We start from the raw sequence: 72,089 nt of genomic DNA on the forward strand, positions 1-72,089 counted from the left end.
TATCGAGTGCATAGAGGAGGTCTGTATCTATAATTCTTAAAATAATTGTTATGCTTTTTGTGAACGTTTATCGTGAGTAATTTAGTAAAATGTTAGCGAATTCCCCGGAAGTTTGCGGGGGGTATGCTAGTTCTGAACGTCACATGCTAATGTAAAAAGCTGGTTTTTGATATAAATATGAACTTGATTGAACAAAACATGCATGTATTGTATAACATATTGTCCTAGGGTTGTCATCTGATGAAGATCATCAAAGGTGAGTGCTGCATTTAGCTGTCTTCTGGGTTTTGGTGACATTATATGCTGGCTTGAAAAATGGGTGTCTGATTATTTCTGGCTTGGTACTCTGCTGACATAATCTAATGTTTTGCTTTCGTTGTAAAGCCTTTTTGAAATCGGACAGTGTGGTTAGATTAACGAGAGTCTTGTCTTTAAATAGCTGTAAAATAGTCATATGTTTGAGAAATTGAAGTAATAGGATTTTTTACGTTTTGAAAATCGCGCCACAGGCTGCCAGTGGCTGTTACGTAGGTGGGACGAATTCGTCCCACCTAGCCCATAGAGGTTAACCTCTATGGGCTTTTTACATGCTAATGTAAAAAGCTGGTTTTTGATATAAATATGAACTTGATTGAACAAAACATGCATGTATTGTATAACATAATGTCCTAGGAGTGTCATCTGATGAAGATTATCAAAGGTTAGTACTGCATTTAGCTGTGGTTTTGGTTTTTGTGACATATCAAACGCTGTTTAAAATCAATTTTTATGCTACTTTTCTCGTAAAATAGCGATAATATTACAACCGGGCAACGTTGTATTCATTCAAAGGCTGAAAGAAAAAAAAATTGAATTCTCGTGAACGCGCATCTCAGTCTCACTGTCCCCAGGCTGACTGATCACAAACAGAGCTGCTGTACTTTGCCCAGAGACAGCAGACACCCCATTCCACTTTCTGGTGGCTTTAGAGAGCAAATGGAAGCCTTAGAAAGTGTCACGTTACAGCACAGATGCTGTAATGTCGATAGAGATGCAGAAGGACAACAAATTATCAGACAGGGCCTTCCTGTATGGAATCTTCTCAGGTTTTTGCCTGCCATATGAGTTCTGTTATACTCACAGACACCATTCAAACAGTTTTAGAAACTTTAGAGTGTTTTCTATCCAAATCTACTAATTATATGCATATTCTAGTTTCTGGGCAGGAGTAGTAACCAGATTAAATCGGGTACGTTTTTTATCCGGACGTGAAAATACTGCCCCCTATCCCAAACAGGGTAAACTATCATTATAACATCATGGATGAATTCTAGAATATACTATATAGCCTAGAAACCTGGTTAAACTATCATTATGACCTCATGGATGGCCAGTCCTTGTATTCATAGTGTAGTGAATTCAGGGGGAGGCCCTGAGCTGAACTCAAACCTGGGTCCAGTGACTGTCAAGCCAACACCTTATAACTGTTACGCCAAGATGTCTGAACTTCTTGACGAGGTCCCTATGAATTTGAGAGTGGTTACATTTCTCCTTCCCCCATCCCTCAGCTGTTTACCAAACCAAGCCTCTGGGCAGCCATTTTGTTTCTGTTTTAAAACTAGGTTGCCCCTTTAAAAAAGCCACACAATCAATCAACCAATCTGCAGTTCATACAATAACAAAGCTGTAATTCCACCACTGTTTTGGTTATAAGATGATGATGGGTCTGGAGAAATGTAACTACTCTCAAATTCATAGACTGACCTATGGATGCAAGGACTGACCATCCATGATGTCAACATTATAGTTTTAACCATGTTGAGGCTATACAGTGTTGATTTACATTGTTTCTAAACATTGGAGTAAAAAAAGTTTCTTTGGGGGTTCTGATGGGGTACAACAGTTGAACTAAGCTCATGAGGCATGTGTTATATTCTTCAAGAATCAATGGCTATAAATTAATAATTATAAAGTCACAATATGGATGTAGCAATTGCAGATTTCCCCTTTAACACCACACATCAGTTCAACAACTGCAGAGTTTGTGACTCTGTATTTAAGACAGTACTTACTAGTGTTTATCAGGGCCCGTTCATTGTTAAAACCATTGGATGCCTTAACATGCCTTTGGGAAACCGGGCCCAGATATACAGTTTCCTCCTCTTCTTCCTTTTTCGATGTGACAGTCATCTCCCCCTCCTCTTCCACTCCATAAACTGCATCTTCCTCCTCTTCTTTTACAGTAACATCCTCCTCCTCTTTCACTCTGAACGCATCTTCCTCTTCTTTTACTGAAACGTCTTTCTCTTCTTCTTTCACTGTAACAGCCTCACCCTCTACTTGTTTTTGCATTGAAACAGCCTCCTCTTCCTCCTCCTCTTTGACGAGAGCTTCTTTCTCCGTCCAACAGACATCTTCTTTAGCAGGAGGAGAGTAGCTTAGTGAGCGCATGGTCGGAGATGTTAGCTAGCTAAGCTAATGCTAACTTAACCAGCCCGCTAGCTGAATAATAACAACAACACCGTAAATTTGAAATTAAATCGGATAACTAACTAGACGACAGAAGTGGGTTTAAAACACAGTGGCTAATATACACGAAAGCATCTAAAGAGCTTTATTGGTTTGGCTATTTTGTCTAGCAAGCTACCGAGGAGGCTTAATAACTGTTGCTGCTGTTGAAAGAAGCGTTCCGTCCACTAGATTATACGTCACACCAACAGCATTACCTTAAATTCCCAGACCGCCATCTGCTGACTGGAGTGGGTAACATAGTTGAGTAAAATCTATATTATAATGTTCAGACAAAAAGTTAAACGGTAGGAACTTCCTGAATTGGAATTACCCCTCTACACATGTACTGCACTGGAATTATCCCATTGGCTGGCAGAAACGTGCAGTTTCGTTTTTATTGGGCCATCAAAGCTGTGTCAGAGATTTTTGTGATTGGTTCCATTTCAGTCACATGTGCATAAGGGAGAGGTGGTGTCTGATGTCTGCAGGTCAATGCAACTGAGAAATATGATCCTTGTAACTATTCTCTGTGAATATCAGCAGTGGGAATGATTGTGAAATATGATCCTTGTAATTATTCTCTGTGAATATCAGCAGTGGTAATGATTGTGAAATATGATCCTTGTAATTATTCTCTGTGAATATCAGCAGTGGGAATGATTGTGAAATATGATCCTTGTAATTATTCTCTGTGAATATCAGCAGTGGTAATGATTGTGAAATATGATCCTTGTAATTATTCTCTGTGAATATCAGCAGTGGTAATGATTGTGAAATATTTAGTTCATTTCATCAGAGCAACATGATAATTAATGATTTCTGAACAACCATTTTTTATTTAATGTCTATTAAGAATATCTGATCAACTTTATTTCACTTGGTGATGTTTCATTATAGAGAACATAACAATACATGACATCTACAGTGGTGATGTGTCATTATAGAGAACATGACATAACAATACATGACATCTACAGTGGTGATGTTTCATTATAGAGAACATGACAATACATGACATCTACAGTGGTGATGTTTCATTATAGAGAACATGACATAACAATACATGACATCTACAGTGGTGATGTTTCATTATAGAGAACATAACATGACAATACATGACATCTACAGTGGTGATGTTTCATTATAGAGAACATAACATAACAATACATGACATCTACAGTGGTGATGTTTCATTATAGAGAACATAACATAACAATACATGACATCTACAGTGGTGATGTTTCATTATAGAGAACATGACATAACAATACATGACATCTACAGTGGTGATGTTTCATTATAGAGAACATAACATGACAATACATGACATCTACAGTGGTGATGTTTCATTATAGAGAACATAACATGACAATACATGACATCTACAGTGGTGATGTTTCATTATAGAGAACATAACATAACAATACATGACATCTACAGTGGTGATGTTTCATTATAGAGAACATAACATGACAATACATGACATCTACAGTGGTGATGTTTCATTATAGAGAACATGACAATACATGACATCTACAGTGGTGATGTTTCATTATAGAGAACATAACATGACAATACATGACATCTAAGTAGCTGAATATGATTATAGACTAACAGTCTGAAGGACACAACTCATGTTATTCTGGTTAAACAGTGGGAGACTAGTTGGACTAACATTTTGGACACACTTATTCAATTTTTTACATATTTTTTTTTTACTATTTTCTACATTGTACAATAATAGTGACAACAATTACACTATTGGCATTCTCTCAACCTGCTTCATGAGGAATTCATCAGGAATGCTTTTCCAACAGTCTTGAAGGAGTTCCCACATATGCTGAGCACTTGTTGGCTGCTTTTCCTTCTTTTCCTTCTCTGCGGTCCAACTCATCCCAAACCATCTCAATTGGGTTGAGGTCGGGTGATTGTGGAGGCCAGGTCATCTGATGCTACATATCGCTGTCCTTCTTGGTCAAATAGCCCTTACACAGCCTGGAGGTGTGTTGGGTCATTGTCCTGTTGAAAAACAAATGATAGTCACACTAAGTGCAAACCAGATGTGATGGAGTATCACTGCAGAAAGATTACAGGTAACTTATTAGATATTTTGTAGTCATGTTGGGCGAGTTGGAACCGGTGTTTTTCTGGATCAAACACGCCAAATAAATGGACATTTTGGAGATATAACGACGGAATTAGTCGAACAAAAGGACCATTTGTGATGTTTATGGGACATATTGGAGTGCAAACAAAAGAAGATCTTCAAAGGTAAGGCATGAATTATATCGTTGTTTCTGAGTTTTGTGTCGCGCCGGGCGGTCTGAAATATGATTGTCTGTGTTTGTTTGATGGGGTGCTGTCCTCAGATAATCGCATGGTTTGCTTTCACCGTAAAGCCTTTTTTGAAATATGACACCGTGGCTGGATTAACAAGAAGTCAAGCTTAAATTTGACATATTGCATGTGTATTTTCAAGAATGTTAAATATTTACAATTCTGTAGTTTGAATTTGGTGCCCTGCACTTCACTGGATGTTGGCCAGGTGGGAGGCTACCGTCCCACGTACCCTAGAGAGGTTTAAATAGCCATCACGTCAGCAAAGTGAATATGTTCCATCATCCATGTTTATTAACATTAGTTCAAATTGTCCACTCATATTGGTGTAATTTCTCACCCCTTTTGGCTGTATGAAAGTTAATTTCCCCTCAGACACACACATTTGTTCTTTGTTATTACCCGAGCCACTGCCTGTTCAGCCTGCTATCATCCAGAAGGCGAGGTCAGTACAGGTGCATCAAAGCAGGGACCGAGAGACAGAAGCTGTTTTTCAATCTCAAGGCCATCAGACTGTTAAATAGCATCACTAACACAGAGGCTGCTGCCTACAAACACAGACTTGAAATCATTAGTCACTTTAATAATGTTTACATATCTGGCATTACTCATCTCATATGTATATACTGTATTCTATTCTATTCTACTGTATCTTAGTCTATGCATTACTCATCTCATATGTATATACTGTATTCTACTGTATCTTAGTCTATGTATTACTCATCTCATATGTATATACTGTATTCTATACTATTCTACTGTATCTGTCTATGTATTACTCATCTCATATGTATATACTGTATTCTATTCTACTGTATCTGTCTATGCAGCTCTGACATTGCTCGTCCATATATTTATATATTCTTATTCCATTACTTAGATTTGTGTGTATTAGGTATTTGTTGTGAAATTGTTAGATATTGCTGCACTGTGGGAACTAGGACAAGCATTTCACTACACCCGCAATAACATCTGCTGAACCCCTGTATGTGACCAATAAGATTTGATTTATTATGAAGGTAATTTGTGTAGAATGTATTTTCCCCACTCATTCACCCCATCTCTTTACATTGCTTATGCATATTCAGTGGTCTGACTGCGTCCAGACTATGTCAAAGGCCCATCCTGGTAGATCTGAACCTAATGCAGCTTGGAGTGATCGGATGACAGAAGTCGCATTTAGGTGCCAGGTGTAACTGAGGCCATAGATGCTCCATATCCATTACTTTGAGTGTTTTATATAATATGACTAAATGTGTTTCTGTGTTGCAGGGGCAGTCAGAAATGGAACAGTAAGGCCACAGAACATGACATAAGCAGAGCTGTGGGAGACCACCTCAAGCCCCTGGTAGAGCCGGGGGTGGTGTTTACCACTCCACCACGCCTTCAGCAGGCTGGAAAAGTGGGATTGATACAGTTTTTCATACTAAGGTGGACCAATAGTTTGTTGATTGGTCGGTCATTGGGTTAATTTGTTTTACAATATGTTCAAATCAAATCAAGCTTTATTTATACAGCACATGTCAGACATGGATGCAACACAATGGCTTCACAGGAAAAAACTATGAAAATAATCAGAAATATTTAGTACACAAATATGAGGATAAAAAACAATAATAACTGAAAGACTAACGAGCATTGTAAGGAAATGCCATTGATTAAAATATCAACAATATGATGCAATATCCAACCCAAAATATAACTTGTTTTTTAGGAGGGGCTCTGAAAGACACTATGGGGGTGTCCACTGGAAGTTGACTAGTAACAACAACTGGGACCTAAAAGACACCCACCATGAGACCCACTAAATCTGCCCAAGAAGAGGAAAACAAAAGAAAATCCACACCAAACTTAAAGACAGGAAGCAAACCAAAAAGGTGGAGCAACTAAAGGTGTTGACTCTCCACATGTATCAAGACAACTGGAGCACTGGGCCAGACACTCTTAAATAGAACCTGGACCAGCTCAGGTGAAACACCTTCCCACTAACGAGATGGACAAGCCAGCACAGGTGTAACACATACTGACTAACGAGGTGACACCAATATGTACCCAAGACACATCTCAGTTGAATGCATTCAGTTGTACAATCAATCAATCAATCAATCAATCAAATGTATTTATGAAGCCCTTCTTACATCAGCTGATATCTCAAAGTGCTGTACAGAAACCCAGCCTAAAACCCCAAACAGCAAGCAATGCAGGTGTAGAAGCACGGTGGCTAGGAAAAACTCCCTAGAAAGGCAGGAACCTAGGAAGAAACCTAGAGAGGAACCAGGTTATGAGGGGTGGCCAGTCCTCTTCTGGCTGTGCCGGGTGGAGATTATAACAGAACATGGCCAAGATGTTCAAATGTTCATAAATGACCAGCATTGTCAAATTATAATAATCACAGTGGTTGTCGAGGGTGCAACAGGTCAGCACCTCAGGAGTAAATGTCAGTTGGCTTTTCATAGCCGATCATTCAGAGTATCTCTACAACTTCCATTTCACTTAATCATCTACAATGCTTCACCTTCACCAATATAAACATGGTGTCTACTGGCTGTCAACAATTAAAAACAAGAAAAAACACGTATTTCTAAATAATAATATACAATCAACAAATAAAAACAAGAAAACAAAATATTTATTATTTATTACACGTATAATTTTTTTAATCCTTTTTCTTTCTATAGAATCCTACAATTCTAGCTTCTAGAACACTCGTCTTCCTAAAACTCACTAGCTTCTAGAACTCTCGTCTTCCTAAAACTCACTAGCTTCTAGAACTCTCGTCTTTCTAAAACTCACTAGCTTCTAGAACTCTCGTCTTCCTAAAACCCACTAGCTTCTAGAACTCTCGTCTTCCTAAAACTCACTAGCTTCTAGAACTCTCGTCTTCCTAAAACTCACTAGCTTCTAGAACTCTCGTCTTCCTAAAACCCACTAGCTTCTAGAACTCTTGTCTTCCTAAAACTCACTAGCTTCTAGAACTCTCGTCTTCCTAAAACCCACTAGCTTCTAGAACACTCGTCTTCCTAAAACTCACTAGCTTCTAGAACTCTCGTCTTCCTAAAACTCACTAGCTTCTAGAACTCTCGTCCCCTTGGAACGAGCCCAAACAATACTCATCTCCAATACGGAAAAACGTGCAGTCAAAATAAATTGGGATCCATGGCAACGCAATGGCTAAACACAAAACATTTTTGACTGCCCAGCCTTGAGACAATCAGCTACCAAGTTGCCCTTAAAACGGACATGTCTGATTTCAAGAGGAAACTCCTGCAATATCCATAGTAACTTTCCACCTCACTGCGGAGCTTCTCTCTCTTTTCAGGGTTCACTAGATAGGCATGTTGTTGGATCGGGGCCCAGTCCCCAATGTCATGCTCTAGTACATTTGGGTTGGCACATCTGAGAATGAACACAGATATTCTAAAATGACATTATAAAATGATCCCTGATATTACGTCAATATAATTGTACCCAAAAATTGTCAGTTGGTTGCATAAATCATTGATTACTAAATGCTACATTAATTGTAAATATGAAATATCAAACCAAATGTACACCCCTTTGTTAATATGTATTGGCAATAATTAACTTAATGGTGAGGCATAAAATAATAAAACATGTATCTTTTGTCAGGCTGAATGTTTGAAATATGAGGTGATTTGAGTCCTGCTTCTTCAGTAGTGGAATAAAGACAATTAGCACTTGGATGTTGTCAATAAATGCTGGAGTGATGTAGGATTGTTAATACAATTGATTATAGACCAATTTATTATACTGCGTCCATGTGTATAGGCTGCAAGTAAGTTGAATTTAAGTTGTTTTCAAGTCAATGAAAAAACGACATCTTCTCAACTTTCACTTTCAACTAAAACTGAATGTGTATTGGATGTTGGGCATAGTCTTATTTTCAATATCTTTTCAATTACATTTTGCTAGGTGGGATATTTTCCATGCATGGAAAGGGGTTGGAGGCAAAGGACAAATAAATAAGTGCTACCAAACATAACAAGCATTTCACAAACACTACAGTGTATAAATAAGACGCATTAAATAAAACCACAATGAGGACAAGTTTTCATTAATCATTGGGTACATCGTACGAAAAGCATCACAATTATCTTAAATAGGAAAACAATTCAAGTTCAGAATCACAACATAAAATACATAGGCATTTCATCATTAAGTCCTTTAGGAAATAATGTCTGGTGGGCTGTCCAAATCAAAAACCAAAATGCAGAAACAGTTTGTGATGTATTGAAAACCTAAACATAACATGTGCTATATACACAAACATCTGCCACAATAATCATATTACTTGTATTTTTATTAAACAAGCTTCTTATAAACTGCACAAGCACCAAAAACACTTGTTTTGACAAGTAGCAATAAATCACTGATATAGTCAGGGGGGAAATCAGGTTGTAGGTGCTGTTGAAACTAACACAACTAAAAAACACATGGAAATGGGAGATATATTTTACCTCACTGATTAGAGGACAACCTGCAGAAGACAGTCAGCTACATTTTGGAGTGACGCATTTAAATTTAGGGGTCGCTAAACAAAGGAACACAACACTTATTCATCGATATCATGCTAAAATCATTTGTGTGACAGGAGGGAGATGAAGTTGCACGTCCTGTTAAAACTAACAGCTCAAAAACCACACGGAATCTGGGAATAATGTGTACATCCCTGGTTAGAGGACAACTGGTAGAAAACAGCCAGATACATTTTGAAGTGTTGCATTTTGATTCAAGTGGGTCACCAACGTGGTAAGTGTAACAACCCTTTCAGAGCCTGGATTTTCCCCAAGGCTAATATCCATATCATGTTGAAATCAATTGATGAAGGGGCAAACGTTTAGGTGTCTACATTGTCCTACTACAATGTGTTAACATTCTACATTGTGAAGTTTATTTATTGATATCATGAAACAACTCCATGTATTTTCTGATATTTGATCAGAGATCTTTTATCAGATTATCTCTGGGCAGGTTTCTCTCCTCTATGTGTTCTCTTGTGTACAGTCAGATTCCCAGAATGAACAAAACTCTTCCCACATTGATCACAGCTATAAGGTTTCTCTCCTGTGTGTATTCTCTGGTGTAGAGTCAGATTGCTAGATGCAGCAAAACTCTTCCCACACTGATCACATGTATAAGGCTTCTCCCCTGTGTGTATTCTCTGGTGTAATGTCAGTTTGCTAGATCTTATAAAACTCTTCCCACATTGATCACAGCAATAGGGTTTCTCTCCTGTGTACAGTCAGACTCCCAGAATGAACAAAACTCTTCCCACATTGATCACAGCTAAAAGGTTTCTCTCCTGTGTGTAGTCTCTGGTGTAATGTCAGTTTGCTAGATCTTATAAAACTCTTCCCACATTGATCACAGCAATAGGGTTTCTCTCCTGTGTGTATTCTCTGGTGTTGAGTCAGATTGCTAGATGCAGAAAAACTCTTCCCACATTGATCACAGCTATAAGGCTTCTCTCCTGTGTGTATTCTCTGGTGTCTTGTCAGATTGCCAGATTCTGTAAAACTCTTCCCACATTGATCACAGCTATAAGGTTTCTCTCCTGTGTGTATTCTCTGGTGTAGAGTCAGATTGCTAGATACAGCAAAACTCTTCCCACATTGATCACAGCTATAAGGCTTCTCTCCTGTGTGTATTCTCTGGTGTACAGTCAGCTGCCCAAATTGACCAAAACTCTTCCCACATTGATCACAGCTATAGGGTTTCTCTCCTGTGTGTATTCTCTGGTGTTGAGTCAGATTGCTAGATGCAGAAAAACTCTTCCCACATTGATCACAGCTATAAGGCTTCTCTCCTGTGTGTATTCTCTGGTGTCTTGTCAGACTGCCAGATTCTGTAAAACTCTTCCCACATTGATCACAGCTATAAGGTTTCTCTCCTGTGTGTATTCTCTGGTGTAGAGTCAGATTGCTAGATGCAGCAAAACTCTTCCCACATTGATCACAGCTATAAGGCTTCTCTCCTGTGTGTATTCTCTGGTGTACAGTCAGCTGCCCAAATTGACCAAAACTCTTCCCACATTGATCACAGCTATAGGGTTTCTCTCCTGTGTGTATTCTCTGGTGTAGAGTCAGATTGCTAGATGCAGCAAAACTCTTCCCACATTGATCACAGATAAAAGGTTTCTCTCCTGTGTGTGTTCTCTGGTGTAATGTCAGCTGGCGAGATTGAACAAATGTCTTCCCACATTGATCACAGCTATAAGATTTCTCTCCTGTGTGTGTTCGCTGGTGTACAGTCAGCTGCCCAAATCGACCAAAACTCTTCCCACATTGATCACAGCTATAAGATTTCTCTCCTGTGTGTATTCTCTGGTGAAGAGTCAGATTGCTAGATGCAGCAAAACTCTTCCCACATTGATCACAGCTAAAAGGTTTCTCTCCTGTGTGTATTCTCTGGTGTAATGTCAGTTTGCTAGATCTTGTAAAACTCTTCCCACATTGATCACAGCAATAGGGTTTCTCTCCTGTGTGTATTCTCTGGTGTAGAGTCAGATTGCTAGATGCAGCAAAACGCTTTCCACATTGATCACAGCTAAAGGGTTTCTCTCCTGTGTGTATTCTCTGGTGTAGAGTCAGATTGCTAGATGAAGCAAAACGTTTCCCACATTGATCACAGCTAAAAGATTTCTCTCCTGTGTGTGTTCTCTGGTGTAATGTCAGCTGGTGAGATTGAACAAATGTCTTCCCACATTGACCACAGCTATAAGGTTTCTCTCCTGTGTGTGTTCTCTGGTGTACAGTCAGATTGCTAGATGCAGCAAAACTCTTCCCACATTGATCACAGCTATACGATTTCTCTCCTGTGTGTATTCTCTGGTGTAATGTCAGCTGGTGAGATTGAACAAATGTCTTCCCACACTGATCACAGGTATAAGGCTTCTCTGTGTGTATTCTCCTGTGTACAGTCAGCTTCCCAGAATGAACAAAACTCTTCCCACAATGATCACACCTATAAGGTTTCTCTCCTGTATGTATTCTCTCATGTTTTTTAAGGTCTGTTGACTGGGTGCATCTCTTCCCACATTGAGCACAGCTATAAGGTTTCTCCCCCGTGTGTATTCTCTCGTGTGATTTTAAATGTCCTGGAGAAACAAACCTCTTCCCACAGTCAGAGCAGCAGTGAGTTCTCTTCCCTGTGGATCTCTGTGGGTGTTTCTTGAGGTGTTCTAATGTGGAGAGACTCTTCTCTGCCTTGTCAGCATCATGAGGTTGTTGAGGCTCCCCAGAGGATCCACGGTAGTGAAGTATCTCTCCTGTGTGAACAACAAAGTCATACAGATGATTTAAAGGCCCACAACAGCGGTAATCCACTGTAAAAGGTGATGCCAACAGCGTAGCCATGATGTTATACAACAATTGACGTCTGTAATGAATGTAAAAATTTGACATTTGCCTTAAAATGAGCAAGAATAGTCATATTTTGTCTTGTTTTCACATTAGTAGTAACATCGATGATTGTAGGCTAGAAATAAGATATTAATGTTGTTGAAACTCTAAGCAGTGTGCCAGACAACTTTTGGTCTCCAATATAGGCCCCTTTCTGTATTTGCTAAAATTGCAGCACGAGGGCAATTTGATTGCAGAAACTCCTCCCTGCTAATGAGGAAAGCGATAGTTATGGATGTACTATATCTGCCTGGAGCAAAAATGGTGAGCAAAGATTTTAGTTTTTCACAATGTATTCTGAATGTGAATGGGGGAAAACTCAGGGGAGTAACCTCCATTTCCAGGTTGCTTATGAGTACATTTCACACTACCTTGGATTATAATTGTAAGGATATTTGAATGTCCTGTTTAATATGTTTGCTAAAGCATTAAGAATTATGTGTAATTATTGAAGAACCGCGTTAATGACAGTATCCATTTGGGTGTTGTCAATAAAGTTAAGATTTTAGTTATTTACTTAACCAGGTAGGCCAGTTGAGAACAAGTTCTCATTTACAACTGTGACCTGGCCAAGATAAAGCAAAGCAGTTCGACACAAACACAGAGTTACACGTGGGATAAACAAATGTACAGTCAATAACACAACAGAAAAATCTATATACAGTGTGTGCAAATGGAGTAAGGAGGTAAGGCAATAAATAGGCCATAGTAGCAGAGTAATTACAATGTAGCAAATTAACACTGGAGTGATGGATGTGCAGATGATGATGTGCAAGTAGAGATACTGGGGTGGAAAAGAGCAAAAGAAGTATATAAAAACATGGGGATGAGGTAGGCAGTTGGATGGGCTATTTACAGATGGGCTGTGTACAGCTGCAGCGATCGGTAAGCTGCTCAGATAGCTGATGCTTAAAGTTAGTGAGGGAGATATAAGTCTCCAAAGTCAGCAATTTTTGCAATTCGTTCCAGTGATTGGCAGCAGAGAACTGGAAGGAAAGTCAGCCAAAATAGGTGTTGGCTTTGGGGATGACCAGTGAGATATACCTCCTGGAGTGCGTGCTATGGATGGGTGTTGCTATGGTGACCAGTGAGCTGAGTTAAGGCGACCTTAGCAAAGACTTGTAGATGACCTGGAGCCAGTGGGTTTGGCGACGAATATGTAGCGAGGGCCAGCCGACGAGAGCATACAGGTCGCAGTGGTGGGTGCTATATGGGGCTTTGGTGACAAAACGGTTGGCACTGTGATAGACTGCATCCAGTTTGCTGATTGGAGTGTTGGAGGCTATTTTGAAACTGACATCACCGAAGTCAAGGATGGGTAGTATAGTCAGTTTTACGAGGGTATGTTTGGCAGTGTGAGTGAAGGAGGGTTTGTTGTGAAATAGGAAGCCGATTCTAGATTTAATTTTGGATTGGAGATGCTTAATATGAGTCTGGAAGGAGAGTTTACAGTCTAACCAGACACCTAGGTATTTGTAGTTGTCCACATATTCTAGGTCAGAACCGTCCAGAGTAGTGATGCTAGTCGGGCGGGTTGGTACGGGCAGCGATCGGTTGAAGAGCATGCATTTTGTTTTACTAGCATTTAATAGCAGTTGGAGGCCACCAAAAGAGTGCTGTATTGCATTGAAGCTCGTTTGGAGGTTTGTTAAAACCTCTTAGGGATAGGGGGCAGTATTTTCACGTTCGGATGAAAAACGTACCCAAATTAAACTGCCTCCTACTCAGACTCAGAAGGTAGGATATGCATACTATTAGTAGATTTGGATAGAAAACACTCTGAAGTTTCTAAAACTGTTTGAATGATGTCTGTGAGTATAACAGAACTCGTACTGTATCTACATACTGTATCTACTAAATCCTGAGAAAAATTCAAACAGGAGGTGGGAAATCTGAGAATTGTAGTTTTTCTTTTGAATTCCTATCAAAACTACAGTGTCTAAGGGGTCATGTTGCACTTCCTAAGGCTTCCATTGGCTGTCAACAGTCTTTAGAAACTGGTTTAAATTTACATTTACATTTTAGTCATTTAGCAGACGCTCTTATCCAGAGCGACTTACAGTAGTGAATACATACATTTGTTTTGTACTGGCCCCCCGTGGGAATCGAACCCACAACCCTGGCGTTGCACACACCATGCTGGCATTGCAAACACCATGCTCTACCAACTGAGCCACAGGGGGGCCTGCAGGGGGGTTTCATCCTTCTCCTGTTACTAGACAGAAAACAGGAGCTCAGTCAATGAGTGGCCTGTCTGAGGACATGGGACTTGGTGAGGCGCGCCTTTCCTTCTTTTCCTTCTGGAATGAATACGCTATTGTCCGGTTGGAAAATTATCGCATTTTTACATTAAAAATACCCCAAAGATTGATTGTAAACATCGTTTGACATGTTTCTACAAACTGTAATGGAACTTTTGAGCTTTTCGTCTATTTATGTGCGCCCCCGTCTCGTGCCTTTGGAATAGTGTTCTGGACGCGCCAACAAAACGGAGGTATTTGGACATAAATTATGGACTTTATCGAACAAATGAACATTTCTTGTGGAAGTGGGAATCCTTCGAGTGCATTCTGCCAAAGATCAGCAAAGGTAAGGAAAGATTTAATTTAAAGACCCTTGCTCCCTTCGGTCTCAACATAGACTTTGATCTGAAGCCATTCTTGTGATAATTGTGATTTTGCCATTGTAATTGTTTGTTAGATACATTTTAGACTACAAATGCTATGATCGTATGCTATCCATTTGTTTGTCTTTTTGTATGTTCTTTGTATGCCATTTTTTAAATATTTGAGTTAACCAATGATATTAGGCCATACTTGGCCATGATTACAAACACCTGTGTGTCTCTTGACACTATATAAATGACTCATCTCGCAGTGTTTGATGATACCCTGATGAAGACAGCTTCGCTGTCGAAACGTTGGTTATTACATTTTTGCATCTGAGCTCTTAGAGTGTGCGGCTTTCCTTTATTTTCTAAGGAAAGATTTATAACACTATTTTGGAGTTTTGCAGATGCCATGACTTGGCGGGTAACTGTATAGCTTGCTTTGATGGCTGAGCTCTGTACTCAGAATATTGAACAATGTGCTTTCCCCGTAAAGTTGTTTTGAAATCTGACACAGCGGTTGCATTAAAAGTAGTATATCTATAATTCTTTAAATAATTGTTATGTAATTTGTCAACGTTTATGACGAGTATTTCTGTAATATGTGTGCACATTGTGTGTGAACATTTTCTGAACATCACGGGCCAATGTAAAATGCTGTTTTTGGATATAAATCTGAACTTGATCGAACAAAACATACATGTATTTTGTAACATGATGTCCTATGAGTGTCATCTGATGAAGATCGTCAAAGGTTAGTGCTTAATTTTAGCTGTATTTCGGGTTTTTGTGACGCATCTCCTTGCTAGGAAAATGGCTGTGTGGCTTTTCTTGTTTTGGTGGTGTCCTATCATAATGTAATGTATTGCTTTCGCTGTAAAGCCTTTTTGAAATCGAACAATGTGGTTGCATTAACGAGAAGTGTATCTTTAAAATGGTGTAAAATAGTTGTATGTTTTAAAAAATTGAAATTATTAGAATTTTGTTGTTTTAAAATTTCATGCCATGCTATTTTGTCAAACAATCCCGTTAACGGGATCCTATCTCGAAGCAAGAGGTTAACACAGTCTCCAAAGAAGGGCCAGATGTATACAGAATGGTGTCGTCTGCGGAGAGGTGAATCAAGGAATCACCCGCAGCAAGAGCGACATCGCTGATATATGCAGAGAAAAGAGTCGGCCCGAGATTTGAATCCTGTGGTACCCCCATAGAGACTGCCAGAGGTTCGGACAACAGGCCAGGTCAATGAAGACGGCTGCACAGTACTGTCCTTTAACGATCGCGGTTATGATATCGTTTAGTACCTTGAGCGTGGATGAGGTGCAACAATGATCAGTTCGGAAACCGGATTGCACAGCGGAGAAGGTACGGTGGGATTCGAAATAATCAGTGATCTGTTTATTAACTTGGCTTTCGAAGACTTTAGAAAGGCAGGACAGGATGGATATAGGTCTGTAACAGTTTGGGTCTAGAGTGTCACCCCCTTTGAAGAGGGGGTTGACCACGGAAGCTTTCTGATTTTTAGGAATCTCGAACTATACGAAAGAAAGGTTGAACAGTCTAGTAATAGGGGTTGCAACAATGGCGGCAGATAATTTTAGAAAGAGGGTCCAGCTTGTCTAGCCCAGCTGATTTGTACGGGTCCAGGTTTTACAGCTCTTTCAGAACATCACCTATCTGGATTTTGATGAAGGAGAAGCTGGGGAGGCTTGGGCAAGTAGCTTCGGGGGGTGCGGAGCTGTTGACCGGGGTTGGGGTAGCCAGGAGGAAAGCATCTCCAGCCGTAGAGAAAAGCTTATTGAAATTCTCCATTATTGTGGATTTATCGGTGGTGACAGTGTTTCCTAGCCTCACTGCAGATTGGCAGCTGGGAGGAGGTGCTCTTAGTCTCCATGGACTTTACAGTGTCCCAAAATTTTTTGTAGTTAGAGCTACGGGATGCACATTTCTATTTGAAAAAGCCTTTGCTTTCCTAACTGACTGTGTGTATTGGTTCCGGACTTCTCTGAAAAGTTGCATATCGCGGAGACTATTCGATGCTAGTGCAGTACGCCAGAGGATGTTTTTGTAATGGTCGAGGGCAGTCAGGTCTGGAGTGAACCAAGGGCTATATCTGTTCTTAGTTATACATTTTTTAAAGGGGCATGCTAATTTAAGAAAATCCTTATTTAGGAAATTTCTTTTAAAGAACAACCAGGCATCCTATACTGATGGGATGAGGTCAATGTCCTTCCAGGATACCCGGGCAAGGTCGATTAGAAAGGCCTGCTCGCAGGAGTGTTTAACAGTGATGAGGGGTGGTCGTTTGACCACGAACACATAACAGATGCAGGCAATGAGGCAGTGATCGCTGAGATCCTGATTGAAAACAGCAGAGGTGTATTTGGAGGGCAAGTTGGTCAGGATAATATCTATGAGGGTGCCCATCTAGCTTGGATTGTAGGACGGCCGGGGTGTTAAGCATATCCCAGTTTAGGTCACCTAACAGAACAAACTCTGAAGATAGATGGGGGGCAATCGATTCACATATGGTGTCCAGGGCACAGCTGGGAGCTGAGGTGGGTCTATAACAGCTGGCAACAGTGAGAGACTTGTTTCTGGAGAGATTCATTTTTAAAATTAGAAGCTCGAACTGTTTGGGCATAGACCTGGAAAGTATGACAGAACTTTGCAAGCCATCTCTGCAGTAGATTGCAACTCCTCCCCCTTTGGCAGTTCTATCTTGACGGAAAATGTTGTAGTTGGGGATGGAAATTTCAGAATTTTGGTGGCCTTCCAAAGGCAGGATTCAGACACGGCAAGGACATCAAGGTTGGCGGAGTGTGCTAAAGCAGTGAGTCAAACAAACAAGGCTTCTGATGTTAACATGCATGAAACCAAGGCTTTTACGGTTACAGAAGTCAACAAATGAGAGCGCCTGGGGACACACAGGGCCTGGGTTAACCTCTACATCACCCGAGGAACAGAGGAGTAGGATGAGGGTACGGCTAAAGGCTATCAGAACTGCTCATCTAGTGCGTTGTGAACAGAAAATAAAAGGAGCAGAATGCTGGGTAGTATAGATTCAAGGCCTAATGTACAGACAGGGGTATGGTAGGGTGCGGGTACAGTGGAGGTAAACCTAGGCGTTGAGTGACGATAAGAGAGGTTGCATCTCTGGAGGCACCAGTTATGCTAGGTGAGGTCACCGCATGTGTGGGAGGTGGGACAAAAGAGTTCTCTGAGGCATGTTCAGTGGGACTAGGGGCTCCGCAGTAAAATAAAACAATGATAACTACCCTAAACAACAGTATACAAGGCATATTGACATTAGAGAGACATAAAGCGAGGCAAAAAGCAATCACAGGTGTTGATTGGGAGAGCTAGCTAAGACAACAACGGGTAAGACAACAACAACAGGTAAAGTGGTGATGAATGGGCAGAGGGTCAGTTAACTACACACAGGGCCTGAGTTCGAGGCTGGGGCCAACAGATAAACAAAACAGAGTACCGTGATTAATGAACAGTCCAGCAGGCATCAGCTATGTAGCCAAGTGATCATAGGGTCCAGTGAACAGGAATATATGAACCAGGGAAGCCGTTAGGTAGTCATTACTACGCTAGCCGGGAGATGCGCCTGGCTCGAGGCTAACTGGTGCTAGCTTCGGGACAAGGGCATCACCGACATCTGGCAAAGGCCAGTTGAAGGCACATCAGACGGAATTGCGTCGACAGACCAGTCGTGATGGATCGGCGGGGCTCTGTGTCGACAAAGGGTCCAGGCCAATTGGCAAAAGAGGTATTGTAGCTGGAGTAATTTTGTTTGCTAGCCGGGAGATACACCCGGCTCGAGGCTAACTGGTGCTAGCTTCGGGACAAGGGCGTTAGCCACTATAGCCACTCCGGTGCAAAGGTCCAGAGCTTACAGCAGGAATCCGGTGATGTAGTGGCTTCTAGTCGTCTTAGTGAAGAGTCCGGGAGGCGTCAGCTGTGTAGCTGAGTGATCCTAGGGTCCACTGAGCAGGCCGGGAGATGGGCCTGGCTCAAGGCTAGCTTGAGGCTAGGTCACTCGGTAGCAGCTAGCTAGCTGCGATTATCCGGTGTAATGGTCCAGAGCTTACGGCAGGAATACGGTGATGTAGTGGAGAAAAACAGTTCGATATGCTCAGGGTTGATATCGCGCTGTGCAGACTGGCAGGTATTATCCAGGCTAAAAGCGGCTGGTATCTGAGCTAAAAAGGTAAAGACATCTAGCAGTGGTTAACAATGACTAAATAGCTGCCAGCTAATTAGCTGGTTAGCTGCTGATGGAGGTTCTAGCTATAAGGCCTAAAAAATAGCAGATCCGTATTATAATGGGTGAGGCGGGTTGCCGGAAGGTGTATTTAATTTAAAAATGGAAAAAAAAGATTGAAATATATTGCAATATATTTTAAAAAAGACGAAAAAAACATAATATTTACAACACGCCATTGGATTACAAGATGAATCTCAGTTAAAAACCATTGGATTTAGCAAACTCTGAAATTATTCAGTATTTCTGTGCCCACGAAAACTGTTTTCCCAGCATAACATAAGGAGCCACTAAATGATACGTAATTCGAGTGCATTTCAGAATTTAAAAAAAACTGTCCGACAGCAAGATCCAGTATTTAAGTTGAAGTTCATCATATGACAAGCGTAACGTTATGACTATAACTACTGTTCCCTTTCATTCGGTCAACTTCGGTACAACATACTATAGACAATCAATTCCCATGCCGACCCAAACGGACACTAAATGAAACGGCCCCTGGCAGACCACCCAGATCCGACCTCGCAATTTATTAATTGTCTTTGCTTGAAACACTCCTGTCAATGTTGAGTAAGGACGCACACCTAATTACGCATATAGAAGTAGGACTAGTCTACCTGGCCTGCACGCAAATGTAGGCCTATAAATGTGCCCATTTGGGGATGTCTGATAGTATTTCTGATTGTCTTAATGCACCACCACTAATGAGTTGTGGAGCTTCTCAAAGTAATTTTTCCTTCACCTCAAACAGCAAGTAAACAAAGTCTAATCAAAATCAATTGCGTACGACAATAGTTCCTCTAAGTATTTTCGTAAAATATTTCCACTCGGCATGAAAGGGAAAAATGTTATGCTCTGATCCAGTGGAAATGTCATAAAATACCTGATTACTTCTTTTCCTTTGCACAAATAGCCGACAGCTGTGTCTGTCCTGAACTCACTGGCGCCGGGAAACTGAGGGCCGAGAATATTTTATACAATGTTGCAAGCTTGCTATCACAAGTTTTGGAGGACCCAATTGATAGTTGATACAATGTTTCAAGTTTATTTTTACATAGTTGGCAATGGCAATAAAAGTTACTTTTAGATTTGTATAATTTTCATTTAGATTTAGATAGAATGTAGATTAATCACAGACAATGATTTTGAGATACTATTATGAATTAAATTAAACTGTTCCAGTAAAATATGCATATGAAAATCCTAACTGGCACGCAAATCGGTAGAAATGGTAAGATACATTGTCACTCTAAATGGAAAAGTTTTACGACCTCTGGTGTAGTCAATTACTGAAAAAAACTTCAGGAGCAAAACGGCAGAATTTACGAAGTCCAGCGCAGCGGGGGGAGGAGGAGGGAAGAGTTTTTCTTGGTTAAATTGGTGACTGGCTCCCTCGAGTAACTTGTGTATCTGTAATTATTTAATCAAACAGCATGCTTACAGCATCAGACAAGTTACGTACATATAGTTGATTTTATAAAAACACATGGGGCGATTTGTAGAAAGAACAGATGACTCTTGGTTGACCAAGATGTATTTTAGTTGGGGACAGCACTAGAACATGATTTTGGGGCTCCCGAGTGGCACAGCGGTCTAAGACACTGCATCTCAGTGCTTGAGGTGTCACTACAGGCTGTATCACAACCGGCCGTGATTGGGAGTCCCATAGGGTGGTGCACAATTGGCCCAGCGTTGTCCGGGGTAGGCCATCATTGGAAATAAGAATTTGTTCTTAACTGACTTGCCCAGTTAACTTGTTGGGGATAGGGGGCAGTATTTTCACGGCCGGATAAAAAACGTACCCGATTTAAACTGGTTACTACTCTTACCCACAAACAAGAATATGCAGATAATTAGTAGATTTGGATAGAAAACACTGAAGTTTCTAAAACTGTTTGAATGGTGTCTGTGAGTATAACAGAACTCATATGGCAGTCAAAACCCTGAGACAAACCCTAACAGGAAGTGGAAATCTGATTTGTGGAATCACTTTCAACCCTTTGCCTATGAAACACACCGTGAGTTAGGATTCATTTAGCACTTCCTAAGGCTTCCACTAGATGTCAACAGTCTTTACAAAGTGGTTTGAGTCTTCTCCGGTAAAAACTGACCGAACGAGAGGCCTGGAAAGTTTGTCATAGAGGGAGGGCCATTACTACTATGATGCGCGTGCCCGTGGGTACTCTCTCGCTCCGAAACGTTTAGTAAGACAATGCAATCGTCCGCCTTGAATATTTTTGAAGTTCTGATTGAAAAAGGCCCTAAAGATTTATGTTATACAACGTTTGACATGTTTGAACGAACGTAAATACATTTTTTTTTGCACATTCGTGAGGACAAGTCCGCGCGCGCTTCGTAAATTATGAGTAGCCTTCGGAACGCGCTAACAAGAAGGAGCTATTGGGACATAAATTAACAACTTTTTCGAACAAAACTACATTTGTTGTGGACCTGGGATTCCTGGAAGTGCCTTCTGATGAAGATAATCAAAGGTAAGTGAATATTTACAATAGTATATTTGATTTTAGATGGTTCCAAGATGGCGCTAACCTGTATCGCCTAGCCTATTTTTCTGAGCATAGCACCTCGTTTATTGCAAAGTGTGATTTCCCAGTAAAGTTACTTTTAAATCTGGCAATGCGGTTGCATTCACGAGATGTTAATCTATAATTCTTTGAATGACAATATTATATTTGATTCACCGGAAGCATTTGAGGGAAAATATTTTCTGAACGTCACGCGCCGATGTAAAATGCTGTTTTTATATATAAATATGAACTTTATCGAACAAAAAATGCATATATTGTGTAACATGATGTCCTAGGAGTGTCATCTGATGAAGATTGTCAAAGGTTAGCGCTGCATTTAGCTGTGTTTTGGGGTATTTGTGATGCATGCTAGTTGCTTTGAAAATGGCAGTGTGATTATTTTTGGCAGGGTACTCTCCTAACATAATCTGTTTTGCTTTTGCTGTAAAGCCTTTTTGAAATTGGACAACGTGGTTCGATTCAGGAGAGGTGTATCTATAAAATGGTGTAAAATAGTCATATATTTGAGAAATTGAAGTGATAGCATTTATGAGGTATTTGTATTTTGCGCGACATGATTCCACTGGCTGTTGACTAGGGTGGGACGCAAATGTCCCACGTTGCCCAGACAGGTTAAATAAAGGTAACATTTAAATAAGTGTTTTTTGACAAACCGTCTTTCACAAATCCGTCAAGGCACCAACTTTGAGAAGGGTTTAAAACAAAGGTTTCAAACCAATTCATGAATGTTATTGAATCTAGGAATGTTTCGCCTTTTATGTAATGGGATGAAAAAATTGTCTGAATATTATACAATGACTTATCAACAGCTGTAATAATTTGACCCCCACAGGAAATCTACACTGGTAATTCTAGAATATACTATATAGTCTAGAAACCTGGTTAAACTATCATTATGACATCATGGATGAATTCTAGAATATACTATAAAGCCTAGAAACCTGGTTAAACTATCATTATGACATCATGGATGAATTCTAGAATATACTATTTAGCCTAGAAACCTGGTTAAACTATCATTATGACATCATGAACAGCCAGTCTTTGTATTCATAGTGTAGTGAATTCAGGGGATAGCCTGAAGGTTGCTACAATAGCTTTGTCTTTCAATTTGAGAGTGATTACATTTCTCCTTCCCCCATCCCTCAGCTGTTTACCAAACCAAGTCTCTAGGCAGCCATTTTGTTGCTGTTTAAAAAAACTCACACAGCAATCACTCAACCAATCTGCGGTTCAAACACTGTTTTGGTAATAAGATGATGGGTTTGGAGAAATGTAACTACTTTCAAATGCATAGACAGACCTATGGATGCAATGACTGACCATCCATGATATCAACATTACAGTTTTAACCATGTTGAGGCTGTACAGTGTTGATTTACATTGTTTCTAGATGTTGGAGTAAAAAAAAGCTTATTTGGGGATCTGATGGGGTAAACTAAGCTCATGAGGCATGTGTTATATTCTTCAAGAATCAATGGCTATATATAAATCATTTAAAAGTCCAAATATGGATGTAGAAATTTTATATTTCCCCTTTAACACCAAACATCAGTTCAACAACTGCAGAGTTTGTGCCTCTGTTAAGACAGTACTTACTAGTGTTAATCGGGGAACGGTTTCTCAAAACCATCTTATGGCTAAGTTCACCGTTAGAACCATTGGATGCCTTAAGTTGCGTTTGGGAAACCGGGCCCAGATGTCCAGTTTCCTCCTCTATCGATGTAACAGTCATCTCCCCCTCTTCCTCTTTCACTCCATAAACTGCATCCTCCTCTTCTTTTACTGTGACATCCTCCTCCTCTTTCACTCTGAACGCGTCTTTTTCTTCTTTCACAGTAACGGCCTCACCCTCTACTTCTTGTTTTACTGTGATGTCCTCTTCTTTAGCAGGAGAGTAGCTCAGTGAACGCATGGTCGGAGATGTTAGCTAGGCTAATGCTAACTTAACCAGCCTGCTAGTGTGGTGGAAAATTGTCTTAAGAATAACACTTCTTACAAGAACTTGTAAATTTAATATAGTCTTTAATACAGAGTAGTAAAGCCGAGCCGGTCCGCGGAACAACGACTCCCTTCCTTAGGCCCCGGCTCTGCTTTTATGCACATACAATACATAGGTCCACCCTTTATGTAAATGAAGTAAAACCATGCGTTCTGCCACCATTTTCTTTCAACCCAATGGATAACGCCCTCATCTGCTTTTAGCTCTAACATAGTAGTGGCTGGATAACGCCCTCATCTGCTTTTAGCTCTAACATTTTGGTGGCTAGATTCTCCTCATATGGATATGAAAATAAGGCATGCTTTGCATGCTTACGCTTGGCATATATTTAGTCATGGCCATACATTCAGCTTGCCTGGCCGTTGCGTGGTTCCTACTTGGGGATGTATGGCCACCTGTTATCTCCACTCAGGGCCAGCTGCCAGTCTCCTCTTTCGCTAGCTAATGTATTTATATTTCTTTCCCTCAGCAGTCTCCCACATAAATCCCTCCTCTGGGACTAATTAGTCCCACATCAAACCTGATTAAACTAGAGACAATAAGGATGGAAGCAAAATAATAGATACATAGAATAGTAAGTGTGTTGAACGAAATGTGAACAGATAAAACATAATCATATACTGGACCAAACATCTCAAACATGGGTAGGAGTAAAAGATCCAGTCAGGCTTAAAATAGTAAATGAGGATACACATAACAAATTAGTATACTATGAAGAAGCATGAGCACGTAGTACATAGCCTTGTCTGAGGTTATCTCAGTTATGTAGAGTATAGAATATAACAAGAATTTAAAAGAATAATAAACATAATAGACCTAATTAAAGTTAATATTCTTACTATGAATCTGAACAAGGCCTGAGTGAGCAAAAATAAAAGTTACAGACAACATTCCAAATTGACACGATTCTTCCTCGCGGACCCCTTTCTAACAGAAATTAAGCATACATCACTCATTACTGCTAGAAGATTAAGGGCATGGTCCGTAGACACTTGTAACCGGAATACCTTCTGTTACCTAGCGTGTAATAAATGATCCTCATTTTAGGAAGGCAAAACTGGCTTAAATTTAAAAGAAAATGCATACATTTATATATGTATGAAAACCATAAAACAAACATAAAATACGACATACACTTAAGGTTTGTTCAAAGTCATACCAGAATTTACATCATAGGGGCACATTCCTTATTTCCACATATAGGGCAATCCTCTCTTTGACACATTGCACATAATAAGGGTTCAGGATGATGGTAATGTCCATCATTGTCCTCTTGGGAGCACCACTTGCAACGCCTGGGTTGCAGACATTTTTTGTGTACATGGACAAGCACTATCTCATCTGAATCAGGGTCTTTGGCATACACAGGAAACCCACCAGGACGCCAATCATGGCACTCATAACCTCCCCCAAGAATTACCCCATGACGACAGTTAGGATTACCAAAAGGTCAATCAAGGGGTCCTCCAACAGCATTGCAAGGTTTTCCATACTTGTCCGTATAATGTCCAGGGTTACCAGGGACAGGATTGATTATGAGAGGTGGATCCAGTATATGTTCCTTAAACTTCTTTCTTGACCCCCCTCTTATGTCTAGGGTCTGCTCCATGTACTGCCATCTGTTTTTAACAGTGGTTTTGACCACAAGTGATTTAACCAAAGGCACCACACAGCAAAATACAATGCCCAATGCTACTAGACCTCCACCCATCATAATGGCCAGCCTAGTAAACATAGCACCCCATTTTCCCAAAGCCAGGTCCAACCAATCCCAGACATGAGAATCAAACCCCGCATTCACCTTTACTTCTGCTCTTAAGCCTTTAAGTTTATTCATAGCTAGGGAAAATGTTCCATTAGGTGCAGTGTTGTTGGGAATAAAAGTACAACAAGCATCTCCATACATTACACAAACTCCCCCTTTCTCTGCCAAAAGCCAGTTGAGAGCTTCCCTATTCTGCCATGTCATCTGGCTTGTGGCCTTTACCTGTTCTCCTAAGGCTGTCAAGGCAGAGTCAGTATAATTAATACATCTTTGTTGGTTATAGTATATATAATTAATCCACTCTAAGTTCTTATTGGGTGTTACCCACAAAAATATAGATTCAAATCCAGATTTAATCTCATCTCTGGCCTTAAACTCGTTGGGCACACCTCTGGGTTGTCCAATTGAATCAAGGTACACTCTAGGATCTGGTTCGTACTCCCTCCTAGTTCTAGTGTTAACATGCTCCTCCTGTGGTGTTTTGATGACGGTAACCTGTTGGACTGCTCTGACTAAAGCACACAATCCAGTCCATTCTTCAGGAAGAACATTCAGAAGTTTGTTTTTCCCACACATCCAAAAGCTATCAGCAATACCTCTATCTTGGGTTTTTAACATAGTAAGAGACGGTGCAACCTGAGTGATGTGGCCACACGAACCCCTCCTATTGGTAGTTAATCCTTTCTCATCAAATTTGCGAATCCCCGCAATCTCTAACACCCAGATAGTGTCACATTTAACAGTTGTGTTTCCTACGTTAATCCGACCAATACCATAGTTATAGAAACATTCATATTTTCCCTTAAACACAGTACTTTTTTCTATCTGAGGTCTAGTTAAATCAGTTTTAATGTTGTATGCAGCACATTCCTTATTAGCCAGTACAGTCTCATTTAACATAGTTTTACCCCTAGTACTACCCAAGGCCATTCTGCATTCAATGTCACAAAGGAATATGGTACTTTCCCGGTTTACAATTAGCATTTTTCCAATTAGCACAACTGTCAAATGATGCAGGTTCAGGTACTATTAACACTTCAGACAAGGGTGATTTGCTGCACAAGATACAATCGTCCATTCAATGTCTGTCCGCCGTATACCTAGCCCATTTATACTAATCATTCTTTACCGCTTCTTCCAATGTTTTGTCCTTGAGCGGTTCTGGTTCTAACATATTTGCTGTTTCATCCGCGTCGTTCTCTTGAGGTGGACTGTTGGGTTTTGTCAACAAGTTCCAAATGTCAGTAAAGAACCCTGCTGTTTCTGATGCTTTTGGTTTTGTTGTAGGTATAGTGGATTTTTCACCCAGAGTAGTAGTTGGTACTCTGGTGGTGACCACTGTGGTGTGTACAGCAGCTGCCACAGTCGTCGTGGTTCTAGTCGTTGTAAGCACCTCTAGATTGGGTGCCGGTGTGAATTCGATTTTCATGGTGGTTGAACTGCTCCCTTCAGTCAGTCCTGTACGTGCCAGTTCAACTATAAATTCTTCTCCTTCAACGGGTTCAATGTTATTTATGCTGAGCACCCATTCATTTTCTTCTTTGGTTATTGTTAAGTCACATCCTTTCGGATCCCAAATCACTTCTCCCTTCGTCTGATGATGAGTCCATCCACAGTACGCGACATCAGGTAGGGGTTTTACCCTGTATATCGTGACCGATCTTTGTTCTCCTGTTTCCGTTATGATCTGAGGTGGGACTGGAATGCTAACCTTGTTTGTCCTACCCGGTTGTTCGGCAGGTTCCTCTCTTTTTTTCCTATTCAATTGTTCATCAAGGGGACCTGTTGAGTGTCGAGAAGTCAATTGTGGGAAAAGTCCCTTGCCCTTCGAACGTCTCCCTCTTTTCTCCATTGGGAAGTTTCTCCTCCTGCTGTTTGAGTAGTTTCTCCTTCGGCAGCTCCTGTTGGGCTCGTCTCTCCTTCAGTAGCTTCTGTTGGGATATTTCCTTCTTCAGTGGCTCCTGTAGGGGTATTTCCTTCTTTAGCTTGTGGATCTCCCTCCTCTGACCCACCTGGCTCCCCATCTGGGTAGTCATTAATTCCAGGGAAGAATTGTTCCCATTCTCTGGGGTGTACTTCTGGGTCCCATTGTATTGGGCTTTCGCCATAGATATCTACCACAGCAGGCATATCACCAGGAGTATCAGGCATATCGTTTCCCCCCCCTTGGAGTCTCTGGTCCCACAGGTTTGAATATTGTTTGTTGGCAGGTTTCTTCTCCCGCCCTGTTTCTTCGTTTACTTCTTCTGAGAGCAGTTGGTGGTGTATCAGTTGTTTCTTGGCTTCCACTTGGCCTGTTAGCTTCCTGGCTTCCTTTTGGAGCCACAATTTCTTCCGCTGCTTCTTCTCCTGTCGCGCCCCCGTTTGGTGTATCAGCATCCTCTTTTCTATCCGGTTGTTTCTTCCTTTCTGTTGGGACTCTGGTGCAGTGGTTGAGATGATACCACGTCTTGCTTCCTTTCACCTGGACGGCTGTTGATGTTGCTTCGGCCACCTCGTAGGGTCCTTCTCTCCTTGGTTGATCCCACTTTCTCCGGAACACCCGAATGTAGACCAGGTCCCCTGGTATCACCTGGCGTGGCCCCTCTGGTCTCTACTCCGGTTCCTTCTTTTTCTCCTGTGAATATATAACTTCATGTATCTTGGTTAGGTGCTTTACATATGATTTTAGTTCTGTTTCTAGTATGTCTAAAGAGGGACCTTTGTACAGTCCCCCTAGTGATGGCACAGGCATGGGTCGACCCGTTAGAATTTCATGCGGTGACAAGTGCGTGTTTCTGTTAGTTTCCATGCGACTGCTCATTAGTGCAAGCGGCAAAGCATCTACCCAGTTAAGCCCTGTGGATAGGCAAATCTTTAATGCAAGGCTGCCAATCCCTGATAACAGGGTGGGTAGCCTTGGGCTACTGGATCTAATTTAGTACTGTAGCACGCAATAGGCTGTTTCTTCCTACCACTACATGTTTCCTGCATGAGAATAGCAGCCGCACAGTTGTCACACCTATTTGCTACGTATAACAAAAATGGTTTAGTGTAGTCGGGGGCCGCTAGGGCCGGTGCTGTCTGCATCTCTTTTTTAAGTGTTTCAAACGCAACTACAGCATCCGCGTTCCACTCCAGCGGTGCTCTTAGATTAAGCTGTCCTGCTTCCTTCATTATTTCTCTCAGAGGAGCTGTCTTGACTACATACTCCTTTGTCCAGTCAGGTTAAGTCCTGTCATTCCTAAAAAGGTCATCATTTGCGCTACCGTTTGTGGTAATGGTGCTTTGCTAATTCCCTCTAGCTGTCCTGGAGCTATGGCTTTGGTTCCATGGGCTATTGTTCTGCCTAAGTACTCAACCTGGGGTTGACAGTACTGTCATTTTGTTTTAGAGACCTTGTGTCCTCCGTCTGCAGTACTTTTAGTGAGTCTGAGTGGCACTGTTCTACTGTGGAGGCACAGATTAACAGGTCATCTACATATTGGGTCAGAGTGCCGTCAAGCATTAATTCTTCTAGATCTGCTCTCAATATTTGATTGAACAAGTGCGGGCTATTTTTAAATCCTTGGGGGAGACGAGAGTAAGACAGAGTTTTTCCTCTGTACCTAAATGCAAACAAGTACCTACATTCCTCCGCCAGGGGGACACTAAAAAATGCTCCACATAGATCAATCACGGTGAAGTATTTGGCATCTGGGGGAACGTTAGTCAACAGCGTGTGAGGATTGGGAACTTCCGCTGGACAATCTTGTGCTATATCATTAATAGCCCTTAAGTCATGTACCAATCTCCATTTTTTACCATCGCCTTTAAGCACAGGTAGCAAAGGTGTATTGCAAACACTTGGCATCTCAATCAATACTCCTGTCTTGATCAATCCTTCAATTGTTGAATTTATTCCTTCTTCAGCTTCAGGCTTCATAGGATACTGGGCTTTCCAGGGAAGTTTGGCGTCTGGTTTTACTTTTATGTTGATCGGACTTGCTGATTTGACAAGCCCCACGTCGGTGTCATGTTGTGACCATACTTCTGATGGTATGTTTTTTTTCCATTTCTTCTCTAAGCTCACTAAGTAGCCCTATCCCTTCACCTAACACTACTTGTTGGCCTGCACTGACCTCTATCTCCCTAGAATCGCCAATCATCATTGTAGTGGTTACTATCTTGATAAATGCTTTATCTTCGGAATGGAAGATCAATGGATTGTCTGTTTTGTCCCATATTGTCTTTTTAGCTTTCCTCATCATGGGTCCTAGATCTTTTGATGTGAAACCTTGATTCACCAGCAATGTGATGTGAGGGATAGAGTCAGAAACATTGAACCATTTTTTGTACAAATTCAGATCCATCTTCGTCCATCACATCCATGGCTGCTCCCTGTTCTCCAATGATTATATATTGGGACATAATTGGTGCTTTCCTACCATTTGCCCCCATAACCCAGAGCTGTTCTAATAATGGGTCCTGATGAGGGTCAAATTGCATTGTGCAGTGATATTCAGATTTTGCTCTAACGGCTTTAGGTATTTGGGCCTGAATAAATTTACCCCATCTCCTCGCTGTTCTGTCTACATCTGTCTCAATTCCTCCTAACCAATATACGTTGGCCATGACTCCTGTGCTTACCACTGGTAATTGTAGTCCTATTTTTTCTATTATCACCCCGTCGGGGGGGAACATTTAATTTGTATACCCATTTTGCATAGGGCATCTCTTCCTAAAAGATTAACTGGTGTTTGATCTGATACCAGTATTGGGATTGTGGCTGGTTTACCATTGGCAGTAAGATGAACTGGAGCGGTCATTGGAATTAGCTGCGTATTTCCCGAGAATCCTATTGTTTTGGCATATTTACCAGACATGGGGAGATGAGAGGCATAATTTGAACTCACACATGTGTAAGTGGCTCCAGTATATATCATCATGGGTATGTCTTTATTCTCTATTTGAACCTGCAACACAGGTTCTTGGTCAGCTCTTGTGGTTAGAATTGGGAACTGACCCTCCCCTTTAGGATTCTCTGGGCACCCCTAGTACGTCTGATTGGGTCCTGACCATGGGTTCACAGGGCCCGGGGGTGTGTTTTGGCTGCCCTGCCATCCCCCAGTAGGGCCCCAGCCATTCTGGTTTCCACCAGCAGGTGGCCGCCAGCCACCGGAGCTGTTGTTTGTTGGTGGACGCCTATTGTAGGTGTTATCTCCAGTCCGATCCTGCCACGGGTTTGCGGGACATTCACGTCTGGTGTGTCCTCGTTGGTAGCAACCCCAACACACACCAGGCGGCCCCCGCGGGGTCCTGGGCCCTCTCCCTTGATCCACCTGTATGTTTTTCTGTTGTATATTCCCACCATTCCAATTCGGGGGCTGTGTGTACACATTTGCTACTGGCAATGGGGCAGGCACTTGGGTCCGGCCGGGGGTTGACAGTTGCGGCCCTCCTGGGGAAACAGCAGCCATTGTTCCAATCTCGGGCAAAGGAGTGGTTACTGAGGCCTGGACTTTCTTCTTTCCCTTGGTCAGTTCATCCAGCTGCAACTGGGCCAACCTTCTCTGGATTTCCTTTCCTTGTTCAGCTTGTTTCTGCTCTTCCTTTCTATGTTTCTCCACAGCGTGAATTACATAGTCACAGAAATTCTTTGTAAGGTTTTGAAGTAAGTCCCACTACGTCCTCCAGTTGGTTCCTTACTGGCTGGGGCATAGCTTCCACCACTGAGGTCCGGAATATTGTTGTCATCAGTTCATTTTCCTCCGGGTCCTGCTCTGTTTCCATTCTCCATCTTTTCAATTGTCCATGCAGGTATGCAGCCGGGTTTTCTGTATCTCCAATGGCCTCTCCCCTTAGTGCCTTGGGGTCCACTTTTGTTGGGTATGCTGCCCTTAGGGCCCTCCAGACGGCAGGCCTATACCTGTCAAACATCAGTCCATCCCTTGACACTTCCCACTCTGTGCCGTTGATTCCTCCCTCCTGCATGATTTCTCCCATTCTCTGCACGTTCGTTACCCTTGCCAACAATGCCCTTATGTCGCCTACCGCCAGCAATTTCCCCATTGTAAATTCTTCAAAGGTCCTGATCCACTTTCCAGCTCCCTCATGGAGGTCCGGCAACCGGGCAACCAACCCTTCCAGGTCCTGCGTAGCCCATGGTATGTAGTGTCCTTGATTTCCTTTAATCAGGATTGGACTTTGTTTATTCGGGACTACAGTGTCCTGCTTTCTTCTTTGCCCCTTCTCTGAGTACTCTGCGATCTGTTTCTGTGGGCTCATATCTCAGGCTCTCCTGTAGGTTGCGAGCTATCGCCTCATCTTGTCTTTCTTGCTCTTGTACATATTCTTCCTGTGCTCGTTCATACTCCTCTTGTATCTGTTGTGTTAATAGTTTACTTCTTCTTTCTAGTTGATTTATACCAAGTCTACCACTTTCTTCCTCTTCTTCAGATTCTTCACCAAGACTGTCCCCTATTTGGGATTCCTCTGGTGTTTAAAAGGGCTTCCTTGGTTGCTCTTTCTTCTGGTCCTTTTCTTTTCTTCCTTCTTTTGTGTTTCAATGTTTCCTTTTTCCCTATTTCTGTTTCCATTGCTTTTAGGGCTTCCATCAATCCACCATAGCAATTGAAACCTTCTTCAATTCTTGTGTGTCTCTTTGTTTTTGTTGGGCCTCTTCCTGTTGAGTGAGAGGGTGCGCATACTGCTCCAGGTGTGCAGGCCCCCTCTTCCTCCGTTACTTCTACCGTTCCTCTTATTTCCATGTGTCCGGTTATCATGGGAATCTGTCCATGGGAGTAAGGTGGGGGTTCGTTCTCCCTCTTCCTCATGGGAATCTGTCCATGGGAGTAAGGTGGGGGTTCGTTCTCCCTCTTCCTCATGGGAATCTGTCCATGGGAGTAAGGTGGGGGTTCGTTCTCCCTTTTCCTCATGGGAATCTGTCCATGGGAGTAAGGTGGGGGAATCTGTCCATGGGAGTAAGGTGGGGGAATCTGTCCATGGGAGTAAGGTGGGGGAATCTGTCCATGGGAGTAAGGTGGGGGAATCTGTCCATGGGAGTAAGGTGGGGGAATCTGTCCATGGGAGTAAGGTGGGGGAATCTGTCCATGGGAGTAAGGTGGGGGTTCGTTCTCCCTCTTCCTCATGGGAATCTGTCCATGGGAGTAAGGTGGGGGTTCGTTCTCCCTCTTCCTCATGGGAATCTGTCCATGGGAGTAAGGTGGGGGTTCGTTCTCCCTTTTCCTCATGGGAATCTGTCCATGGGAGTAAGGTGGGGGTTTGTTCTCCCTCTTCCTCATGGGAATCTGTGCATGGGAGTAAGGTGGGGGTTCGTTCTCCCTCTTCCTCATTGGAATCTGTCCATGGGAGTAAGGTGGGGGTTCGTTCTCCCTTTTCCTCATGGGAATCTGTCCATGGGAGTAAGGTGGGGGTTCGTTCTCCCTTTTCCTCATGGGAATCTGTCCATGGGAGTAAGGTGGGGGTTCGTTCTCCCTTTTCCTCATGGGAATCTGTCCATGGGAGTAAGGTGGGGGTTCGTTTCTCCCTCTTCCTCATGGGAATCTGTCCATGGGAGTAAGGTGGGGGAATCTGTCCATGGGAGTAAGGTGGGGGTTTGTTCTCCCTTTTCCTCATGGGAATCTGTCCATGGGAGTAAGGTGGGGGTTCGTTCTCCCTCTTCCTCATGGGAATCTGTCCATGGGAGTAAGGTGGGGGTTCGTTCTCCCTCTTCCTCATGGGAATCTGTCCATGGGAGTAAGGTGGGGGTTCGTTCTCCCTCTTCCTCATGGGAATCTGTCCATGGGAGTAAGGTGGGGGAATCTGTCCATGGGAGTAAGGTGGGGGAATCTGTCCATGGGAGTAAGGTGGGGGAATCTGTCCATGGGAGTAAGGTGGGGGAATCTGTCCATGGGAGTAAGGTGGGGGAATCTGTCCATGGGAGTAAGGTGGGGGAATCTGTCCATGGGAGTAAGGTGGGGGAATCTGTCCATGGGAGTAAGGTGGGGGAATCTGTCCATGGGAGTAAGGTGGGGGAATCTGTCCATGGGAGTAAGGTGGGGGAATCTGTCCATGGGAGTAAGGTGGGGGAATCTGTCCATGGGAGTAAGGTGGGGGAATCTGTCCATGGGAGTAAGGTGGGGGTTCGTTCTCCCTTTTCCTCATGGGAATCTGTCCATGGGAGTAAGGTGGGGGTTCGTTCTCCCTTTTCCTCATGGGAATCTGTCCATGGGAGTAAGGTGGGGGAATCTGTCCATGGGAGTAAGGTGGGGGAATCTGTCCATGGGAGTAAGGTGGGGGTTCGTTCTCCCTCTTCCTCATGGGAATCTGTCCATGGGAGTAAGGTGGGGGAATCTGTCCATGGGAGTAAGGTGGGGGAATCTGTCCATGGCAGTAAAGTGGGGGAATCTGTCCATGGGAGTAAGGTGGGGGAATCTGTCCATGGGAGTAAGGTGGGGGTTCGTTCTCCCTCTTCCTCATGGGAATCTGTCCATGGGAGTAAGGTGGGGGTTCGTTCTCCCTTTTCCTCATGGGAATCTGTCCATGGGAGTAAGGTGGGGGGAATCTGTCCATGGGAGTAAGGTGGGGGAATCTGTCCTTGGGAGTAAGGTAGGGGTTCGTTCTCCCTCTTCCTCATGGGAATCTGTCCATGGGAGTAAGGTGGGGGAATCTGTCCATGGGAGTAAGGTGGGGGAATCTGTCCATGGGAGTAAAGTGGGGGAATCTGTCCATGGGAGTAAGGTGGGGGAATCTGTCCATGGGAGTAAGGTGGGGGTTCGTTCTCCCTCTTCCTCATGGGAATCTGTCCATGGGAGTAAGGTGGGGGTTCGTTCTCCCTCTTCCTCATGGGAATCTGTCCATGGGAGTAAGGTGGGGGTTCGTTCTCCCTTTTCCTCATGGGAATCTGTCCATGGGAGTAAGGTGGGGGTTTGTTCTCCCTCTTCCTCATGGGAATCTGTCCATGGGAGTAAGGTGGGGGTTCGTTCTCCCTCTTCCTCATGGGAATCTGTCCATGGGAGTAAGTGGGGGTTCGTTCTCCCTTTTCCTCATGGGAATCTGTCCATGGGAGTAAGGTGGGGGTTCGTTCTCCCTCTTCCTCATGGGAATCTGTCCATGGGAGTAAGGTGGGGGTTCGTTCTCCCTTTTCCTCATGGGAATCTGTCCATGGGAGTAAGGTGGGGGTTCGTTCTCCCTTTTCCTCATGGGAATCTGTCCATGGGAGTAAGGTGGGGGTTCGTTCTCCCTCTTCCTCATGGGAATCTGTCCATGGGAGTAAGGTGGGGGTTCGTTCTCCCTTTTCCTCATGGGAATCTGTCCATGGGAGTAAGGTGGGGGTTCGTTCTCAATCTTCCTCATGGGAATCTGTCCATGGGAGTAAGGTGGGGGTTCGTTCTCCCTTTTCCTCATGGGAATCTGTCCATGGGAGTAAGGTGGGGGTTCGTTCTCCCTCTTCCTCATGGGAATCTGTCCATGGGAGTAAGGTGGGGGTTCGTTCTCCCTCTTCCTCATGGGAATCTGTCCATGGGAGTAAGGTGGGGGTTCGTTCTCCCTTTTCCTCATGGGAATCTGTCCATGGGAGTAAGGTGGGGGTTCGTTCTCCCTCTTCCTCATGGGAATCTGTCCATGGGAGTAAGGTGGGGGTTCGTTCTCCCTCTTCCTCATGGGAATCTGTCCATGGGAGTAAGGTGGGGGTTCGTTCTCCCTTTTCCTCATGGGAATCTGTCCATGGGAGTAAGGTGGGGGTTCGTTCTCCCTCTTCCTCATGGGAATCTGTCCATGGGAGTAAGGTGGGGGTTCGTTCTCCCTTTTCCTCATGGGAATCTGTCCATGGGAGTAAGGTGGGGGTTCGTTCTCCCTCTTCCTCATGGGAATCTGTCCATGGGAGTAAGGTGGGGGTTCGTTCTCCCTCTTCCTCATGGGAATCTGTCCATGGGAGTAAGGTGGGGGTTCGTTCTCCCTTTTCCTCATGGGAATCTGTCCATGGGAGTAAGGTGGGGGTTCGTTCTCCCTCTTCCTCATGGGAATCTGTCCATGGGAGTAAGGTGGGGGTTCGTTCTCCCTTTTCCTCATGGGAATCTGTCCATGAGAGTAAGGTGGGGGTTCGTTCTCCCTCTTCCTCATGGAAATCTGTCCATGGGAGTTAGGCGGGGGAATCTGTCCATGGGAGTAAGGTGGGGGTTCGTTCTCCCTCTTCCTCATGGGAATCTGTCCATGGGAGTAAGGTGGGGGTTCGTTCTCCCTCTTCCTCATGGGAATCTGTCCATGGGAGTAAGGTGGGGGTTCGTTCTCCCTCTTCCTCATGGGAATCTGTCCATGGGAGTAAGGTGGGGGTTTGTTCTCCCTTTTCCTCATGGGAATCTGTCCATGGGAGTAAGGTGGGGGTTCGTTCTCCCTCTTCCTCATGGGAATCTGTCCATGGGAGTAAGGTGGGGGTTCGTTCTCCCTCTTCCTCATGGGAATCTGTCCATGGGAGTAATGTGGGGGAATCTGTCCATGGGAGTAAGGTGGGGGAATCTGTCCATGGGAGTAAGGTGGGGGAATCTGTCCATTGGAGTAAGGTGGGGGAATCTGTCCATGGGAGTAAGGTGGGGGAATCTGTCCATGGGAGTAAGGTGGGGGAATCTGTCCATGGGAGTAAGGTGGGGGAATCTGTCCATGGGAGTAAGGTGGGGGGATCTGTCCATGGGAGTAAGGTGGGGGAATCTGTCCATGGGAGTAAGGTGGGGGAATCTGTCCATGGGAGTAAGGTGGGGGAATCTGTCCATGGGAGTAAGGTGGGGGAATCTGTCCATGGGAGTAAGGTGGGGGAATCTGTCCATGGGAGTAAGGTGGGGGAATCTGTCCATGGGAGTAAGGTGGGGGTTCGTTCTCCCTTTTCCTCATGGGAATCTGTCCATGGGAGTAAGGTGGGGGAATCTGTCCATGGGATTAAGGTGGGGGAATCTGTCCATGGGAGTAAGGTGGGGGTTCGTTCTCCCTCTTCCTCATGGGAATATGTCCATGGGAGTAAGGTGGGGGAATCGGTCCATGGGAGTAAGGTGGGGGAATCGGTCCATGGGAGTAAGGTGGGGGAATCTGTCCATGGGAGTAAGGTGGGGGAATCTGTCCATGGGAGTAAGGGGGGGTTTCGTTCTCCCTCTTCCTCATGGGAATCTGTCCATGGGAGTAAGGTGGGGGTTCGTTCTCCCTCTTCCTCATGGGAATCTGTCCATGGGAGTAAGCTGGGGGTTCGTTCTCCCTTTTCCTCATGGGAATCTGTCCATGGGAGTAAGGTGGGGGTTTGTTCTCCCTCTTCCTCATGGGAATCTGTCCATGGGAGTAAGGTGGGGGTTCGTTCTCCCTTTTCCTCATGTGAATCTGTCCATGGGAGTAAGGTGGGGGTTCGTTCTCCCTTTTCCTCATGGGAATCTGTCCATGGGAGTAAGGTGGGGGTTCGTTCTCCCTTTTCCTCATGGGAATCTGTCCATGGGAGTAAGGTGGGGGTTCGTTCTCCCTTTTCCTCATGGGAATCTGTCCATGGGAGTAAGGTGGGGGTTCGTTTCTCCCTCTTCCTCATGGGAATCTGTCCATGGGAGTAAGGTGGGGGAATCTGTCCATGGGAGTAAGGTGGGGGTTCGTTCTCCCTTTTCCTCATGGGAATCTGTCCATGGGAGTAAGGTGGGGGTTCGTTCTCCCTTTTCCTCATGGGAATCTGTCCATGGGAGTAAGGTGGGGGTTCGTTCTCCCTCTTCCTCATGGGAATCTGTCCATGGGAGTAAGGTGGGGGTTCGTTCTCCCTCTTCCTCATGGGAATCTGTCCATGGGAGTAAGGTGGGGGAATCTGTCCATGGGAGTAAGGTGGGGGAATCTGTCCATGGAAGTAAAGTGGGGGAATCTGTCCATGGGAGTAAGGTGGGGGAATCTGTCCATGGGAGTAAGGTGGGGGAATCTGTCCATGGGAGTAAGGTGGGGGAATCTGTCCATGGGAGTAAGGTGGGGGAATCTGTCCATGGGAGTAAGGTGGGGGAATCTGTCCATGGGAGTAAGGTGGGGGAATCTGTCCATGGGAGTAAGGTGGGGGAATCTGTCCATGGGAGTAAGGTGGGGGAATCTGTCCATGGGAGTAAGGTGGGGGAATCTGTCCATGGGAGTAAGGTGGGGGAATATGTCCATGGGAGTAAGGTGGGGGAATCTGTCCATGGGAGTAAGGTGGGGGAATCTGTCCATGGGAGTAAGGTGGGGGAATCTGTCCATGGGAGTAAGGTGGGGGAATCTGTCCATGGGAGTAAGGTGGGGGAATCTGTCCATGGGAGTAAGGTGGGGGTTCGTTCTCCCTCTTCCTCATGGAAATCTGTCCATGGGAGTTAGGTGGGGGAATCTGTCCATGGGAGTAAGGTGGGGGTTTGTTCTCCCTTTTCCTCATGGGAATCTGTCCATGGGAGTAAGGTGGGGGTTCGTTCTCCCTCTTCCTCATGGGAATCTGTCCATGGGAGTAAGGTGGGGGTTCGTTCTCCCTCTTCCTCATGGGAATCTGTCCATGGGAGTAAGGTGGGGGAATCTGTCCATGGGAGTAAGGTGGGGGAATCTGTCCATGGGAGTAAGGTGGGGGAATCTGTCCATGGGAGTAAGGTGGGGGAATCTGTCCATGGGAGTAAGGTGGGGGAATCTGTCCATGGGAGTAAGGTGGGGGAATCTGTCCATGGGAGTAAGGTGGGGGAATCTGTCCATGGGAGTAAGGTGGGGGGATCTGTCCATGGGAGTAAGGTGGGGGAATCTGTCCATGGGAGTAAGGTGGGGGAATCTGTCCATGGGAGTAAGGTGGGGGAATCTGTCCATGGGAGTAAGGTTGGGGAATCTGTCCATGGGAGTAAGGTGGGGGAATCTGTCCATGGGAGTAAGGTGGGGGAATCTGTCCATGGGAGTTTTGTGGGGGTTCGTTCTCCCTTTTCCTCATGGGAATCTGTCCATGGGAGTAAGGTGGGGGAATCTGTCCATGGGATTAAGGTGGGGGAATCTGTCCATGGGAGTAAGGTGGGGGTTCGTTCTCCCTCTTCCTCATGGGAATCTGTCCATGGGAGTAAGGTGGGGGAATCTGTCCATGGGAGTAAGGTGGGGGAATCTGTCCATGGGAGTAAGGTGGGGGAATCTGTCCATGGGAGTAAGGTGGGGGAATCTGTCTATGGGAGTAAGGTGGGGGTTCGTTCTCCATTTTCCTCATGGGAATCTGTCCATGGGAGTAAGGTGGGGGAATCTGTCCATGGGATTAAGGTGGGGGAATCTGTCCATGGGAGTAAGGTGGGGGTTCGTTCTCCCTCTTCCTCATGGGAATATGTCCATGGGAGTAAGGTGGGGGAATCGGTCCATGGGAGTAAGGTGGGGGAATCGGTCCATGGGAGTAAGGTGGGGGAATCTGTCCATGGGAGTAAGGTGGGGGAATCTGTCCATGGGAGTAAGGTGGGGGTTCGTTCTCCCTCTTCCTCATGGGAATCTGTCCATGGGAGTAAGGTGGGGGTTCGTTCTCCCTCTTCCTCATGGGAATCTGTCCATGGGAGTAAGCTGGGGGTTCGTTCTCCCTTTTCCTCATGGGAATCTGTCCATGGGAGTAAGGTGGGGGTTTGTTCTCCCTCTTCCTCATGGGAATCTGTCCATGGGAGTAAGGTGGGGGAACATTCTCCCTCTTCCTCATGGGAATCTGTCCATGGGAGTAAGGTGGGGGTTCGTTCTCCCTTTTCCTCATGTGAATCTGTCCATGGGAGTAAGGTGGGGGTTCGTTCTCCCTTTTCCTCATGGGAATCTGTCCATGGGAGTAAGGTGGGGGTTCGTTCTCCCTTTTCCTCATGGGAATCTGTCCATGGGAGTAAGGTGGGGGTTCGTTTCTCCCTCTTCCTCATGGGAATCTGTTCATGGGAGTAAGGTGGGGGAATCTGTCCATGGGAGTAAGGTGGGGGTTCGTTCTCCCTTTTCCTCATGGGAATCTGTCCATGGGAGTAAGGTGGGGGTTCGTTCTCCCTTTTCCTCATGGGAATCTGTCCATGGGAGTAAGGTGGGGGTTCGTTCTCCCTCTTCCTCATGGGAATCTGTCCATGGGAGTAAGGTGGGGGTTCGTTCTCCCTCTTCCTCATGGGAATCTGTCCATGGGAGTAAGGTGGGGGAATCTGTCCATGGGAGTAAGGTGGGGGAATCTGTCCATGGAAGTAAAGTGGGGGAATCTGTCCATGGGAGTAAGGTGGGGGAATCTGTCCATGGGAGTAAGGTGGGGGAATCTGTCCATGGGAGTAAGGTGGGGGAATCTGTCCATGGGAGTAAGGTGGGGGAATCTGTCCATGGGAGTTTTGTGGGGGTTCGTTCTCCCTTTTCCTCATGGGAATCTGTCCATGGGAGTAAGGTGGGGGAATCTGTCCATGGGATTAAGGTGGGGGAATCTGTCCATGGGAGTAAGGTGGGGGTTCGTTCTCCCTCTTCCTCATGGGAATATGTCCATGGGAGTAAGGTGGGGGAATCGGTCCATGGGAGTAAGGTGGGGGAATCTGTCCATAGGAGTAAGGTGGGGGAATCTGTCCATGGGAGTAAGGTGGGGGAATCTGTCCATGGGAGTAAGGTGGGGGAATCTGTCCATGGGAGTAAGGTGGGGGTTCGTTCTCCCTCTTCCTCATGGAAATCTGTCCATGGGAGTTAGGTGGGGGAATCTGTCCATGGGAGTAAAGTGGGGGTTCGTTCTCCCTCTTCCTCATGGGAATCTGTCCATGGGAGTAAGGTGGGGGTTCGTTCTCCCTCTTCCTCATGGGAATCTGTCCATGGGAGTAAGGTGGGGGTTCGTTCTCCCTCTTCCTCATGGGAATCTGTCCATGGGAGTAAGGTGGGGGTTTGTTCTCCCTTTTCCTCATGGGAATCTGTCCATGGGAGTAAGGTGGGGGTTCGTTCTCCCTCTTCCTCATGGGAATCTGTCCATGGGAGTAAGGTGGGGGTTCGTTCTCCCTCTTCCTCATGGGAATCTGTCCATGGGAGTAAGGTGGGGGAATCTGTCCATGGGAGTAAGGTGGGGGAATCTGTCCATGGGAGTAAGGTGGGGGAATCTGTCCATGGGAGTAAGGTGGGGGAATCTGTCCATGGGAGTAAGGTGGGGGAATCTGTCCATGGGAGTAAGGTGGGGGAATCTGTCCATGGGAGTAAGGTGGGGGAATCTGTCCATGGGAGTAAGGTGGGGGGATCTGTCCATGGGAGTAAGGTGGGGGAATCTGTCCATGGGAGTAAGGTGGGGGAATCTGTCCATGGGAGTAAGGTGGGGGAATCTGTCCATGGGAGTAAGGTGGGGGAATCTGTCCATGGGAGTAAGGTGGGGGAATCTGTCCATGGGAGTAAGGTGGGGGAATCTGTCCATGGGAGTAAGGTGGGGGTTCGTTCTCCCTTTTCCTCATGGGAATCTGTCCATGGGAGTAAGGTGGGGGAATCTGTCCATGGGATTAAGGTGGGGGAATCTGTCCATGGGAGTAAGGTGGGGGTTCGTTCTCCCTCTTCCTCATGGGAATATGTCCATGGGAGTAAGGTGGGGGAATCGGTCCATGGGAGTAAGGTGGGGGAATCTGTCCATGGGAGTAAGGTGGGGGAATCTGTCCATGGGAGTAAGGTGGGGGAATCTGTCCATGGGAGTAAGGTGGGGGTTCGTTCTCCCTCTTCCTCATGGGAATCTGTCCATGGGAGTTAGGTGGGGGAATCTGTCCATGGGAGTAAGGTGGGGGTTTGTTCTCCCTCTTCCTCATGGGAATCTGTCCATGGGAGTAAGGTGGGGGTTCGTTCTCCCTCTTCCTCATGGGAATCTGTCCATGGGAGTAAGGTGGGGGTTCGTTCTCCCTTTTCCTCATGGGAATCTGTCCATGGGAGTAAGGTGGGGGTTCGTTCTCCCTTTTCCTCATGGGAATCTGTCCATGGGAGTAAGGTGGGGGTTCGTTCTCCCTTTTCCTCATGGGAATCTGTCCATGGGAGTAAGGTGGGGGTTCGTTTCTCCCTCTTCCTCATGGGAATCTGTCCATGGGAGTAAGGTGGGGGAATCTGTCCATGGGAGTAAGGTGGGGGTTTGTTCTCCCTTTTCCTCATGGGAATCTGTCCATGGGAGTAAGGTGGGGGTTCGTTCTCTCTTTTCCTCATGGGAATCTGTCCATGGGAGTAAGGTGGGGGTTCGTTCTCCCTCTTCCTCATGGGAATCTGTCCATGGGAGTAAGGTGGGGGTTCGTTCTCCCTCTTCCTCATGGGAATCTGTCCATGGGAGTAAGGTGGGGGAATCTGTCCATGGGAGTAAGGTGGGGGAATCTGTCCATTTGAGTAAGGTGGGGGAATCTGTCCATGGGAGTAAGGTGGGGGAATCTGTCCATGGGAGTAAGGTGGGGGAATCTGTCCATGGGAGTAAGGTGGGGGAATCTGTCCATGGGAGTAAGGTGGGGGAATCTGTCCATGGGAGTAAGGTGGGGGAATCTGTCCATGGGAGTAAGGTGGGGGAATCTGTCCATGGGAGTAAGGTGGGGGAATATGTCCATGGGAGTAAGGTGGGGGAATCTGTCCATGGGAGTAAGGTGGGGGAATCTGTCCATGGGAGTAAGGTGGGGGAATCTGTCCATGGGAGTAAGGTGGGGGAATCTGTCCATGGGAGTAAGGTGGGGGAATCTGTCCATGGGAGTAAGGTGGGGGTTCGTTCTCCCTTTTCCTCATGGGAATCTGTCCATGGGAGTAAGGTGGGGGTTCGTTCTCCCTTTTCCTCATGGGAATCTGTCCATGGGAGTAAGGTGGGGGAATCTGTCCATGGGAGTAAGGTGGGGGAATCTGTCCATGGGAGTAAGGTGGGGGTTCGTTCTCCCTCTTCCTCATGGGAATCTGTCCATGGGAGTAAGGTGGGGGAATCTGTCCATGGGAGTAAGGTGGGGGAATCTGTCCATGGGAGTAAAGTGGGGGAATCTGTCCATGGGAGTAAGGTGGGGGAATCTGTCCATGGGAGTAAGGTGTTGGTTCGTTCTCCCTCTTCCTCATGGGAATATGTCCATGGGAGTAAGGTGGGGGTTCGTTCTCCCTTTTCCTCATGGGAATCTGTCCATGGGAGTAAGGTGGGGGTTCGTTCTCCCTCTTCCTCATGGGAATCTGTCCATGGGAGTAAGGTGGGGGTTCGTTCTCCCTTTTCCTCATGGGAATCTGTCCATGGGAGTAAGGTGGGGGTTTGTTCTCCCTCTTCCTCATGGGAATCTGTCCATGGGAGTAAGGTGGGGGTTCGTTCTCCCTCTTCCTCATGGGAATCTGTCCATGGGAGTAAGGTGGGGGAATCTGTCCATGGGAGTAAGGTGGGGGAATCTGTCCATGGGAGTAAAGTGGGGGAATCTGTCCATGGGAGTAAGGTGGGGGAATCTGTCCATGGGAGTAAGGTGGGGGTTCGTTCTCCCTCTTCCTCATGGGAATCTGTCCATGGGAGTAAGGTGGGGGTTCGTTCTCCCTCTTCCTCATGGGAATCTGTCCATGGGAGTAAGGTGGGGGTTCGTTCTCCCTCTTCCTCATGGGAATCTGTCCATGGGAGTAAGGTGGGGTTCGTTCTCCCTCTTCCTCATGGGAATCTGTCCATGGGAGTAAGGTGGGGGTTTGTTCTCCCTCTTCCTCATGGGAATCTGTCCATGGGAGTAAGGTGGGGGTTCGTTCTCCCTCTTCCTCATGGGAATCTGTCCATGGGAGTAAGGTGGGGGTTCGTTCTCCCTTTTCCTCATGGGAATCTGTCCATGGGAGTAAGGTGGGGGTTCGTTCTCCCTCTTCCTCATGGGAATCTGTCCATGGGAGTAAGGTGGGGGTTCGTTCTCCCTTTTCCTCATGGGAATCTGTCCATGGGAGTAAGGTGGGGGTTCGTTCTCCCTCTTCCTCATGGGAATCTGTCCATGGGAGTAAGGTGGGGGTTCGTTCTCCCTCTTCCTCATGGGAATCTGTCCATGGGAGTAAGGTGGGGGTTCGTTCTCCCTCTTCCTCATGGGAATCTGTCCATGGGAGTAAGGTGGGGGAATCTGTCCATGGGAGTAAGGTGGGGGAATCTGTCCATGGGAGTAAGGTGGGGGAATCTGTCCATGGGAGTAAGGTGGGGGAATCTGTCCATGGGAGTAAGGTGGGGGAATCTGTCCATGGGAGTAAGGTGGGGGAATCTGTCCATGGGAGTAAGGTGGGGGAATCTGTCCATGGGAGTAAGGTGGGGGAATCTGTCCATGGGAGTAAGGTGGGGGAATCTGTCCATGGGAGTAAGGTGGGGGAATCTGTCCATGGGAGTAAGGTGGGGGAATCTGTCCATGGGAGTAAGGTGGGGGAATCTGTCCATGGGAGTAAGGTGGGGGAATCTGTCCATGGGAGTAAGGTGGGGGAATCTGTCCATGGGAGTAAGGTGGGGGAATATGTCCATGGGAGTAAGGTGGGGGAACCTGTCCATGGGAGTAAGGTGGGGGAATCTGTCCATGGGAGTAAGGTGGGGGAATCTGTCCATGGGAGTAAGGTGGGGGAATCTGTCCATGGGAGTAAGGTGGGGGAATCTGTCCATGGGAGTAAGGTGGGGGAATCTGTCCATGGGAGTAAGGTGGGGGTTCGTTCTCCCTTTTCCTCATGGGAATCTGTCCATGGGAGTAAGGTGGGGGTTCGTTCTCCCTTTTCCTCATGGGAATCTGTCCATGGGAGTAAGGTGGGGGAATCTGTCCATGGGAGTAAGGTGGGGGAATCTGTCCATGGGAGTAAGGTGGGGGTTCGTTCTCCCTCTTCCTCATGGGAATCTGTCCATGGGAGTAAGGTGGGGGAATCTGTCCATGGGAGTAAGGTGGGGGAATCTGTCCATGGGAGTAAAGTGGGGGAATCTGTCCATGGGAGTAAGGTGGGGGAATCTGTCCATGGGAGTAAGGTGTTGGTTCGTTCTCCCTCTTCCTCATGGGAATATGTCCATGGGAGTAAGGTGGGGGTTCGTTCTCCCTTTTCCTCATGGGAATCTGTCCATGGGAGTAAGGTGGGGGTTCGTTCTCCCTCTTCCTCATGGGAATCTGTCCATGGGAGTAAGGTGGGGGTTCGTTCTCCCTTTTCCTCATGGGAATCTGTCCATGGGAGTAAGGTGGGGGTTTGTTCTCCCTCTTCCTCATGGGAATCTGTCCATGGGAGTAAGGTGGGGGTTCGTTCTCCCTCTTCCTCATGGGAATCTGACCATGGGAGTAAGGTGGGGGAATCTGTCCATGGGAGTAAGGTGGGGGAATCTGTCCATGGGAGTAAAGTGGGGGAATCTGTCCATGGGAGTAAGGTGGGGGAATCTGTCCATGGGAGTAAGGTGGGGGTTCGTTCTCCCTCTTCCTCATGGGAATCTGTCCTTGGGAGTAAGGTGGGGGTTCGTTCTCCCTCTTCCTCATGGGAATCTGTCCATGGGAGTAAGGTGGGGGTTCGTTCTCCCTCTTCCTCATGGGAATCTGTCCATGGGAGTAAGGTGGGGTTCGTTCTCCCTCTTCCTCATGGGAATCTGTCCATGGGAGTAAGGTGGGGGTTTGTTCTCCCTCTTCCTCATGGGAATCTGTCCATGGGAGTAAGGTGGGGGTTCGTTCTCCCTCTTCCTCATGGGAATCTGTCCATGGGAGTAAGGTGGGGGTTCGTTCTCCCTTTTCCTCATGGGAATCTGTCCATGGGAGTAAGGTGGGGGTTCGTTCTCCCTCTTCCTCATGGGAATCTGTCCATGGGAGTAAGGTGGGGGTTCGTTCTCCCTTTTCCTCATGGGAATCTGTCCATGGGAGTAAGGTGGGGGTTCGTTCTCCCTCTTCCTCATGGGAATCTGTCCATGGGAGTAAGGTGGGGGTTCGTTCTCCCTCTTCCTCATGGGAATCTGTCCATGGGAGTAAGGTGGGGGTTCGTTCTCCCTCTTCCTCATGGGAATCTGTCCATGGGAGTAAGGTGGGGGTTCGTTCTCCCTCTTCCTCATGGGAATCTGTCCATGGGAGTAAGGTGGGGGTTCGTTCTCCCTCTTCCTCATGGGAATCTGTCCATGGGAGTAAGGTGGGGGTTCGTTCTCCCTTTTCCTCATGGGAATCTGTCCATGGGAGTGAGGTGGGGGAATCTGTCCATGGGAGTAAGGTGGGGGTTCGTTCTCCCTCTTCCTCATGGGAATCTGTCCATGGGAGTGAGGTGGGGGAATCTGTCCATGGGAGTAAGGTGGGGGTTCGTTCTCCCTCTTCCTCATGGGAATCTGTCCATGGGAGTGAGGTGGGGGAATCTGTCCATGGGAGTGAGGTGGGGGAATCTGTCCATGGGAGTGAGGTGGGGGAATCTGTCCATGGGAGTGAGGTGGGGGAATCTGTCCATGGGAGTAAGGTGGGGGAATCTGTCCATGGGAGTGAGGTGGGGGAATCTGTCCATGGGAGTGAGGTGGGGGAATCTGTCCATGGGAGTAAGGTGGGGGAATCTGTCCATGGGAGTAAGGTGGGGGAATCTGTCCATGGGAGTAAGGTGGGGGAATCTGTCCATGGGAGTGAGGTGGGGGAATCTGTCCATGGGAGTAAGGTGGGGGAATCTGTCCATGGGAGTGAGGTGGGGGAATCTGTTCATGGGAGTAAGGTGGGGGAATCTGTCCATGGGAGTGAGGTGGGGGAATCTGTCCATGGGAGTAAGGTTGGGGAATCTGTCCATGGGAGTAAGTTGGGGGAATCTGTCCATGGGAGTAAGGTGGGGGAATCTGTCCATGGGAGTAAGGTGGGGGAATCTGTCCTATTCATTTTGAGGGTTATCTATACCTCAGCTTTACTTTATTCAATCCTTTTGTTTTTTGTTTTCTTATAATGTCTATTCTTTTCTTTTTATATTTATTTGCTCGCTAGTTTGTCCGATTGCTTCTTATTGCTTCGTTCCTATTTTATTCTGTCTATTTTATTATTCTGTCTGTTTATTTTATTCTGTCTATCTTAGTCCTGGTTCCTATTTTTCAGGGTTTTTCCAGCCCCTCTCTGTCTCTCCTAGTTATCGTAATCTGATCCTTTTTCCCCTAGGCTGCGGCCCCCTAGGGAACCAGCAGCTCTATGGTATTTTATTCTTTACTAGTGTTTCTACTGCGCTATGCTATAACTTTATATCGCGGTTCGGTGTTTTATGCTAGAATAAAATAACTTGGCTTTATTTAACTAGTCTCTGTAGTTTATATTTTATTCTTTACTAGTGTTTCTACTGCGCTATGCTATAACTTTATATCGCGGTTGGGTGTTTTATCTTAGCTAGAATAAAATAACTTGGCTTTATTTAACTCTGTAGTTTATATTTTATTCTTTACTATTGTTTCTACTGCGCTATGCTATAACTTTATATCGCGGTTGGGTGTTTTAGCTACAATAAAATAACTTGGCTTTATTTAACTCTGTAGTTTATATTTTATTCTTTACTAGTGTTTCTACTGCGCTATGCTATAACTTTATATCGCGGTTGGGTGTTTTAGCTAGAATAAAATAACTTGGCTTTATTTAACTACTCTCTGTAGTTTATATTTTATTCTTTACTAGTGTTTCTACTGCGCTATGCTATAACTTTATATCGCGGTTGGGTGTTTTATCTTAGCTAGAATAAAATAACTTGGCTTTATTTAACTCTGTAGTTTATATTTTATTCTTTACTAGTGTTTCTACTGCGCTATGCTATAACTTTATATCGCGGTTGGGTGTTTTAGCTACAATAAAATAACTTGGCTTTATTTAACTCTGTAGTTTATATTTTATTCTTTACTAGTGTTTCTACTGCGCTATGCTATAACTTTATATCGCGGTTGGGTGTTTTATCTTAGCTAGAATAAAATAACTTGGCTTTATTTAACTCTGTAGTTTATATTTTATTCTTTACTAGTGTTTCTACTGCGCTATGCTATAACTTTATATCGCGGTTGGGTGTTTTAGCTACAATAAAATAACTTGGCTTTATTTAACTCTGTAGTTTATATTTTATTCTTTACTAGTGTTTCTACTGCGCTATGCTATAACTTTATATCGCGGTTGGGTGTTTTATCTTAGCTAGAATAAAATAACTTGGCTTTATTTAACTCTGTAGTTTATATTTTATTCTTTACTAGTGTTTCTACTGCGCTATGCTATAACTTTATATCGCGGTTGGGTGTTTTAGCTACAATAAAATAACTTGGCTTTATTTAACTCTGTAGTTTATATTTTATTCTTTACTAGTGTTTCTACTGCGCTATGCTATAACTTTATATCGCGGTTGGGTGTTTTAGCTAGAATAAAATAACTTGGCTTTATTTAACTCTGTAGTTTATATTTTATTCGTATGTTTTTCCTGCCTACACACTATGTGTATGCGTTTACTGCTTTTTATTGTATCCTATGTATTTCCCAGTTTTATCAGTTTAACATACTTTATTATATCAATGTTCTATTTTTACATATAGCTTTCCTTATCCGTTATCTATTGGTTTTGTCGCCTTTTCCCCAACGAGAGTTTAACCCCACTCTCCCTCCTATATCATATATCAAGCGGCTGTTACAGCGCCTCACAGTTCCTCCTATGTCCCGAAATAGCTCACACACACACACACACACACACACACACTATTTCTTCTTCTTGCTCCACATTTCTGGCTCGCTTGGATATACCTCCTCAGCCTAGAGAAACTTTCACTCATCAGCCTGAAACTGAGGGTTTGTACATTAAGTGTTTAACAAATTGGCCCATAACTTCACCTAGCAACAACATAGACCTACTGTAGGACCCATAACTTCACCTAACAACAACATAGACCTACTGTAGGACCCATAACTTCACCTAACAATAACATAGACCTACTGTAGGACCCATAACTTCACCTAACAACAACATAGACCTACTGTAGGACCCATAACTTCACCTAACAATAACATAGACCTACTGTAGGACCCATAACTTCACCTAACAACAACAACAACATAGACCTAGGACTATAAATCATTTAATATTTCAGGTGAAACATGGACACTAAAATGTCTTTGTTGTGACATTTCATAACCTGATCACCAGATAATTTTGTGAATAATCCCACTAGGCTACTCTGTAATGTGTTGTCATTCTAAATGTCCTGAATAAAGGAAAATAGCTCTGTGTGTTGTACAATAGCCTATCCACCAAGGAACAGTTCTCTACACATTATGAGCTAAGTATCTCTGTGTCCAAACAGACTAACGAGACCCTACAGTAAATCAACCAGACAATAACACATTATAAACATCAATTTGTTAGGGATGTTGGATCCAACATGGAGCACGGAATAACTGTCTTTACCAGAGTAATGAATGATGAAGCACTTTGGTAATTTTTTTTATTTCACCTTTATTTAACCAGGTAGGCTAGTTGAGAACAAGTTCTCATTTACAACTGCGACCTGGCCAAGATAAAGCAAGGCAGTGCGACAAAAAAACAACAACACATGGGATAAACAAAAGTAGTCAATAACAATAGAAAAGTCTATATACAGTGTGTTTTCAAATGGAGTAAGGAGGTCTCCAGCTTCGGCAATTTTTGCAATTCGTTCCAGTCACTGGCAGCAGAGAACTGGAAGGAAAGGCGGCCAAAGGAGGTGTTGGCTTTGGGGATGACCAGTGAGATATACCTGCTGGAGCGCGTGCTATGGGTGGGTGTTGCTATGGTGACCAGTGAGCTGAGATAAGGTGGAGCTTTTACTAGCAAAGACATATAGATGACCTGGAGCAAATGGGTCTCGCGACGAATATGTAGCGAGGGTCAGCCGACAAGAGCATACAGGTCGCAGTGGTGGGTGGTATATGGGGCTTTGGTGACAAAACGGATGGCACTGTGATAGACTGCATCCAGTTTGCTGAGTAGTGTTGGAAGCTATTTTGTAAATGACATCGCCGAAGTCGAGGATCAGTAGGATAGTCAGTTTTAGGAGGGTATGTTTGGCGGCGTGAGTGAAGGAGGCTTTGTTCCTCTGAGGAGATGGGAGAACCTTCCAGAAGGACAACCATCTCTGCAGCACTCCACCAATCAGACCTTTATGGTAGTGGCCAGACAGAAGCCACTCCTCAGTATAAAGCATATGACAGCCTGCTTGGAGTTTGACAAAAGGCACCTTAAGACTCTAAGACCATGAGAAACAAGATTCTCTGTCTTGATGAAACAAAGATTGAACTCTTTGGTCTGACTGCCAAGAGTCATGTCTGGAGGAAACCTGGCACCATCCCTACGGTGAAGCATGGTGGTGGCAGCATCATGCTGTGGGGATGTTTTTCAGCAGCAGGGACTGGGAGACTAGTCAGATCGAGGGAAATATTAACAGAGCAAAGTGCAGAGAGATCCTTGATGAAAGACCTGCTCCAGAGTGCTCAGGACCTCAGACTGGGGTGAAGGTTCACCATCCAACAGGACAACGACCTTAAGCACACAGCCAAGACAACGCAGGAGTGGCTTCGGGATAAGTCTCTATGTCCTTGAGTGGCCCAGCCAGAGCCCGGACTGGAACCTGATCTAACATCTCTGGAGAAACCTGAAAATAGCTGTGCAGTGACGTTCCCCATCCAACCTGACAGAGGGGTCTGAATACTTTCCGAATGCACTGTATACAGCAACACCTCCCCCATAGGCATTCCTGTCTTTTCTGTAGTTGTTATATTCCTGTATTGCTACTGCTGTATCAAAGGAATTATCTAAGTGAGTTTCAGAGATGAGCACTACAGCGCATTCCAAATTCAATAGGCAGGCTAGTAAACAAAAGTTTCCAAAGAAAAACTTTTCCAGAAAATGTCAAAACATGTCATGCCCGTCCAAGAGACTGTCGACCAATCGCATTTCACATTGTGATGCTGTGACACACAGTTCCTAAGCTAATTGTCACAAAATCTCTTTTAAAAGCCCGGGGGAACACAAGTAAGCTTCATTCACCAGAAGTTATGCATGCTAGCCAACGTTAGTCAGGAGGCTCTTTAGTCTAGCTAGGCTAGGTAGGGCTGGGCGATATGGACAACATTTTCACTATTTTTTTTTATTCAAAAAGTTGGTGAAGCAGCAACTGTACTGGAATGAGAACAATATAGATGCTACTTCGAGAACACAAACTCTCATCTTTCACAGCAAAGAGCAGGGAGTCCAGGGGATCACTGGAGGAGCAATGGAGGAAGCATTGTGGGATTCTATTGGTGTGAGTACAGTTGTGCAGACTGAGTGGACGATGGTGAAGAACAGTGACTCTGTACAGTTGTGCAGACTGAGTGGACAACGGTGAATAACAGTGACTCTCTGTACAGTTGGTGAGACTGAGTGGATGATGGTGAAGAACAGTGACTCTGTACAGTTGGTGAGACTGAGTGGATGATGGTGAAGAACAGTGACTGTACAGTTGGTGAGACTGAGTGGATAATGGTGAAGAACAGTGACTCTGTACAGTTGGTGAGACTGAGTGGATAATGGTGAAGAACAGTGACTCTGTACAGTTGGTGAGACTGAGTGGATGATGGTGAAGAACAGTGACTCTGTACAGTTGGTGAGACTGAGTGGATGATGGTGAAGAACAGTGACTCTGTACAGTTGTGCAGACTGAGTGGACAATGGTGAAGAACAGTGACTCTGTACAGTTGGTGAGACTGCGTGGACGATGGTGAAGAACAGTGACTGTACAGTTGGTGAGACTGAGTGGATGATGGTGAAGAACAGTGACTGTACAGTTGGTGAGACTGAGTGGATAATGGTGAAGAACAGTGACTCTGTACAGTTGGTGAGACTGAGTGGATAATGGTGAAGAACAGTGACTCTGTACAGTTGTTGAGACTGAGTGGACGATGGTGAAGAACAGTGGAGTGAAAGGGGTTAAAGTTGGTAATGAACAGCAGTTTATGGTTGGAGTGGGAATCATCAGCAAGGATGTTTTTTAGGGTGACCTGTTAGCGGTCTCAAAGATGGTGAAGGATGAATTGGGTAAAGTGGAATCGGTTCGAGTGACCAGGAGCGGTATGATGCTGATTGTGTGTCAACAGCACAAAAGGAGAAGCTCTGTGACTCAACAAGATGTGGACGTACGATGTGGAAGGCTATGACTTTCAGAGTAGGGCACCGGTTAAAAGTGTCATCTCTGGTGTTGCGTTGGACATAGAGGCTGGGTGGTTTAGGGAAAACATTCCAGGTATACGCACGTCAATAAAATGAATGATAGCAGGAAGGTTTTACTGTCGTTTGGTGAACTGATTCTCCCATCTTATGTAAAACCTGGGTATGTGAGATATGCGGTGAGACCCTATGTACAGAAGCCGCTGCGGTGTTACAATTGTAAAAGTTTGGACACGCGGCAAGTGTTTGTCCAAGGAATAAATATGTCGTAGTTGAAGAGTCAGATGAAGCATGTTGTTGTAATTGTGATGGGAATCACGTTCCCAAGATCATGGAGTGCCCTGTACGGATGAAGGATGTCACAGTAGCTAGGATCAGGCCCATCCAGCAGGTGTCCTATGTGCAGGCAGTGAAAATAGCTGAAGGAGTGAGTAGAGAGAAGGTAGTGGATGTCCAAAAGTCTGCAGTGAAGCCATGCAGGAGAAGGATCCCAACACACTAATAGTGTAGAAGGTGGACTGAGTTGTGTTTATAGCGCAAGTGAGAAATTGCACTAGTCAAACTGTTTATTTTGTATTCTATAATTTTAATTAGAATGATACAACCCCATACAGTAGGTGGCAGAAATACACCTGATGAGTGTAGTCTGACAATAAACCTCAGCGAAGAAGACATGGTAAGAACCAAAGTGTTGGTCAGTGTTTCCAGATGACCCTAATTAGATGTTACATTACATGTTTTCTTACTTCATGTAGCTGGCTAGCTAGCCAACATATTCAAACTTCTTATTCCTCTCTGATAAGCATGTTTGTGCAGCGGTATCTTATCTATGCCTACACCAGCACCAGGCAGTATTAGCCAGCTACGTTTGACTCTTAATACATTTAGCAAGCTAGCTAGCGATTAGCATTAGCGGCTAACATTATTTTAGCAACACCTTGCTAAGAAAAGACAAATGTTTCGCCTTCAATGTAATGGCATGAAAATAATTGCCAGAATATTATACAATGACTTATCAACAGCTCTAACAATTTGACCCCCACAGGAAATCTTCACTGGCAGTTATAGAAAGACCCATTTACCATCTAGCCATTGATTCTTGAAGAATATAACTTATAAATGCCTCAAATGATTCAACTGTATTACCCCATCAGAAACCAAAACATGAGCTCGTATAAGGCCACTGTTTGTAAACCAATACTATATGGCTGAGGAGTAGGGTCGATCCAAGCGTTCTGACCTCACAAAGACAGTAAAGCAAAGACTAAGCGAACTGGCTACCGTTGGATAGCTTGCTAGACACAAATGAGAAAAAACCTCACTCTTACCATTTTACTTGCCCTAGCAGAGCTGGTTAGGCTGTTTTCATGTTATCCAGAGCGTTGGTGACTAACTGTGCTGCTCGCAACAATTTAATTTGAGCTTTTTTTAACGTTTACTGACACCTGGACATATTCAACGGGTGTTGAGCGCTAGTAAATTGTTCAGTTATTCTAAGCTCCGGTACACTCAGACGAGAGTGCTCTGAAATCGGAGTAGAGAGCCAGAGCGAATTTAGGAACGCACCCGAATTAACAATGTCCACTGAGAAAGCACACAACCCCTTGGCTAAGAATGATGTGAATAATCAAGTCAATAAACGTTGGGTAGTTAGTTAGAATATAGTTAATATACTGGTAAGTTTGATGTATAAGTAGCCAACTAACGTTAGGTAGCTACAGTTGAAGTCGGAAGTTAACATACACTTTAGCCAAATACATTTAAGCTCAGTTTTTCACAATTCCTGACATTTAATCCTAGTAAAAATGCCATGTCTTAGGTCAGTTAGGATCACCACTTTATTTTAAGAATGTGAAATGTCAGAATAATAGTAGAGAGAATGATTTATTTCAGCTTTTATTTCTTTCATCACATTCCCAGTGGGTCAGAAGTTTACATACACTCAATTAGTATTTGGTAACATTGCCTTTAAATTGTTTAACTTGGGTCAAACGTTTCTGGTAGCCTTCCACAAGCTTCCCACAATAAGTTGGGTGAATTTTGGCCCATTCCTCCTGACAGAGCTGGTGTAAGGGAGACAGTTTTGCAGGCCTCCTTGCTAACACACGCTTTTCAGTTCTGCCCACACATTTTCTATGGGATTGAGGTCAGGGCTTTGTGATGGCCACTCCAAGACTTTGACTTTGTTGTCCTTAAGCCAATTTGCCACAACTTTGGAACTATGCTTGGGGTCATTGTCCATTTGGAAGACCCATTTGCGACCAAGCTTTAACCTCCTGACTGATGTCAGACAAGTTAAAGTGTAGGAAGCATGAGTTTTTACTCACCAGCGTAACAACACAGTATGGTTAAAGACTTAGTAAGCTAGTTGTAGTCACGATATGGTTACCTATAAGTACAAACAGTTATGTTTTTGCATTATTACAAATGTATTAACTTATTTTGGTAAATCTTCTAAACTACCCACAATTCACTATTTCCCAACGTCATATGTATTATCAACTCTATACTACCGAGTTTGTATGCCAGTGTAACGGTGTAATGAAGTTACATTTTTTTTATTTTATTTAACCTTCATTTAAACAGGCAAGCCAGCTAAGGACACATTCTTATTTACAATGACGGCCAAACACCTGCCAAACCCTAACCCAGACGATGCTGGGCCACTGTGCGTTGCCCTATGGGACTCCCAATCCGGCCTGTTATGATACAGCCTAGTTTTGAACCAGGGTCTGTAGTGACACCTCTAGCACTGAGATGCAGTACCTTAGATCGCTGCTCGTGTGTTTACATTACAGTCAGTGATAAAGGATGTGATTCTGGGTAACCCAATGTGATTCTGGGTAACCCACAGCAGATTTTTTGGAGAAATTGGAAATTGAGTGGTCCTGGGATAGAAATGTATGAAGTTGACATTACATCATAAAATCCAACTTTTACATCATAAATTAGCAATTTATGTTTTAGTAACTTCTGTTGGCCTCTCTTTATATGTAATTTGATGAATCTCAGTTTTCCATGTGGGTTTTATGCTAAAGTTCCCTCTTTCAAGTTGGTAGCAAACTGGAAAATGCCTCATCTTAGGAGTGCTATTTATATCCTGATCATTCATCCACACTGCATCTTCTTTAGGAGTGCTATTTATATCCTGTCACTACTGATCATTCATCCACGCTGCATCTTCTTTAGGAGTGCTATTTATATCCTGATCATTCATCCACACTGCATCTTCTTTAGGAGTGCTATTTTTATCCTGATCATTCATCCACACTGCATCTTCTTTAGGAGTGCTATTTATATCCTGATCATTCATCCACACTGCATCTTCTTTAGGAGAGCTATTTATATCCTGTCGCCTACTGATCATTCATCCACACTGTGTGTCTCATCAATGCAGGTAATTTATGACATGTATAAAGTATGTGTTTTATAAACTCATGAACACCAGCCAGTTTATCAGCCCCGTACTGTTAGTTTAGGTGGATTATACTTCTTCACCACCAGCGGGGGATGTTGAGTAATATTTCAGGTTAATTTGATATATACTGCTCAAAAAAATAAAGGGAACACTTAAACAACACATCCTAGATCTGAATGAAAGAAATAATCTTATTAAATACTTTTTTCTTTACATAGTTGAATGTGCTGACAACAAAATCACACAAAAATAATCAATGGAAATCCAATTTATCAACACATGGAGGTCTGGATTTGGAGTCACACTCAAAATTAAAGTGGAAAACCACACTACAGGCTGATCCAACTTTGATGTAATGTCCTTAAAACAAGTCAAAATGAGGCTCAGTAGTGTGTGTGGCCTCCACGTGCCTGTATGACCTCCCTACAACGCCTGGGCATGCTCTTGATGAGGTGGCGGATGGTCTCCTGAGGGATCTCCTCCCAGACCTGGACTAAAGCATCCGCCAACTCCTGGACAGTCTGTGGTGCAATGTGGCGTTGGTGGATGGAGCGATACATGATGTCCCAGATGTGCTCAATTGGATTCAGGTCTGGGGAACGGGCGAGCCAGTCCATAGCATCAATGCCTTCCTCTTGCAGGAACTGCTGACACACTCCAGCCACATGAGGTCTAGCATTGTCTTGCATTAGGAGGAACCCAGGGCCAACCGCACCAGCATATGGTCTCACAAGGGGTCTGAGGATCTCATCTCGGTACCTAATGGCAGTCAGGCTACCTCTGGCGAGCACATGGAGGGCTGTGCGGCCCCCCAAAGAAATACCACCCCACACCATGACTGACCCACCGCCAAACCGGTCATGCTGGAGGATGTTGCAGGCAGCAGAACGTTCTCCACGGCGTCTCCAGACTCTGTCACGTCTGTCACGTGTTCAGTGTGAACCTGCTTTCATCTGTGAAGAGCACAAGGCACCAGTGGCGAATTTGCCAATCTTGGTGTTCTCTGGCAAATGGCTGGGTTGTTGCCCTCCTACGGCCTCCTCCACGTCTCCTGATGTACTGGCCTGTCTCCTGGTAGCGTCTCCATGCTCTGGACACTACGCTGACAGAAACAGCAAACCTTCTTGCCACAGCTCGCATTGAGGTGCCATCCTGGATGAGCTGCACTACCTGAGCCACTTGTGTGGGTTGTAGACTCCGTCTCATGCTACCACTAGAGTGAAAGCACCGCCAGCATTCAAAAGTGACCAAAACATCAGCCAGGAAGCATAGGAACTGAGAAGTGGTCTGTTGTTCCCACCTGCAGAACCACTTCTTTATTGGGGGTGTCTTGCTAATTGCCTATAATTTCCACCTGTTGTCTATTCCATTTGCACAACAGCATGTGAAATTTATTGTCAATCAGTGTTGCTTCCTAAGTGGACAGTTTGATTTCACAGAAGTGTGATTGACTTGCATTGTGTTGTTTAAGTGTTCCCTTTATTTTTTTGAGCAGTGTATTATAATTCAATGAAGAATAAAAAAAGTTTTCACTCCTCAACTGCGTTTCCTCCCTCCAGACAGCAGATGGCGATATGTGTCTTTCAGGCGATGTTTCTAGTGTGACGTATAATCTAGTGGACAGAACGCTTCTTCAACAACTGCAGCCACCTCGGTAGCTCGCTAGCTGACAAAGTCGGAACATTCAAGTTCTTTAGACAATTTCGTGGTTTAATTGCCACTATGATTTAAACATACTTATGTGGAAACAACTAGCTACCCCATTTAATTTCATATTTACGTTGTAAGTCAACTATCTGGCTGGTTAAATTAGCATTAGCCTAGCTAGCTAACATCCCCGACCATGCGCTCACTAAGCTACTCTCCTCCTGCTAAAGAGGAGGTCTGTTGGACGGAGAAAGAAGCTCTGGGGCTGAACGTTGTCGTGAAAGAGGAGAAGGAAGAGGAGGATGTCACAGTAAAACAAGAAGTAGATGGTGAGGCTGTTACCGTGAAAGAAGAAGAGAAAGACGTTACAGTTAAAGAAGAGGAAGACGCGTTCAGAGTGAAAGAGGAGGAAGATGCAGTTTTTGGAGTGGAGGATGAAGTGAAAGATGAAGACGTTTTTGGAATAAAGGATGAAGAGGGGGAGATTACTGTCACATTAGAGGAGGACGAAGAAGAGAAGACTGGAGAACTGATTATTACCAGTAAATACAGTGAGTACTATCTAATAAAACAGGGACATTGATCTGATTAACACCAGTAAATACAGTGAGTACTATCTTATAAAACAGGGACATTGATCTGGTTAACACCAGTAAATACAGTGAGTACTATCTAATAAAACAGGGACATTGATCTGATTAACACCAGTAAATACAGTGAGTACTATCTAATAAAACAGGAACATTGATCTGATTAACACCAGTAAAAACAGTGAGTACTATCTAATAAAACAGGGACATTGATCTGGTTAACACCAGTAAATACAGTGAGTACTATCTAATAAAACAGGGACATTGATCTGATTAACACCAGTAAATACAGTGAGTACTATCTTATAAAACAGGGACATTGATCTGGTTAACACCAGTAAATACAGTGAGTACTATCTAATAAAACAGGGACATTGATCTGATTAACACCAGTAAATACAGTGAGTACTATCTAATAAAACAGGGACATTGATCTGATTAACACCAGTAAATACAGTGAGTACTATCTAATAAAACAGGGACATTGATCTGGTTAACACCAGTAAATACAGTGAGTACTATCTTATAAAACAGGGACATTGTTCTGGTTAACACCAGTAAATACAGTGAGTACTATCTTATAAAACAGGGACACAAACTCTGCAGTTGTTGAACTAATGTGTGATTTTAAAAGGGCATTCTACACTTGAATATGTTTTTGTACTGTATGAATTGTTCATGACGTCCTCCAGGGATTTTTTAACTTTTCCTGTTGAAAAGTGATATATAAATACAGTAAAGTATAAACACACTAAAGGGAAACAAATAAATGTTTTGAGCAAAATAGTGTTTTTTTAACAACTGCAAACTAGAAGGAGTGAGTGATGTCATAGTAAGGCCTTCAAGGAGTTGGCTTGATGGGAAGTCGTGATGTCATCCAATAGGCGACTGATCTTCATGTGAATATTCATTATTCTTTTTAAAATCCTTCCTGTTCTGTCAAGTTGGTTGTTGATCATTGCTTGAAAGCCATTTTCAAGTCTTGCTATAGATTTTAAAGACGATTTAAGTCCAAACTGTAACTAGGCCACTCAGGAACATTCAATGTCATCTTGGTAAGCTCCTCCAGTGTAGATTTGGCCTTGTGGTTTGGGTTATTGTCCTGTTAGGACAGTTTTTTGTATTCAGATCTCTGAAATGCTCTCTACCTACGTAACATTTAGTGTCTCCTTATGTTACGCTGGAAAAACAGTTTTCATGGGCACAGAAATCCTAAATCATTTCAGAGTTTGCTAAATCCAATGGTTCTAACCAAGAGTCACCTTAACTTTATTGACAACACCCAAATGGATACTGTCATTAACGTGGTTCTTCAATAATTACACATAATTCTTAATACTGTAGCTGTTTATTTACAGTCACATGTTCAACTATCATCAGCTGATCCACGAAATCATTTTCTGAATGACAGTCACATGACAAACATCACGACATGCAACAACAACCAAAGTGCTTCTTCATTCATTACTCTGGTAAAGACAGTTATGCCGTGCTCCACGTTGGATCCAACATCCCAAACAAATCGATGTTTATAATGTGTTACTGTCTGGCTGATTTACAGTAGGGTCTCATTACTCTGTTTGTGCACAGAGATACACTCCACGTTGGATCCAACATCCCTACTTTGCTCATAATGTGTAGAGAACTGTTCCTTGATGGATAGGCTATTGTACAACACACAGAGCTATTTTCCTTTATTCAGGACATTTAGAATGACAACACATTACAGAGTAGCCTAGTGGGATTATTCACAAAATTATCTGGTGATCAGGTTATGAAACGTCACGACAGACATTTTAGTGTCCATGTTTCACCTGAAATATTAAATGATTTATAGTCCTACGTCTATGTCGTTGTTAGATAAAGTTATGGGTCCTACAGTAGGTCTATGTTATTGTTAGGTGAAGTTATGGGCCAATTTGTTAAACACTTAGTGTACAAACCCTCATTGTCAGGCTGATGTTAAAGCTAGCCAAAGAGCATTTTACTGGTTGAAGTGTTTTTTAAGTGTAAAGCAGTTGATTTGCGACAATAACACAAACATATTAAGCAGGAGGTTCAAACGAGCCTTACAATTATAATCCAAAAGTAATGTGAAATGCACTCATATGCAACCTGTAAATGGAGGCTATTTTTGCTGTCAGCCTATGAGAACTCTCCTGAGTTTTCCCCACGGTGGTGAATTAGTGAATAGACAGAACTTAATGTGAGTTTACTTGAGTAGCACTCCTGATCTTGTCCTGATAGTGCGCTGTAATATTCAGAATACATTGTGAAAAACGATCATCTTCGCTCACCATTTTTGCTCCAGGCAGATATACTACATCCATAACTAGTGGTTTCCTCATTACCAGATATCCTACATCCATAACTAGTGGTTTCCTCATTACCAGATATACTACATCCATAACTAGTGGTTTCCTCATTACCAGATATACTACATCCATAACTAGTGGTTTCCTCATTACCAGATATACTACATCCATAACTAGTGGTTTCCTCATTAGCAGATATACTACATCCATAACTAGTGGTTTCCTCATTACCAGATATACTACATCCATAACTAGTGGTTTCCTCATTACCAGATATACTACATCCATAACTAGTGGTTTCCTCATTACCAGATATACTACATCCATAACTAGTGGTTTCCTCATGACCAGATATACTACATCCATAACTAGTGGTTTCCTCATGACCATATATACTACATCCATAACTAGTGGTTTCCTCATTACCAGATATACTACATCCATAACTAGTGGTTTCCTCATTACCAGATATACTACATCCATAACTAGTGGTTTCCTCATTAGCAGATATACTACATCCATAACTAGTGGTTTCCTCATTACCAGATATACTACATCCATAACTAGTGGTTTCCTCATTACCAGATATACTACATCCATAACTAGTGGTTTCCTCATGACCAGATATACTACATCCATAACTAGTGGTTTCCTCATTACCAGATATACTACATCCATAACTAGTGGTTTCCTCATGACCAGATATACTACATCCATAACTAGTGGTTTCCTCATGACCAGATATACTACATCCATAACTAGTGGTTTCCTCATGACCAGATATACTACATCCATAACTAGTGGTTTCCTCATTACCAGATATACTACATCCATAACTAGTGGTTTCCTCATTAGAATGGAGGAGTTTCTACAACCAAATTGCGTGTGCATCGCTGCAATTTTAGCAAACACAGAAAGGGGCCTATATTGGAGGCCAAAGGTCATCTGGCACACTGCTTAGGTCTTGACTGTCTTGTCAAATGTTGTACAACTTCATGGGTACTCTCTGGTCATCCCTTTTTACCTCAAATAAACAGTGGATTTCTGTATATATATACAGTGTGTATGTATGTATGTATATATATACAGTGTGTATGTATGTATGTATATATATACAGTGTGTATGTATGTATGTATGTATATATATACAGTGTGTATGTATGTACGTGTATATATACAGTGTGTATGTATGTACGTGTATATATATACAGTGTGTATGTATGTATGTACGTGTATATATATACAGTGTGTATGTATGTATGTACGTGTATATATATACAGTGTGTATGTATGTATGTACGTGTATATATATACAGTGTGTATGTATGTATGTACGTGTATATATATACAGTGTGTATGTATGTATGTACGTGTATATATATACAGTGTGTATGTATGTATGTACGTGTATATATATACAGTGTGTATGTATGTATGTACGTGTATATATATACAGTGTGTATGTATGTATGTACGTGTATATATATACAGTGTGTATGTATGTACGTGTATATATATACAGTGTGTATGTATGTATGTACGTGTATATATACAGTGTGTATGTATGTATGTACGTGTATATATACAGTGTGTATGTATGTATGTACGTGTATATATACAGTGTGTATGTATGTATGTACGTGTATCAGATTACATGGAGAGGAGGACCTGATCCTATATCATAATGAATCAGATTACATGGAGAGGGGGGACCTGATCCTAGATCATAATGAATCAGATTACATGGAGAGGGGGACCTGTCCAGTGCGTGTGTGTGTGTCCAGTGTCTGTGTCAAGTGTGTGTGTGTGTCCAGAGTGTGTGTGTGTCCAGTGTGTGTGAGTATGTGCCCAGTGTGTGTGTGTGTTCAGTGTGTGTGTGTGTTCAGTGTGTGTGTGTGTTCAGTGTGTGTGTGTTCAGTGTGTGTGTGTTCAGTGTGTGTGTATATGTGTGTGTCCAGTTTGTGTCCAGTGTGTGTGTGTGTCCTGTGTGTGTGTGTGTGAGTGTGTGTGTCCAAAATGTGTGTGTGTGTCCAGTGTCTGTGTCAAGTGTGTGTGTGTGTATGTCCAGAGTGTGTGTGTGTGTGTGTGTGTCCAGTGTGTGTGAGTATGTGCCCAGTGTTTGTGTGTGTGTTCAGTGTGTGTGTGTGTGTGTGTCAAGTGTGTGTGTGTATGTCCAGAGTGTGTGTGTGTCCAGTGTGTGTGAGTATGTGCCCAGTGTTTGTGTGTGTGTTCAGTGTGTGTGTGTGTTGAGTGTATGTTTATGTGTGTGTCCAGTTTGTGTCCAGTGTGTGTGTGTGTGTGTCCAGAATGTCTGTGAGTGTGTGTGCATTTTGTGTCCAGTGTGTGTGTGTCCAATTTGTTTCCAGTGTGTGTGTGTGTGTTGAGTGTGTGTATATCCAGTGTGTGTGTGTGTGTCCTGTGTGTATGTTCAGTGTGTGTGTGTGTCCAGTGTGTGTCCAGTGTGTTGGTGTGTGTGTGTGTGTCCTGTGTGTGTGTGTGTGTGTGTGTGTCCAGTGTGTGTGTGTGTGTCCAGTGTGTGTGTGTGTCTGTGTCCAGTGTGTGCGTGTGTCCAGTGTGTGCGTGTGTCCAGTTTGTGTGTTTGTGTGTGTGTGTGTGTGTGTGTGTGTGTGTGTGTGTGTGTGTGTGTGTGTGTGTGTGTGTGTGTGTGTGTGTGTGTGTGTGTGTGTGTGTGTGTGTGTGTGTGTCCAGTTATTATTTCAGGGACACTGAAGAGTCAACATAATAAACCCTAAACCCTGGATAGAGGGGCTCAGTGAATGTGGAGGTGAATGTGATCAGGTGGGTCAGTGTGTCAGAGGAGGCTCTATAGAAGGACAGAGTGCCGGCTGACCAGTCCAGATACACTCCTACTCTGTGGGATCTGGAGGAGGGGACGTCTATGGTAGTGGAGTTATTATTATGCCTGGCAGAGTAACTGTTGTCATAGCAGAACAGACTCCAGGACTTGTCATTGTATCCAAGACAACAGTCCTTAACCACTCCTCTCCTGTTGATTCCTTTATATGTCACTCCTATATCAGCCCCCATTATCCCACTCCACTCTACCTCCCAGTAACAGCGCCCAGTCAGACCCTCTCTACACAGCACCTGTCCCCAGTCCTCAAATCTCTCTGGGTGATCAGGATACGGCTGCTCCTCTCTCCTACAAGTCACCTTTCTGTTCTCCTCAGACAGAGAGAGGAGTCTGTTTACTGTGTTTGGGTCCAGTGTGAGATCACAGACATCTGATGGATGAAACCAGACACAATATTAGAAATCATCATCATTCACATTAGAATGTTAACTCACTTTTCACTAATTCATTTAATGTAGATGTTTCTAGGTATCAAAAGGAGAAGTTAAGGTAACTTGAGACTTGTTGAATGATCATATGTTATACTGTATGGTAATATAAAACACACTTATTCACATTAATTACACACACACACACACACACACACACATCAACTATTTGTAAACGTTGGTGTCCCTGATTTGTGCTTCTGTAGAACTACAGCTGATATTTAATATGACCAAGTCAGTAATGATGGTGGTCTTTGACTTAACTTGAATTAAGACTTATTCTTAGTCATATTCTTCACAGCAGTCAACACTCACATTTTCTAAGTCCAGGTTTCATTCTGTTCTCTCCACCATGTTCCACACTGTAGCGGTAAGCAGAAGAACAGACAGTCATTGAGGGATACACCTGAACTCTCACACACACACACACACACACACACACACACACACACACGACACACACACAGTCAGCATATAGCTTTGTCCAAGTGGTGGTCAGAATGTTTGTATTAACTAGCCTGAAAAGTCAAACATGTCTGATATGAACATTGACATAAACCCTCCACATACTTGAGTTTCTCCAGTCTGCAGTGTGGATCCTCCAGTCCAGCAGAGAGCAGTCTGACTCCTGAGTCTCCTGGGTGATTGTAGCTCAGGTCCAGCTCTCTCAGGTGTGAGGGGTTTGACCTCAGAGCTGAGACCAGAGAAGCACAGGCTTCCTCTGTGACTAGACAGCCTGACAGCCTGCAAAGAGTCAAATCATATTAAAATCACACTGATATTCTTTGGTGGTGAAAATAGTGGCAGTATATTTCTTCAACATATTCAGATATATCAGTCATGAAACCTTCCATATCTATTCAGAAATGAATGTATCATATTATAAATTACAAATTATCAATGTGTTACCTGCAGATAGAAACATATATAGTACAAATATTTGAGTAGACTGACCAGACCAGTTTAAAAGCAGTATCAGTCAAAAGACAGACAGTGAGGTATCAGATTTAGATTGTATTGAGTATACAGTCCACACCATATCTATTTTGACAGTGAAGATAACAATTTAAATGTGGTTCTAAACTCTAACATTTTGGATTTCAGATCAAATGTTTCATATGAGGTGACAGTATATAATGTCACCTTTTATTTGAGGATATTTTCATACATATCTGTTTCATTATTTAGAAAAATGAAAGCACTTTATGTATCTAGTCCCCCTATTTAAAGAAGTCATATGTTTTCTGACCAATTCACTCATAGTGGCTTAAAGTAGTCACAAGTTGAGTATTTGATCCGATATTCCTTGAACGCAGCGACTACATCAAGCTTGTGACTCAAACTCGTTGATTGATTTTTCAGTTTGTTTTGGTTGTGTTTTGGGTTGTGTTTTGCCCAATATTAAAATGGTGGATGGTGTAACGTCTGCTTCCAGCTCACACTCTCAAACACGTAGATCCCCCTGAACGCAGCTCACTCTCCAGATCCCAGTCACCTGAATTCTGATCACCTGTTCACACACCTGTATGTCATTATCAAACTCTATTTAGTTCAGTTCTTTGCACCCCCATCATTGTGATGTAATGTTTGATTTGCGACACACGGCTATTCGGAGCGCTGAGTTTCCTTTAATTTACTCCTCCCGTGTATGATAGTTTTTGCCTGCCTCCCTGCCTCCCTAACGACGCCTTTTGCCTATTCCCTGCCTGTACCTTAGCCCATTGGATTTCCTGTTATCAACCTATTCCCTGCCTGTACCTTAGCCCATTGGATTTCCTGTTATCAACCTATTCCCTGCCTGTACCTTAGCCCATTGGATTTCCTGTTATCAACCTATTCCCTGCCTGTACCTTAGCCCATTGGATTTCCTGTTATCAACCTATTCCCTGCCTGTACCTTAGCCTATTGGATTTCCTGTTATCAACCTATTCCCTGCCTGTACCTTAGCCCATTGGATTTCCTGTTATCAACCTATTCCCTGCCTGTACCTTAGCCCATTGGATTTCCTGTTATCAACCTATTCCCTGCCTGTACCTTAGCCCATTGGATTTCCTGTTATCAACCTATTCCCTGCCTGTACCTTAGCCCATTGGATTTCCTGTTATCAACCTATTCCCTGCCTGTACCTTAGCCCATTGGATTTCCTGTTATCAACCTATTCCCTGCCTGTACCTTAGCCCATTGGATTTCCTGTTATCAACCTATTCCCTGCCTGTACCTTAGCCCATTGGATTTCCTGTTATCAACCTATTCCCTGCCTGTACCTTAGCCCATTGGATTTCCTGTTATCAACCTATTCCCTGCCTGTACCTTAGCCCATTGGATTTCCTGTTATCAACCTATTCCCTGCCTGTACCTTAGCCTATTGGATTTCCTGTTATCAACCTATTCCCTGCCTGTACCTTAGCCTATTGGATTTCCTGTTATCAACCTATTGCCTGATCTCCCGGACCACGGCCTTTTCCCTGCCTGTTGCATTTTTGGACCCTTTTTGATCTTCTGCCTGCCCCTGGACCTGTGGTCCTTTACAATAAACACCTGCTGAGCCCTGCACTTGAAACCAGCTCTCTGTCTCCCATCGTGTTCATTACAGATGGTGACTGGAGTCATTTTATTTACAAGTGAGTAGATAACATGTTTCTAAACACTACTAAAAGCATCCTGATGATGCCATGATTAAGAAAAATCATGAATGAATCATGAATAATAGTGAGAAAGTTACAGAAGCTACAACAAAACATGCTAACCTCTCACCATTACCAATAACAGAGGCTACAACAAAACATGCTAACCTCTCACCATTACCAATAACAGAGGCTACAACAAAACATGCTAACCTCTCACCATTACCAATAACAGAGGCTACAACAAAACATGCTAACCTCTCACCATTACCAATAACAGAGGCTACAATAAAACATGCTAACCTCTCACCATTACCAATAACAGAGGCTACAACAAAACATGCTAACCTCACACCATTACCAATAACAGAGGATACAACAAAACATGCTAACCTCTCACCATTACCAATAACAGAGGCTACAACAAAACATGCTAACCTCTCACCATTACCAATAACAGAGACTACAACAAAACATGCTAACCTCTCACCATTACCAATAACAGAGACTACAACAAAACATGCTAACCTCTCACCATTACCAATAACAGAGGCTACAACAAAACATGCTAACCTCTCACCATTACCAATAACAGAGACTACAACAAAACATGCTAACCTCTCACCATTACCAATAACAGAGACTACAACAAAACATGCTAACCTCTCACCATTACCAATAACAGAGGCTACAACAAAACATGCTAACCTCTCACCATTACCAATAACAGAGGCTACAACAAAACATGCTAACCTCTCACCATAACCAATAACAGAGGCTACAACAAAACAGGCTAACCTCTCACCATTACCAATAACAGAGGCTACAACAACACATGCTAACCTCTCACCATTACCAATAACAGAGGCTACAACAAAACATGCTAACCTCTCACCATTACCAATAACAGAGGCTACAACAACACATGCTAACCTCTCACCATTACCAATAACAGAGACTACAACAAAACATGCTAACCTCTCACCATCACCAATAACAGAGGCTACAACAAAACATGCTAACCTCTCACCATTACCAATAACAGAGACTACAACAAAACATGCTAACCTCTCACCATCACCAATAACAGAGGCTCATTCATCATTATTCACAATTAATTCCTGATTATTCATAATCATGGTAGCATCCACATGAATGTAGAAGTGTTCAGAAACATCTATTCTTACTGACAATACAAGTGAAGTGACTCCAAAATGACAGGACATTATTCACCATTCAGTTTCTATTAGGAAAAACATCATCCAAAACACAACCAAGACAAACTGTAAATGAATTCAACAGGTTTGTAGAATCACAAGCTTGATGTAATCACTGCAGGCATGGAATATGGGACTAAATACTAAACTTATGATTAAATAAATTTGTCCAAATAATTAAGACTTCTTCAAATGGGAGAACTAAACTCAGCAATAAAAGAAACGTCCTCTCACTGTCATTTGCGTTTATTTTCAGAAAACTTAACATGTGTAAATATTTGTATGAACATAACAAGATTCAACAACTGAGACATAAACTGAACAAGTTCCACAGACATGTGACTAACAGAAATGGAATAATGTGTCCCTGAACAAAGGGGGGGGGTCAAAATCAAAAGTAACAGTCAGTATCTGGTGTGGCCACCAGCTGCATCAAGAACTGCAGTGCATCTCTTCCTCATGGACTGCACCAGATTTGCCAGTTCTTGATGTGAGATGTTACCCCACTCTTCCACCAAGGCACCTGCAAGTTCCTGGACATTTCTGGGGGGAATGGCCCTAGCCCTCACCCTCCGATCCAACAGGTCCCAGATGTGCTCAATGGGACTGAGATTTCGGGCTCTTCGCTGGCCATGGCAGAACACTGACATTCCTGTCTTGCAGGAAATCACGCACAGAACATGCTGTATGGCTGGTGGCATTGTCATGCTGGAGGGTCATGTCAGGATGAGCCTGCAGGAAGGGTACCACATGAGAGAGGAGGATGTCTTCCCTGTAACGCACATCGTTGAGATTGCCTGCAATGACAACAAGCTCAGTCCGGTGATGCTGTAACACACTGCCCCAGACCATGACGGACCCTCCACCTCCAAATCAATCCCGCTCCAGAGTACAGGCCTCGGTGTAACGCTCATTCCTTCGACGATAAACGCGAATCCGACCCTCACCCCTGGTGAGCCAAAACCTCGACTCGTCAGTGAAGAGCACTTTTTGACAGTCCTGTCTGGTCCAGCAACGGTGGGTTTGTGCCCATAGGCGACGTTGTTGCCGGTGATGTCTGGTGAGGACCTGCCTTACAACAGGCCTACAAGCCCTCAGCCCAGCCTCTCTCAGCCTATTGAGGACAGTCTGAGCACTGATGGAGGGATTGTGCATTCCTGGTGTAACTCGGGCAGTTGTTGCCATCCTGTACCTGTCCCGCAGGTGTGATGTTCAGATGTACCGATCCTGCGCAGGTGTTGTTACACATGGTCTGCCACTGTGAGGACGAACAGCTGTCCGTCCTGTCTCCCTGTAGCGCTGTCTTAGGCGTCTCATAGTACGGACATTGCAATTTATTGCCCTGGCCACATTTGCAGTCCTCATGCCTCCTTGCAGCATGCCTAATGCACGTTCACACAGATGAGCAGGGACTCTAGGCATCTTTCTTTGGGTGTTTTTCAGAGTCAGTAGAAAGGCCTCTTTAGTGTCCTAAGTTATCATAACTGTGACCTTCATTGCCTACCGTCTGTAAGCTGTTAGTGTCTTAAGGACCATTCCACAGGTGCATGTTCATTAATTGTTTATGGTTCATTGAACAAGCATGGGGAAACAGTGCTTAAACCCTTTACAATGAAGATCTGTGAAGTTATTTTGATTTTTACGAATTATCTTTGAAAGACAGGGTCCTGAAAAAGGGATGTTTCTTTTTTTGCTGAGTTTAGATGCCGAAAGTGCTTTCATATCTAAAACGGTAAAAAATACAGTCTTGGCCAAAAGTTTTGAGAATGACACAAATATTAATTTTCACAAAGTCTGCTGCCTCAGTTTGTATGATGGCAATTTGCGTATACTCGAGAATGTTATGAAGAGTGATCAGATCAATTGCAAATAATTGCCAAGTTCCTCTTTGCCATGCAAATGAACTGAATCCCCCAAAAACATTGCCACAAAAGGACCAGCTGACATCATGTCAGTGATTCTCTCGGTAACACAGGTGTGAGTGTTGACGAGGACAAGGCTGGAGATCACTCTGTCATGCTGATTGAGTTTGAATAACAGACTGGAAGCTTCAAAAGGAGGGTGGTGATTGGAATCATTGTTCTTCCTCTGTCAAACATGGTTACCTGCAAGGAAACACGTGTCGTCATCATTGCTTTGCACAAAAAGGGCTTCACAGGCAAGGATATTGCTACCAGTAAGATTGCACCTAAATCAACCATTTATTGGATCATCAAGAACTTCAAGGAGAGCGGTTCAATTGTTGTGAAGAAGGCTTCAGGGCGCCCAAGAAAGTCCAGCAAACGCCAGGACCGTCTCCTAAAGTTGATTCAGCTGCGGGATCGGGGCACCACCAGTACAGAGCTTGCTCAGGAATGGCAGCAGGCAGGTGTGAGTTTTTCGGAGGATGGCCTGGTGTCAAGAAGGGCAGCAAAGAAGCCACTTCTCTCCAGGAAAAACATCAGGGACAGACTGATATTCTGAAAAAGGTACAGGGATTGGATTGCTGAGGACTGGGGTAAAGTCATTTTCTCTGATGAATCCCCTTTCCGATTGTTTGGGGCATCCGGAAAAAAGCTTGTCCAGAGAAGGCAAGGTGAGCGTTACCATCAGTCCTGTGTCATGCCAACAGTAAAGCATCCTGAGACCCTTCATGTGTGGGGTTGCTTCTCAGCCAAGGGAGTGGGCTCACTCACAATTTTGCCTAAGAACACAGCCATGAATAAAGAATGGTACCAACACATCCTCCGAGAGCAACTTCTCCCAACCAGTCAGGAACAGTTTGGTGACGAACAATGCCTTTTCCAGCATGATGGAGCACCTTGCCATAAGGCAAAAGTGATAACTAAGTGGCTCTGGGAACAAAACATCGATATTTTGGGTCCATGGCCAGGAAACTCCCCAGACCTTAATCCCATTGAGAACTTGTGGTCAATCCTCAAGAGGCAGGTGGACAAACAAAAACCCACAAATTCTGACAAACTCCAAGCATTGATTATGCAAGAATGGGCTGCCATCAGTCAGGATGTGGCCCAGAAGTTAATTGACAGCATGCCAGGGCGGATTGCAGAGGTCTTGAAAAAGAAGGGTCAGCACTGCAAATATTGACTCATTGCTTCAACTTCATGTGATTGTCAATAAAAGCCTTTGACACTTATGAAATGCTTGTAATTATACTTCAGTATTCCATAGTAACATCTGACAAAAATATCTAAAGACACTGAAGCAGTAGACTTGTGAAAATTAATATTTGTGTCATTCTCAAAACTTTTGGCCACGACTGTATATGTATGAATACCTTTAAATAAAAGGTGACATTCTGTACTGTCACCTAATATGAAACATTCGATCTCAAATCCAAAATGCTGGAGCATAGCACCACATTTAAAACTGTAAGCTTCACTGTCCAAACACATATGGTGTGGACTATGTGTGTCTGGTAAACACATGTGGATCTGGTGAACAGTTATCACTTGTTGACCAACTACAGGAATACTGACCTCAGAGTCTCCAGTCTGCAGTGGGGATTCCCCAGTCCAGCAGAGAGCAGCTTCACTCCTGAATCCTTCAGGTCATTGTTACTCAGGTCCAGCTCTCTCAGGTGTGAGGGGTTTGACTCCAGAGCTGAGACCAGAGAAGCACAGCCTTCCTCTGTGACTCCACAGCCTGACAGCCTGCAAAGAGTCAAATCATATTAAAATCACACTGCTATGCTTTGGTGGTGAAAATAGAAGCAGTATATTTTTATTAACATATTCAGATACATCAGTCTCCTGAAACCTTCCATATCTATTCATAAATTAATGTATCATTATTAGAAATGACAAATTATCAAAGTTTTGCCTGCAGATAGAAACATGTATAATACAAATATTTGAGTAGACTGACCAGACCAGTTTAAAAGCAGTATCAGTCAAAAGACAGACAGTGAGGTATCAGATTTAGATTGTATTGAGTATACAGTCCACACCATATCTATTTTGACAGTGAAGATAACAATTTAAATGTGGTTCTAAACTCTAACATTTTGGATTTCAGATCAAATGTTTCATGTGAGGTGACAGTATATAATGTCACCTTTTATTTGAGGATATTTTAATTCATATCTGTTTCACCATTTAGACAAATAAAAGCACTTTATGTATCTAGTCCCCCCATTTGAAGAAGTCATAAGTATTCTGACCAAATCACTCATAGTGTATTAAAATAGTCAAACGTTTAGTATTTGGTCCCATATTCCTTTAATGCAACAACTACATCAAGCTTGTGACTCAAAGTCGTGTGTTGCATTTGCAGTTTGTTTTGGTTGTGTTTTGGGTTATGTTTTGCACAATATTAAAATGGTGGATGTTTTCTGTCTAAGTGAGAAGATACATGCTGGAGCATAGCACCACATTTAAAACTTTAAGTTTCACTGTCCAAACACATATGGTGTGGACTATGTGTGTCTGGTAAACACATGTGGATCTGGTGAACAGTTATCACTTGTTGACCAACTACAGGAATACTGACCTCAGAGTCTTTAGTCTGCAGTGTGGTTCCTCCAGTCCAGCAGAGAGCAGCTTCACTCCTGAATCCTTCAGGTCATTGTTACTCAGGTCCAGCTCTCTCAGGTGTGAGGGGTTTGACCTCAGAGCTGAGACCAGAGAAGCACAGCCTTCCTCTGTGACTAGACAGCCTGACAGCCTGCAAAGAGTCAAATCATATTAAAACCACACTGATATTCTTTGGTGGTGAAAATAGTGGCAGTATATTTCTTCAACATATTCAGATATATCAGTGTCCTGAAACCTTCCATATCTATTCATAAATGAATGTATCATAATATAAATTACAGATTATCAACGTTTTGCCTGCAGATAGAAACATGTATAGTACAAATATTTGAGTAGACTGACCAGACCAGTTTAAAAGCAGTATCAGTCAAAAGACAGACAGTGAGTTATCAGATTTAGATTGTATTGAGTATACAGTCCACACCATATCTATTTTGACAGTGAAGATAACATTTTAAATGTGGCTCTATACTCCAACATTTTGGATTTGAGATCAAATGTTTCATTTGAGGTGACAGTATAAAATGTCACCTTTTATTTGAGGATATTTTCATACATATCTGTTTCACGTTTAAAAATGAAAGCACTTTATGTATCTAGTCCCCCTATTTGAAGAAGTCATAAGTATTTTGACCAATTCATTTATAGTGTGTTAAAGTAGTCAAAAGATTAGTGTTTGGTTGTAAACTAGTTGGTTGCATTTCCAGTTTGTTTTGGTTGTGTTTTGCCCAATAATAAAATGGTGGATGATGACTGGATAATTTTCTGTCTAAGTGAGTAGATAACATGTTTATAAACACTAAATTAATCCTGATGATAACATGATTAATACAAATCATGAATGAATCATCAATAATAATGAGTGAGAAAGTTACAGAGGCTACAACAAAACATGCTAACCTCTCACCATTACCAATAACAGAGGATACAACAAAACATGCTAACCTCTCACCATTACCAATAACAGAGGCTACAACAGAACATGCTAACCTCTCACCATTACCAATAACAG

The 72,089-nt window shown here is 43.7% G+C and overlaps 2 protein-coding genes and 1 long non-coding RNA gene across 4 annotated transcripts in view; 1 reads left to right on the forward strand and 2 right to left on the reverse strand.

The window, feature by feature from the left end:
- Positions 1-7,074: 7,074 nt before the first annotated feature.
- LOC145867229 (uncharacterized) lies at positions 7,075-26,619 on the reverse strand. Its single transcript, XM_082971304.1, has 4 exons — positions 26,575-26,619; positions 11,199-11,522; positions 10,110-10,955; positions 7,075-10,045 (listed from the first exon to the last, which is right to left on the reverse strand). The coding sequence occupies exons 1-4, from the start codon at positions 26,617-26,619 to the stop codon at positions 9,806-9,808; spliced, it is 1,455 nt and encodes a 484-aa protein (XP_082827430.1). The 3' UTR covers positions 7,075-9,805.
- A 29,851-nt stretch (positions 26,620-56,470) lies between these two features.
- Positions 56,471-72,089, forward strand: part of LOC145867291 (uncharacterized) — a 358,109-nt gene continuing 342,490 nt past the window's right edge. For both annotated transcript variants that reach the window (XM_082971363.1, XM_082971362.1), the window contains exon 1: positions 56,471-57,044. In XM_082971363.1, coding sequence (XP_082827489.1) covers positions 56,690-57,044 — 355 coding nt within the window. In that variant the 5' untranslated portion in view covers positions 56,471-56,689. The remainder of the gene's footprint in view (positions 57,045-72,089) is intronic.
- Positions 58,413-63,141, reverse strand: LOC145867299 (uncharacterized). Its single transcript, XR_014383297.1, has 2 exons — positions 63,017-63,141; positions 58,413-62,643 (listed from the first exon to the last, which is right to left on the reverse strand). It is a non-coding gene; the product is annotated as an uncharacterized LOC145867299 (long non-coding RNA).

This window comes from Salmo salar, unplaced genomic scaffold (genome assembly GCF_965601325.2).
Source record: "Salmo salar unplaced genomic scaffold, fSalSal1 ptg000257l, whole genome shotgun sequence".
In the NCBI taxonomy this organism is placed as follows: domain Eukaryota; kingdom Metazoa; phylum Chordata; class Actinopteri; order Salmoniformes; family Salmonidae; genus Salmo; species Salmo salar.

Bases quoted from the DNA above. Each gene is read 5' to 3' on its own strand.
- LOC145867229 (XM_082971304.1), bottom strand. From the start codon at position 26,619: ATGTTAGAACCAGAACCGCTCAAGGACAAAACATTGGAAGAAGCG. The intron at 11,523-26,574 runs GTAAAGAATGAT...CAATCTCACCAG, and splicing joins ACAAAACATTGGAAGAAGCG to CTGACATTACACCAGAGAAC. The intron at 10,046-10,109 runs GTTCATTCTGGG...CAATGTGGGAAG, and splicing joins ATCAATGTGGGAAGAGTTTT to AGTTTTATAAGATCTAGCAA.